This window comes from Musa acuminata, chromosome BXJ1-11 (assembly GCF_036884655.1).
Source record: "Musa acuminata AAA Group cultivar baxijiao chromosome BXJ1-11, Cavendish_Baxijiao_AAA, whole genome shotgun sequence".
Lineage (NCBI taxonomy): Eukaryota > Viridiplantae > Streptophyta > Magnoliopsida > Zingiberales > Musaceae > Musa > Musa acuminata.
In genome coordinates this window covers 25,401,608-25,472,382 of record NC_088337.1, presented here as the reverse complement: position 1 = coordinate 25,472,382, position 70,775 = coordinate 25,401,608, and the positions used below count along the sequence as shown (strand labels likewise).

General features: G+C 40.4%; 6 protein-coding genes across 10 annotated transcripts; 3 read left to right on the top strand and 3 right to left on the bottom strand.

The window, feature by feature from the left end:
* Positions 1-1,262: 1,262 nt before the first annotated feature.
* Positions 1,263-3,129, top strand: LOC135597363 (flavonoid 3',5'-hydroxylase 1-like). The gene is made up of 2 exons (XM_065090210.1): positions 1,263-2,169; positions 2,330-3,129. Exons 1-2 carry the CDS (start codon positions 1,282-1,284, stop codon positions 2,957-2,959), a joined length of 1,518 nt encoding a protein of 505 aa, XP_064946282.1. The 5' UTR covers positions 1,263-1,281; the 3' UTR covers positions 2,960-3,129.
* A 462-nt stretch (positions 3,130-3,591) lies between these two features.
* On the bottom strand, positions 3,592-5,534 carry LOC135596466 (probable mediator of RNA polymerase II transcription subunit 26b). Its single transcript, XM_065088510.1, has 9 exons — positions 5,516-5,534; positions 4,999-5,438; positions 4,862-4,930; positions 4,687-4,769; positions 4,354-4,406; positions 4,161-4,258; positions 4,056-4,071; positions 3,824-3,969; positions 3,592-3,741 (listed from the first exon to the last, which is right to left on the bottom strand). The coding sequence occupies exons 1-9, from the start codon at positions 5,532-5,534 to the stop codon at positions 3,592-3,594; spliced, it is 1,074 nt and encodes a 357-aa protein (XP_064944582.1).
* Positions 5,535-7,175: 1,641 nt separating this feature from the next.
* LOC103971551 (large ribosomal subunit protein eL30) lies at positions 7,176-10,412 on the top strand. The gene is made up of 5 exons (XM_009385600.3): positions 7,176-7,304; positions 7,425-7,530; positions 9,419-9,520; positions 10,006-10,074; positions 10,161-10,412. The coding sequence occupies exons 1-5, from the start codon at positions 7,284-7,286 to the stop codon at positions 10,199-10,201; spliced, it is 339 nt and encodes a 112-aa protein (XP_009383875.2). The 5' UTR covers positions 7,176-7,283; the 3' UTR covers positions 10,202-10,412.
* A 15,064-nt stretch (positions 10,413-25,476) lies between these two features.
* LOC135597362 (ABSCISIC ACID-INSENSITIVE 5-like protein 2) lies at positions 25,477-30,680 on the bottom strand. The gene is made up of 4 exons (XM_065090208.1): positions 30,541-30,680; positions 29,180-30,180; positions 28,979-29,050; positions 25,477-25,753 (listed from the first exon to the last, which is right to left on the bottom strand). Exons 2-4 carry the CDS (start codon positions 30,032-30,034, stop codon positions 25,673-25,675), a joined length of 1,008 nt encoding a protein of 335 aa, XP_064946280.1. The 5' UTR covers positions 30,035-30,180; positions 30,541-30,680; the 3' UTR covers positions 25,477-25,672.
* Positions 30,681-31,346: 666 nt separating this feature from the next.
* Positions 31,347-36,688, bottom strand: LOC135583677 (type I inositol polyphosphate 5-phosphatase 10-like). 5 transcript variants are annotated; one of them, XM_065090204.1, is made up of 11 exons: positions 36,561-36,688; positions 34,653-34,707; positions 34,427-34,496; positions 34,139-34,201; positions 33,931-34,018; positions 33,737-33,841; positions 33,027-33,630; positions 32,726-32,919; positions 32,523-32,631; positions 32,237-32,385; positions 31,347-31,873 (listed from the first exon to the last, which is right to left on the bottom strand). In XM_065090204.1, the coding sequence occupies exons 2-11, from the start codon at positions 34,680-34,682 to the stop codon at positions 31,663-31,665; spliced, it is 1,623 nt and encodes a 540-aa protein (XP_064946276.1). In that variant the 5' UTR covers positions 34,683-34,707; positions 36,561-36,688; the 3' UTR covers positions 31,347-31,662. The 5 variants fall into 5 exon arrangements, with proteins under 5 accessions (XP_064946276.1, XP_064946277.1, XP_064946275.1 ...); XM_065090205.1 differs by lacking the exon at positions 36,561-36,688 and adding an exon at positions 34,947-35,572; XM_065090203.1 differs by lacking the exon at positions 36,561-36,688 and adding an exon at positions 34,971-35,571.
* A 1,910-nt stretch (positions 36,689-38,598) lies between these two features.
* On the top strand, positions 38,599-41,534 carry LOC103971548 (cyclic dof factor 3). The gene is made up of 2 exons (XM_018820113.2): positions 38,599-38,940; positions 39,912-41,534. Exons 1-2 carry the CDS (start codon positions 38,614-38,616, stop codon positions 41,283-41,285), a joined length of 1,701 nt encoding a protein of 566 aa, XP_018675658.2. The 5' UTR covers positions 38,599-38,613; the 3' UTR covers positions 41,286-41,534.
* Positions 41,535-70,775: the final 29,241 nt, after the last annotated feature.

Below are 70,775 nucleotides of genomic sequence, written 5' to 3'. Positions count from 1 at the left end.
TTTTGAACCGTTAACCTAAACAAAAATCCGATACAAAATTGAGCATAATATATGAGAATAATTAAGCATGCCACCATCATTCTTATTCAAAATTTATGAACCCTAAACTTGCACATATCACAAAGTCAAGTCCTTTTCATGTCTCCACAAATAATATTGTCCTCCGTAAGCAACGCACTTGGAACAGATTCAATACTACAAAGAATTGCCAGTCTTGTGGTGAGAGAGGAGGTGTGGATGCACAAAATTAAGCTGCCGTGCTGAGAAATCTATAGTCATGTAGTGTTCTTCATATTGCTCCTTGCTATGAGGCTAACCAAAAGTAGATTTGTGTTGCCAAAATTCGATTTACTTGTGATACCAATTATTTTTTTCATACCAAAGATTTATTTGTTAATATTTAGAATTAGTTGTATTAGTTTACCTATCAAGAGTTATGCTTAACATATGCATCCATAAATGTTCCACTTATGGATACATAGTTGTAGTCCCCATTGGATTAATAGTATATTGTTATTCTTGATTTAACTTATGATATTGCGGTATGCAAATTATAACAACAAAAAGAGAATTATGGCTTATTGTGCAAAGTGAAAAAAAAAATTATGGTATTAATTATTATACAATAAGTAAAATTTTAGATTTACCATTTTGGTATTATAGTCTTTGCTAAGATACTTCAATTGGTTAGTATATTTGTCTTATGTTCGAATCTACGTATAAGTGTCATATATATTATTAATTAAATCATATCGTGAGTAGTATACGTGTTGATCACTCAAGTATTCCGTTTGACTGACCAAAATTCACTCTGTTTTCACGAGTCAATTTTGGCTAAACCATCCTCCATCGAAGACTGTCATTTGTTGTGTGTGTGTGTCTATATTTCTAAGAACGATGCATCGATATAAGAGACCAACCTACAGATCATGTATAGACATATAGTCCACAAAAGAAACAAACATTTCCACAAGGTTTAATGTTTCAAGTCAAGATAAAAAAGAAAAGATGAATAAAATAATAATAATAATAATAATAATAATAATAATAATAATAATAATAATAATAATAATGCTTTTCAAAGAGCCATCAACTCGTTCTTCCTTTGTGTGCAATAAACGTTTGGGTTTCTGGCGGCCACAACGCCAATTGAGACGTTCAAAGCAGACATCATCCGCTAGACTTTGACTTTTCGTCCTCCGTGCATGTTCTCCCTGTGTATATATATGAAGCATCAGACGGACCTTTATTGAGCCAAGCAAACGCAGCACCACCATCACCATGGCTGTTGACACTGTGCTCATCGTCGGCATTCTCTTGAGCGTTGTCGTCCACCTCCTCCTCCGCCGCAGGCTACGATCGAACCCACGGTTGCCGCTCCCCCCCGGGCCGAAGGGTATTCCGGTGCTCGGCGCGCTGCCGCAGATAGGTCCCATGGCCCACGCCTCGCTGGCTGAACTCGCCAAGCGCTACGGCCCCATCATGCACCTCAAGATGGGCACCGTGCGGGTCGTGGTGGCCTCCACGGCTGGCGCCGCTCGATCATTCCTCAAGGCGCACGACCTCCAGTTCGCCAACCGCCCCTCCACCATCAGCGGGAAGGACGTCACCTACGACGGCCAGAACTTCGTGTTCTCCAACTACGGGCCTCGGTGGAAGCTTCTCCGCAGGTTCTCTAACCTCCACCTTCTCGGCCCCAAGGCAATCGCGGACTGGGCACAGGTCCGGGCCGACGAGGTCGGCCGCCTGCTCCGCTCCATGCGCGAGTCGAGCAAAAACTCCCGGCCGGTGTTCGTCCAGGAGGCGGTGGTGTGCTCCAACGCCAACATAATCGGCCAGGTGGTGCTGTCGCGGCGGGTGTTCGCGGCGCAGGGCGAGGAGTCGAGCAAGTTCAAGCACGCGGTCACGGAGATGCTGACAGGGGTGGGGATGTTCAACATCAGCGACTTCGTGCCGGCCATCGCGTGGATGGATCTGCAGGGGGTGCAGCGCCACCTGCGCCGCGCCCACCTGAGGATGGACGCCATCCTCTCCGAGTTCGTGGCCGAGCACCAGGAGACGGCGCACGAGCGCAAGGGGAGGCCGGACGTGCTCGACCTTTTGCTGGCCAACAAGGTGGACGCCGATGGCGTGTCGCTTTCCGACGTCAACATCCGAGGCTTCATCTTCGTGAGCTCCTCCTCCCCTCCACAATAATTCCCATAACATATTAGTATCATATGAACAACCAACTACCCCCGGCGTTTACAAACACATCATGCTCATCGCTCCTCACACATCACCAGTGTCATGATTTGACAGAGATGTAACCTTGTCCTTCTCCTTGTAGGACATGTTCGTCGCTGGAACCGATACATCCTCCGTCACAATCGAGTGGGCGCTGGCGGAGATGCTGAAGAACCCAACCATACTGAAGAAGGCTCAAGCTGAGATGGACCAAGTGATAGGCAAAAGCCGGAGGCTGGAAGAGTCCGACATACCCAAACTCCCCTACCTGCGAGCCATCTGCAAAGAGGCGCTGCGGCTGCATCCTTCCACGCCGCTGGGCATCCCACACTACTCGTTCGAATCGTGCGAGGTGGACGGATACTACATCCCCGAGAACACCAGGCTCCTCATCAACATCTGGGCCATAGGGAGGGACCCCAACGTGTGGGAGGACCCTCTGGAGTTCAAGCCGGAGAGGTTCTTGAGCGGCAAAAACGCACACATCGAGCCGCTGGGCAACGACTTCGAGCTGATTCCCTTCGGTGCCGGCCGAAGGATCTGCGCAGGGATGCAGCTCGGGCTCGTCTTTGTGCAGTACACCCTCGGCTCCTTGGTGCACTCCTTCGACTGGAAGCTCGCCGACGACGTGGAAGAGCTCAACATGGAGGAGAGGTTTGGCCTCGTGCTCCCCAAGGCAGTGCCTCTCAAGACCGCGGTTAGCCCACGCCTTGCGGACAGCGCCTACATGTGATGCCTGCAAAGATGTACAACGACAGCACTATATCTGATCGATTCGCGTGTCATGGGTGGCAGGACACGATACAGTACATCATACAAGTCAACGGCAGAGTTCTATTTCTTGTACACCTCTTGTTGTGATAATTTCCAATAATAAGTGAAATATAGCTTCCAGTTCAGAAATCTTCCTTTGGTACTTTCTTTCGTTGAGCTCCTTTTAGGATCATAGTATCAAAAGTTATGCATCGGAAATATGCGAGAATCTACATGTAGCACGAGCCTTCAGATACCACTGCAATTAGACAACAGTACTTTGAAGACAGCAGCGCTTATACAAACAGCACGTCTTTCCGCATCGTGAGTAGTACAATATGTGTGCTGTACATCGTTCAAGAAAGAGAACTGAGACCATGTCCTCGTTCTCTCCGCGTGTGAAGTAGCTTTGCATGCTCAGCAAATGGCATGCGGATGCCGTCCTCAACTCAACGCCAGCGATACCACCGCCCATATCTACCCCTGTAGTGACGTTTCCACGTCTCTTGCCCTTCTATCCGATGAGGAGGAGGTTCCGGCAACTCATGCGGCTCCATTATTTGAATTCTCCGTTGCCTTTTAGCTGCACCGGTAAGTAGTCCATGAAGTCTTTTACTGCCTCAGAGACGAGTAGAGACTAATCCACAAGAAGACAAGAAGGAACAAACCGTTCTCTGCTTCTCGGTATCCTTCTTTGAGCTTCCTCTTTACAGTCTCCAGCTTATCAGACTCCGTCAACATGCTACAGGAAGACCCAACCAGCTGCATAGAACAGCCAAGTAGAATGAGTCAGACAAACCTGTAGTGCTGAAATGAAACATGCGTGTGTGCTACCACCAACCACCTCCTTCGGAGTTCCAGCGTCAGCAACCTTTTGAGGACGATGGCCTTCGGCCTGGGGATTTACAGTACTGAAGGCATCTTCTGCCGCGTCATTTGGCTTGCTCGTGAGGTTACTACGGCTTCTTCTCGCTTCCTCATGGTTCACGTCTGCACCATTTTTAAGAGGCACCAGGTTGGGAAGTAAACACAGGATCGACGTACATCGGTACAGATGAATTCACTGCAAAACTTACTTCCATCATCATCTTTCTGGGAAAGGAAGAGAAGAGCAACTGAATTCGTTAGTCGTCAATGAATCAGGGAACGGGTCAGAACATGGTCAGCAATTATGAGTCTACCTTGGAGAGGTCGACAGGACTCGATTTAGCAGAGAAGAGTTCCTCTTCATCCATGTTGGTATGAGATGGATTGGCCTCAGAGTCGAGAGCCACCACACCTACATGCGAGTTGTATAAGGTGATGCGTTGTAGAATAGCAATCTCTAACAACGTCCAAAGGACAGTAGAATGAATTGGTCCACCAGAGACATACGTGCAGTCGGAGCAGTGCCTCTGATCTCTTCCTCAACAATCATCTTCCAATCACTGTCGTCAAACAGCAAAAAAGCAATAAGATGATGCACATCAAATTCTATGCATACATCTAATCTAAATAGTAGGGAATCTCTCCGTAACTTGCTAAGATGATGCAAGTGTATCAGCATGTAGTTCCAAAAGAAATCTTAATGTTTCCTCGAAAGAAACATGATCAAACATCTACCTATGATCAAGTCCTACTTGTGAAAAGCAAACTAGCAAATTGGAGATTGGATTGCAGAGACAGCAAACTATGTTATATATCAGCAATGTTAGAAGTGTGAGCTACTTGATGAGAGCCCTGAAAAGTCGTTTGATCTCCTTTGACTTGTGCTTCCTCAGATCCCTCAATGCCCTGGCGATTCCAGTGACCTACGTAGCCCGACGGAGGTCAGCCCTAACAACGAGCACGTAATGGCAAGCCTTTTATCGGTTCCATAAAGAAATGGAAATTGCATACTGACCTGTATAGTGTTTACTGACATCTTTATCGTCTGCAGCTGCCGTAGTAACTCGAAAAGGATGTCATCAGCCTGAATAAGAACAGCAAAGATCAAACATGAACTTGAAGAACTCCAATGCAAGCAGCATTATTGCAAACCTCTTCTCCCTTGTGCTTCATCACCAACTCCTTGATCCTCATAACCTCACGTATCTCTGTGTCCTCCTCCATGGGCTCATCACTTGGCTCCTCATCCTCATCGTTGTAAAATCTAACCTTCCTTTTACCCTTTTCGGGCTGCTTGCCGGTGCCAGGATCGTCAACGGATCCAACAACCTTAATCTCCTCTTGAGGTCTTCTCCTGCTACCGTCGTCGTCCTCACCTATACGGTTGGGATCTACACGCTCAGCCTCCAAGGCACTGCAGCCGGAACACTGGCTCCAAGTATGTATCATCTCCACCATCTCATCTCTGTGGTTGACAAACTCATCAGGGTTGTCGGTAGAAGCAACAAGAAATGCGTTCCTGATCACGTCAAATATGTCGGTCATGCAACACCGGAAGTACTTCCTCCAGTAACCCAATGAATCGGAGTAACCTGAAAATCGAAGAGACTTCAGTAGAACACCCAATGCCTTACTCTCTAAACAATCGAAGGATCGATCAATGATCTACCTCTACATTTCCGCTCCATCGACGAAGTCGGATTGATCAACAATGAGAAAAAGAGATCTTATATTTGGCCCGCATATGCTGTGCTCTTCTTCTCTTCCTACGTTTGAAGGAAGCTGCCTACTTTGGTTGCTAGATTCTACATAGATGATGAGATGCTCGATATCTATGTGGGGTATGGACCGAAGCCAGGGGGAGTTAACCTTCGGAGTCGTTGCGTCCGCGCCCTCAGAGCGGTAATGAGCGACAAAGGCTTTCCTAATTGGACCGATAGACTGCGTACGGGGTTATCGAAAATCTTGGGATCTAGCACGAATCTTGGAACGCATAGTTAAGCGGTTTCCTATATAAATATGGTGATTCCAAATATCTCATGCGTCCTCCTTGATATATATTTTAATTAGGTAATCAATAATTCCAATATATAGTTTTGCATAAAACACAAATACATTGAATTTACTCGTCCGATAAAGTTGAAGTATGTTTGGATGAGAATATTATTGGAAGGGATGAGATGTTGTCGTATTCCGTGGCAGCGAAATAATAATTTATGTGGAACTAATTTCCATCTAAAAACATTCCATTCATTCCTTTTTTTTTTTTTTTGAGAAAGGAAGGCAACTATTAATTTTTTGTTACGGGAAAAGAAATTACCAGAAAAAAATGTTAAAGATTCAAATAGTAAAAACGCAAATTTTCTCCTCTCTACTTAAATCTAACTTGACACACTTATTGTTAACCATTTTGTTAATGTTTGATTTAATTTCATGATCATTTTACCATTTTAATCGATATTTTATAGAATTTTTTTTATTGTATATCTATAAAGCTGTTAAAATAAAACACATATACATTATGCTCATCGCAGATCATTGTGATCAATGTTTACGTAAACATACATTTTTAATTTGAAATAATACTTCAAAATGCTTAAGCAAAAATTAACATAATATACTCATCAGACCTATATAAGTCAATCATAGTCATTGTCCGCTTTCAATATGGGACTAAGTGGGATGTCACAAAATATATACATATATATATATATATAATTAATTAAATTTTTGTGAGTTTAAGAATATTTAGATTAGAATTTAAAATCTATATAATGATTATAAAAAAATAATAATGTTCATTTACAAATATAACAACATAAATATGTACATTTTACATCGGACTGTCATCATAATGGAGTAGGCATCTAAATAAAGTCAGTAGTAACTTATAATTTTGAGTGAATTTGGAGATATCTAAATTCAAATTTGACCTTACAAAAACGAACGCAATAAGTTTCATTTATGAATATAACAAAATTAATTTTAACAATTTCATCTCAAATTCTCATATAATAAGATATCATCTTGATGAATTAATTCAGGTATATATAAAATTAATTCTTAGAAGGAGGCTCATAAAAATAGGGGCTTTTTTCTTGGTTAATTGCACCATCTTTTTTCTGAGTCCGCTTCATCGATAACGGATCCCATCACGGGATCCGTTAAGGTGAGGTGCTCCGAATCCGAGGTCTAAACAAACCTTCGTCGTCGTTAAGCTGGCGTCCCAACAACAGACGGTCCTGATGAGAACAACACCGCGGATCTCATGATTTGCCGTTAAGGGTAATAAAGTAAATTCATAATTACTATTCAGCCGTTCTCGATGGGTAGTTATCATCCCTTAGGAAACCCTAGCGAGCGACTCTCTTCACGGCCGCCCACTTTGAGACGCAGCATCCTTCCGCCTCCGCCTCACATCTGGGCTCGGAGCAGCAATGGTGGCCGTCAAGAAGGCGGTACTGTCGTCTCTGCGTCTTCTTTTGCATTCACGCCTTTTGATCATGGATCGGTGATTTTTGTCCCTCTTGCCTCGTATCGATTACGGGGTTTTTGTTTTCTTCGATGGATTGACGCAGAAGAAAAGCACTGAGAGCATCAACAACAGACTCGCTCTCGTGATGAAGAGCGGGAAGTACACCCTCGGGCACAAGACCGTACTCAGATCGCTTCGGGGCTCTAAAGGTGATACTACCTTGCTTATCTTTTTTTTTTCTAAGTCCGATGATATGTAGATGGATTTGGGATTTGCAGGAAAACATCTTAGTTTGAGGTATTTGTTGATGTGGAAATGGTACGGAACTGGAGTTTGGCTCTTTGGCTGTTTTATCGTGCCTAAGAGATGAATATAGTTTCCCATATCCAGTTGGCCTTCTTCCCCTTTGAGCAATCCCATTAGATCGTTTAAATAATCTATCGGAATGTGTGGAAGGCAAAATGTTCTCTTTTTTTTTTTCTTGTGATTGTGATTTATTCTTTGAATATATTAGACAAGTTTCTGCACTATCAGTCCTTATGTTTTGTGCTATGGATAGTAACGATAATGCTAATGCTTTTATTTCAATCGTTGTCATTTTGAAACTTAATTTCATTGGGATTCGTCATGGAGTTCTCATAAATGATATTGAATACTTTTATGGATCTTTTTTGAAGACAAAAGAGTTTGTTGTGACTTCACTTGGTTGAATTCTCAATTTGTTGCTTTTATTAAGATGCCGCAATGAGAAAGAGGTAAGCTAGCAAGAGGGCACAAGAACTTGGTAATTAATTTATGGTAGATTTTGTAATGAAATGACTCGATGGATAACTGATCCCATCAATTTGTTGAGCCTGACCGTTGAATCAAAACCTTTAAGCCAAATTTAATAGTTCTTCATCTTTCATGCCCTTAAAAGGCAATTGAAATTTTCACCCACCTCCAATGTGGTGGCTTAAGGTGTGACAATTTCTCCTAGTTAAGGACTTGATGTCCTTGTCAAGGCTCAAACATAATTTAAAATCAAATGCTAGTACGGTGAACATGGGATCTAGCGTAGTGGTGGCTTTATGTTGCGTTGTGTTCTCTAGTGCCATCCATTGATGATTGTACCACCCAAAACAAAATGGTATGAAACGGGCAATATGTATCAGTGTGGATGTGGGCCGGTATGTGGGCCACCCTATTTCAAGTGGCTCGATTCAGTTCTATATAAATAATAAATATTCAAAAGAAATGGTGGGGCCCATACAACTTGGCACTAAAAAGGGAAAAATAAAATAGAAATTAGGCCAATCAAACATGAGCCTTCTTCTCACGTTCAGTGTTGCTGTCGTTGCCGCTGCCAACGACATTGTCATTGCGTTCCTTCTTCCTCCCAGGTATGCTCCTGATGTGTGATTAAACTTGTGGTTGTTACAGATCTAGTGATGGGTAAGCTTAATTTGTTGGGCTTGAAGAATTGGGATGCCTACCAACCATTTTAGACAGTTTAGATCTGCCACTTCAGATTGAGTGCAGCTCAAGTTGCAGCCCTACTGTTCTGATGGCCAAGAGTTTTGATGGAAAATGAAAACCTCATCATGATGTGTTTTCTTTGTTCCTTGACGTGCCATTTCTTTGTTTGTTCTCTCTTTAGTGACATGATTAACAAATGTAGGATTTGAGGATTGAGTTTCAGGAGCACCTTCAATGGATTAGTGAAAGTGGATAAATGTGCTAATGTGGATAAATGTGCTTGCAATGACCCTAAATATGTAAATGCAATAACCTTATTGCACTGGTATTTTGCATTATGCATCGATTTTGTATTTCAAAAAGCTCAAGTTATTAGACATGTCTGTTCTCCTGTTCTATGCTTATTCAAGCATATTCAACACTTTTTGCATGACCCACCACTATGAAGTGTTGTTTTTGTTTTTTTAGCCTGTTGATGTGACATTGGATGATTTGTTTAATTCAAAAATTGAAGAATGTTCGAGTGAGATCCTATTTCTTTTATTCCTCGTCTGCCATATCTTTGGTTTGCTGCCTTTTCGTTATGCATAATACATCTTTCTATATACGTGACTGCTAAAATTTATTTTGTTTCAATAGCAAAATTGATTTTAATCGCAAACAACTGTCCTCCACTGCGGAAATCTGAGATCGAGTACTATGCAATGTTGTCTAAGGTTGGAGTACATCATTTTAATGGAAGTAAGTATTCTAATCCTTGCCCTGTTTTTTTATCTTTGTTATCACTCATGCCACCAAAATTCTTAGTTAGCTTTCAAATTTTTGTCACTCTGGGAATGAATTGTTTTTATGAATTAGTAACTTTATTGTGTTGAATTTTTTTTTCCTTTTTCTTGGCACAAGCCAGCATTTAGAACTGTCTATAGTGGATTATTTTATGAATGAAATTGTCACATAAAAAGCAATACATGATTCTATTACTACTGATGGGAGAGATGGCAACCTGGTATACCATGTGCTGCCACTGAAAGCATTTTCTCTGACCAGAAGAACATCTGGTCATCTGGTGTGAACAAAATTTCACCACCGAGGCTCTTCACTACTCTAGTTTAAGCATTCCTTATTAATTATGTGATGCATATGGTGCATGTAAAAGGTTTGCCAATTGCATTGTTGATTACCTTTCTTTTTTAATTGGGTTTTTGCTGATTCGGCACTTTTTTCAGGTAATGTTGACCTTGGAACTGCATGCGGAAAATATTTTCGTGTTTGTTGCCTCAGCATCATGGATCCTGGTATGTGCAATCATCAACCTGATGGAGCTTGCTTGGCTTTTCTTCCTAAAAGCCAACCCTAACCGTTAAGATTATTGGTCTTTCAGGTGATTCTGACATCATCAAGAGCATGCCTGGAGAACAGTGAGAGAAGCCAGTCGATGTAGAAATATTTACCTGTGTCCTCTGGTAATATGGTCAATTCCTATTGTTGTTAGATCAAATTTTGACTACAAATTGTTGCAAGATTTCATCCCTACTTTAATCTTCTTGACTTATTTCTTAGTCCATACTGTTTCTTGGCCGTCAACTCGATAATCTTATTGTGAAATGTAACTGTTCTACCAAGGTTTGGTTCATTGCTTTATAATCTGATTGTATTAATAAAATTGCCCCGCTTGACCTTTCTAATTAAGAGATGCAGGGAAATTTAAATCCTAACTAAATCATCCTCCGGAATCCAAAGAGCAATCCGTGCTATTATGCACTTATGTTTATTATTTTTGTTGTTTATTGTTATTGTTATAATAATAATAATAATAATAATAATAATAATAATAATAATAATAATAATAATAATATTTTAAGCTGCAGAACTTTTTTTTTTTTTTGGTGTATAGAGGACTTTGGGACGGTGGGTGCAAATTCATCCTTTTTCTTCTTATAGTGGATGTTGAACGAGAAGTATCAAATGTCAACAACGGGTCTAATAAGCATAGGGACTTGTCAAGATTAACTTAAACCTTACTTTAAGATTATAATCATCATATTTACGAGTGTAACGAACGTTATGATATATCGTAGTTGATGTGTGCATCCAGGAACAGGTTGTTTATTAGTATGTTTAGTAGTTAGCAGTTCCATTTTGGTTTTTTGGCAGGCATATTTGTGGTTTTTAATCAACATTGTAGACAGAGTCACATCGTCAGGGAAAATAATAAAAAATAATATTGTTTTTATGTCTGATTTCTGGTTGATGATCGGAATACTTTGTCTAATGGTCGACAATGTTAGTTGTCTTAGCACCTTAAAACCGTCTTAGTGGCATGGGGTTCAAACATTGAGTCTTGCAAGCAATAAAAAAAAATGATCTAGTTTGAATGGGGTGTTTTGGTGTGCTATGATGATCCTAAAACCTTCGGTAGTAAAAGGGTAGTAAAGGATTGAATAGGGCTCCGAGTAACAAAATGATGTTGCACCACATGTCACTCGTTGTCCGTCGCTACTACTTGTTTGCATGATAAAAAGTGATTTGTTTCGAGTATTTTTGGGTCATTTATGTTGAATATCGGATTTTGATGATTAAATCAATCGATGAAGTTATCAACTAATATACGTTTAAGATAAGTGACGTAAAAAAAATTTTGATCATAGATTTGAATTATGGAAGCAGAATTTAACATTGGGCCGGAGAGCATCATGTCGGATGATTGGTTGACGTATCAGAGGATAGACTTCATGCCATGAGTTCGAGCATCGGGCCAGAAGAATCGAGCATTGCACCAAGATGATTGAGTGTTGTGGGAAGTCAACAGGTCGATTAAGCAATACGCCGAATGAGAAGACGATGTGTCGAAAGATCGAACAAAATATCGAGTGTACCAATGACATGTCAGACAACGTAGTGTTACAGACTTAGTTGGTTTTGCTTAAGTCGTGTGGCACCATTGCGTGTTCGTCCGCAAAAGTCAGCCTCCCCGAAACCTCCTATGGTCTTTTAGGACCTACAAAAGAGAAAACGGATTAGAGAAAGCGCCTCACTCGGGATCCACAAGCAAACATTCTAGGAAACACTTCATAGACAATGCAAATTACAAACAGACTTTACAAGCTCTGAACGGTTGCACAACAACGGGTCAAAATGATCTACTACAGACCGAATATATCTCACAAGTGTCCACATGATACAACCTTTATTTACAAGCCTAAGAAGGCCACAAAACCTAACTAAAATGAGACTTTTAAGCATTCGATCGTCCCTCTACATGCTGTGCAAAGCATGAATAAACCAAAAGACACAGACATACATAAGTATTACATCAAACATCCTGTTTAGAACTTTGTATGTGACATTCTCCCCCACTTATTCCTTCGATATCCTCGTCGAAGCCTTTGCCGACACTGTAACTCCTCGCCTTTGCTGAGTCTTCAATCTTCTGCTCCAGCTACAAAGCACCTCTTGGCTCCCAACTGCTCTCCGCTGTTGTTTTTGAGTAGTCGAACCTTTGATCCGCCATGCTGCTTCAACTCGCCAATGACTCTGACTCTAGTATGGGGAGGCTGAGTTGTGTTGATCCCTGTTGGTTCCTGCGGATCATCCAGATGAAGGAAAAGACCATCCTTACTATGCGCCAGTCTCTCAAAAGCCTCATGTTGCTTGAACTGGGTGGATGCTTGTTGGAGCTTTAACGAGCATCGCCTCGTAAACTTATAAAGTTTTGGGTCATTCCTCTACAAAATTTGCTCATCGATTCTTCTTTCACTTAGTTGTCACTTCCAAGTAGATTCATATCACTTCCGCTTTCGATTGACATTCTGTTGGGAAATGAAGCGGATAATTTAATCTCAGTAGCATTGATCACCATTGGTGAGGATTCGATAACTATTGTCTTCTAATATCTTCGAAGGGTCTTTGAACCTGTGCAGAGCTCCTCTGCTGGATAGATAAGAGAATTAGGGTACTCGGTTTTGCCTATTCTCTTAAGAGTTGAGAAGACAATGGTTACTTGACTTCGTCCGCCTCTTCAAGGGTTGTACTCCATGCATTGAGCTGGTTACTAGCCTTCGCTTGCTCTTTGCTCACACTTCTGAAGCACTCGAAGTGTTTGCACTTCTTGCGTTGAGTTAGCTATTGTGATTCACCTTCTCAATGCCATCGAACTTCTGGAATGCAAGAAGTTTTCACCCTAACTTGGAGTAAGTCTCTAATAGTTTTGGTTGCCTCTGGGATTGTACCGTCTTCTCTATCAACCCGGTCGCCTACTCCACTGAGTAGCAAAGGTATAGCACTGCGTACTGTCTGCTTTGTTCCTTGGTCGTGCACTCTTGCATGACCCAAAACCCTTCACTTTCGGCTATCTTGATGAGAAGCTCGTTGACACCGGTCTTACGAAGTTCCTTGGCATCTACCCTTCAGCCTTGTCTTGGTACTTGGAGTTTGCCTCTGCATGCTCCACCTCCTCAGCCCCTTTCACGACCAAGCGCTCTCCCTCCATGAGAGCAAGGGATCAATGACTTTCACGGAAGTCCTGCTTCTGCGGTACCATGGCGCTGCCATGCCCATGGCCCTACTATCCGTTGCCTCATATCTGCATCCTTTTTCTTCACGATCAGTAGATATATGTCTCTATGACACTCCTCCGAGTCTACCTCCATTCTAACTGATGCTTGATTTTGGGTAGCTAAGTCCCTCTAGACTCGTCGTCGCTTCCTCACCCCTTTCGACCCCCTGCTTCAACACCTCTGTGTTCTCCAAGCAGCTCCCTTTGGTCGATGGAAAGACAGACTGCAACTCCCATGCATGGCCTCTACTATCATGTTGTAGGGTTTGCACCGATTCTATTCTCCTTAGCTTCCTTGGTAGCAACGTTCGCTTACTCGACCTTGTCCTTTGACTTGCCGGGCTCCTTTAAGTGAATATAGGCTCTAGAGCAGTCCAACTCTCCATCTGCTTCGATTATACCTCTACATGATTAAGCCCCTCCCATGGGACTCACTAGTACTTGCATTCGAACTTTTCCCTTGGTGGAACACAGCCCCCATATGCTGATGACCAAGGCTTTCATCCGATGCAAAATTCGATGCACACACGGAAGATCTGCCTCTGCGGTACCATGGCCTTCACTCCTTGAATCCATAGACCTTCTTGTCGTCGTGTTGTTCACCGAAGTGGAGCTTCCAGTAGCCCCCGATCATACCTTTGTATGATACAGTCCCTTACGGGACTATGTCGTGTGTATCGCATTGCTACGAACTGTTCCACCACGATCCGTTGCACCATATCACCTTCTGGTGACATCTCTATTATATTCTGATCCTTGTGGGATGAACTCGAATTGTAATCCTTCCATGTGTAGCCTCTGCCAATACATCGTAAGGTCTCTTCCACTTTCGATTTTGTTCGCTCCTTTAGCAATCGATCTTCATCCACTCGCTCTTGGGTCACACCTAGATGAAGCACCGCTCTAGGACAGTCCATAGCCTAGTAGCTCTCGAAGCCCACCGACTTCGCCGAAAATGGTGCACCATTGTTTGGATCTTGGGCCTCTACGCCTACCAGCATAATCTCCGTTGTGCACCGCTTCCTTCATGATAACTCGAATGGTGACACTATGTCATATTCTTCAAGAGTACCCGCCTCTACGTCCTCTTGCCCCGTGCCAAGGCCTTCTGAACCCAACTTCACCTCTGCAAGTTGAGTCGTCTTAGTTCTCCATCAAATGCTTCATCGAGATAAGGTGCATGTGCCCAGAAGCTCCCTTCGTCTTTGGCACCATGCAAGATGAGTCCGCTCTGTCAGAATGAATGACCCATGGAACAACATGATCCTGCTCTTGCCTCTGCAAGAGTTCATGTCCTTGACCTTTGTCCAAGGACAGCTCTATGCCTCCGCTCCATGTTCCATCTTCTATGCCGGCTCACTTCATGCGGCTTGGGTACTTCGCTAAGTTACATCCAAGTTGCTCTGCTCCTCGTTTTGCATTGAGTTGATGGTGGCCCTCACGCCCACCATTCCACGGGTCGGCCCTCCCTTGAGTATGATCTCCACATCGACTCCAAGTGTGCCTTCATTTGTGTTGCTTTGGGTCGCTCCCCCACTTGATCTCGCAATACATCCACCAATGCAGTCTCTCAAGCGAGATCATGCGACGACTCCTCGTTGCTCGCTCGGTCCATTGAGCTTCGTGGGATTGTTGTGTTTTGAGGTACTCCTCCTCAATATGTGAGATATGTTGTACATGATTCTCCCTTTAGAGAACCGGGATCTATCCCTCCTGGATAAATGTCCCGTTAGAGCAACATCTCTCTATGCTTCGTTCTCTTTGAAAGTTTCGGAGACCATCATCCCCTTTGGACTACTCCGATTTGCTGAACAAAATGTGCATTGTTTTGCCTCCTGCAAACGCACTTGCTAGATTGCCTCTACATTAATACAACCCCTACTACACCACTCAAGGCCTAACAACATGTTGAACTCACTACACACTTCAGCCTCCTACGGACATATCCTTCACATGCCGAAGAGCAAGTTTCAATGCTCCATGGCGCCGAGTTTCGGTCGCCTTGGGATGGCCGCGAACATTCCATCGTCCACATACAAGCCCATGTATGAGTACCGAATTCTTCGAGTATAACTCTTTCGGTCGCTGAGCAACTCATTCCACCTTACATGGTCTCATCCTTTACCAAGCGTCTTGCTTGCCTTGAGCATCATCAAGTTAGTTGTCAACGACGAGCCATAACTCGAACTCAGTCATCCCAACCTTTGTGCGCTCTGCATTCTTCTAAGCTTGCTTGTTCTCGTGGTGCCTCTTACGTGAAGGGTTGGCCATTCCTCTGAATGCCAATCTCAGATGTCTTCTCCTCCGAGCGACTCCTTTTCCCTACATCTCCATGCCCATTTTCCCCCAAACGATTGCGCGTGTGCTGACTGCCCTCAACACAGCCCCGCTAGGTCCCCCCACATTTACATGCCAAGTGTTTCTCTGAGTGCTTGTCCTACTCTGATACCATATGTTATGGACTTAGCTAGTTTTGCCTAAGTCGTGCGGTACCCTTGTGTGTCCGTCCACAAAGGTCAGCCTCCCCGAAACCTCCCATGGTCCCTTAGGACCTACAAAAGAGAAAACGGGCTAGAGAAAGCGCCTCACTCGGGATCCACAAGCAAACATTTTAGGAAACACTTCATAGACAATGCAAATTATAAACAAACTTTACAAGCTCTGAACGGTTGCACAACAAAGGGTTAAAATGGTCCACTACAGACCGAATATCTCTTACATATGTCCACATGACACAACCTTTATTTACAAGCATAAGAAGGCTACCAAACCCAACTAAAATGAGACTTTTAAGCTTTCGACCATCCCTCTACATGTTGTGCAAAGCATGAATAAACCAAAAGACACGGACATACATAAGCATTACATCAAACATCCCATTTAGAACTTTGTCCGTGATAGTAGGCTTCATGAAATTAAGTCTTGGTCGAAATTTAGAGTCTAATTGAGTCGGTTTTGGGTATAACCATGCCAACTCAATTGGGGACCCATTAGGCTTAAGTTGGGACTATTTTGGACCAAGTGGAAGACTCATTCAGTGACCCAAGATTAGGCAGAACCACCTATGAGCTAGAAAAGGAAAGAGCACACTTTTCCAAGCTGTCAGGCGGTGGCACCACCAGATTGGGCAGTGGTACCACCTAGTGTTAGTGTGGCAGGCGGTGGTATCGCCAAACTGGGCGGTGATATCGTCCAATGTCAAATTGGCAGGCAGTGGTACCGCCCGTATCCGAGAGACCCGAAAATTTAAATTTTTGGCCTCATTTTTGAAACTATTTGGGGCCTATAAATACCCTACTTGGGCAGCAAGGAACAAGAATTCTTAAGAAAAAAACTGAGAAAACTCTGCCAAAATATTGAGTTCCCTCCTCCTTGAGCTTAGAAGTAGATCTAAGGGAGGTGTATGAGGGTTACCTTGTAAAAAGGGGGTGTAAAGGTTCTCTCCTGAGCTTGTCAAAAGGAGAAAGAGTTGTAAGGGTAGTTCATCTTCGCCCATTGGAAAGAAGATCGGTAGTGGAAGCCGATGGCCTCGAGTGAAGAGGAATCGAGAGTAGACGTATGTCACGACGATCGAACCACTATAAATCCCGTGTATTCTTATCTTTTACTTTTTACCTTTATTGCAAACTACTTTACTTGCTCATTATATTCTTACAAACGTTTTCAAGTTAAACATCTTTTCGATACGGGCTTTATCAAATAAAGTTTTCAAATCGTCGAAATTTTATGAAAGTACTAATTCACCCCCCCTCTTAGTGTCGATATGGTCCTAACAGTTGATATTAAAGCTAAGTTTTTCTCAATTGGTTTAACACCCAAGAGAATGACTTTTATCAATAATCTAGAGGGTCACTCTATTATTCGTCCTCCTATATTCAAGGGGACGGACTACACGTATTGAAAAACCCGAATGAGAGTTTTCTTGCTTTCTATGGATTTTGATTTATGAAATATTGATGAAAGCGATTTTCAAAAGTCTTTCAAACCAATGAATGAATATAATGATTTGGAGAAGAAGACATTTTCTTTGAATGCTAGAGCTATAAATGCTCTATTTTGTGCTTTGAACAAAAATGAGTTCAATCATATTTCTTTATGTGAAACTGCAAATGAGATTTGGCACACACTAGAAGTAACTCATGAAGGCACGAATAGAGTAAAAGAATCTAAGATAAATCTTTTGATGCATGATTTTGAATTATTTCGAATAAAGCCAAGAGAAACTATTATTGACATGTACACCTGTTTTACGGATGTCGTCAATAGTTTGAAGGCTCTTGCCAAATGTTTTCTAATCTTGAACTTGTAAACAAGATTCTAAGATCTATTCCAAAAAGTTGGGATTCAAAAGTAACATCAATACAAGAATCAAAGGACTTAAACAAAAACTTATCGAGTCTTTAATGACCTATGAAATGACATATATTACACATGACAAACACGAGAACAACCTTCCAAAGAGCAAGAAGGATTTGACATTTCGAACAAAAGAAGACTACTCGAGCAAAAGCTTAAGTGATGATGGCATAGAACTTTTGACGAAAAAATTTAAAAAAATTCATAAAAATAAGAATCTAAAAATAAACTAAAAAAGGACAATCACTTGCTATGAACTTAAGAAGTCGGAGCACTCCAAAGATGAGTGTACAAAACTAAAGAAGAAGTTGTCAAAGAAAAAGAAAGCATTCAAGGTGACATGGGACGAATCAAGTACATCTAATGACGAGGAGCAAACCAACAAAGATAAAGTGACGAACTATGCCTTAATGGCTTTCGAGGTAAATGACTCAACCGAAACTCCTTTACCTTACAATGAATCATTTGATGCTTTCAATGATTTATTTGATGAATTTAAATTAGTTAGTAAAAATTATAAATTTATTAAAAAGAGATCATGCTTATTTTTCTAGTGAATTTAAAAAATTAAAAAATGAGCATGATAATTACGTATTAACCTTTTGCACTAAATGTGAAAAATTAGATTCATACAAAAAAAAAATTTCGTTACTAAAACAAACATTAGAAAATTTTAAAATTGGTAGCAAATCTTTAAACATGTTCATAGAAAAGAAGGAATCGATTTTGTGAGTAGTAACTCTCAATAAAAGCTAACCACATTTGTTAAAGGACCCACATTGCATATTACCCCTAAGGTTAAGTGTAATTTTTGTGATAGACATGGTCATTTTGCATATAAATGTCCATTCAAAAAATATAATCCACATAAATTACTTTGAGTTCCTAAAAGAATCATAAATGACCTTATGCTAAAAATCAAGATAGATAGATCTAACCATAAGGGACCCAAAGCTAAATAAGTACCTAAAACAAACCCACATTTCTTGTAGAAATATCTACAATCGAAAGCTATGAGCAAAAATGATATTTTAATAGTGGATGCACAAAGCTTATGATTAGAGATCCAACACACTTTTCAAAGCTCACTAGTTGAAATAATAATGAAAATATCATTATAATTAGAATTATTATTAAACCTGTTTTGTTAGTAGACATAACTCATTAAGCATTTGTGTAATAAGAGATATAAAATTAAATTTAAATCTAATGCTCGCATACCAAATAAGAATAATTTTATGAATGCCTAAATGTTTATCTTGATGATTGTCATGATTTATTTTTTCGGTTTTAAGCAATGATGCATGGTTTTGGCATTAAAAAAAAAAACTTAGGCATGTTTGTATGAAATCAATTGTTTAAATTGAAACAAAAAGGAGAGAATGCATTTTTCTTGAAAATATCTTTAAAACTTTTCGATTTTTCAACAAGTGATTCTTAGTGATGAATCTATTTTATGAATATCTTGAACTAAGAAAATGATTTTGATGATTTAAATTTTAATGAGATTTTTCCAACCGAATCATGAACCATCTCTTGATTTCTTAACTTGAGATATCTTTTATGGGAATCAAGATTTTTTTTTATCTTCTATGATTTCTTTTTTTTAACATTTACTAAAAAGGAGACTTATACAAACAAACTATGATCTTGATATTTATAACTTGAGATTTATTTTATATGAATCAAGATCTCTTCTTTGTTCTCTTGTCTTTCTTTTTTCTATTTACTAAAGAGGAGAATTATCCATATGACTCATGGTTTCTCTTGATTTTTTAGAATTATAACTTGAGTTTTTTTTATGAATCAAGATCGTTTCCTATCATTCTTTCTATTTACAAAAGAAGAGATTTGTCAAAAATGACATATGGTCTTTTGGTATTCATGACTTGATCTTTCATTTCTTATGATTGAAATATTGATGTAAATTTATCTTTATTATTTATTTTTGTCATGATTTGAAAATTGATATAAAGGGAAAAGAATTACAACATTGTATTCTTCCCTTCTTTTTTACAAGAATAAAGGGGAAGAAAGTATTACTCACTTGCACATTTCAAAGAGAAGAAAACTTGCTAGCTTACACATTTCAAGAAGAAAAACTTGCTAGCTTGTACATCCTAAAGAAAAGCAAAGAATTGCCAGCTTGCATATCTCAAAAGAGAAGCAAGAATTGCTTGCTTGTGCGTCTCAAGAGAAGTAAATATTGTTAAACTTGTACATCTCTAAAACTTGCTAACTTGTATGTTCTAAAGTGATGTAAATTTTGCATGTTTCAGAAATTTGATAGTTGCACTTTTCTCCTTTTTGTTGATGACAAAGAGGAGAAGTTATAATGATTTGAAATTTGAATCATGCATAGTGTACTTTGATGTTTTGAAATTATGATTATGTATGCAATACTCACGATTTTATTATGATGATGTATTACATATGATGTGATTCATGATTAAAATCGTTTCAACTTAGATTTGAAGGTTATCATTAATTTGAATGATGCTTCATTTCAATATGACATGTTGATAGGGGGAGTTTAGTTTAAACTCCGTCATCAATTGGTTGTCATCATCAAAAGAGGGAAATTGTTGAATGTTGAATTTTGATGATGAAATCAATTGATGAAGTTATGAACTAATATGCGTTTAAAATAAGTGACGTATGAAAAACTTTGATCGTGAACTTGAATCATGGAAGCAAAATCTAAATTTGGGTCGGAGAGCAACATGTCAAATGATTGGTCGACATGTCGAAGGATAGACTTCGTGCCATGAGTTTGAGTACTGGGCCAGAAGAATCGGGTATTGCGCCAAGATGGTCGGGTGTTGTGGGAAGTCAACATATTGATTGAGCAATACGCCGAATGAAAGGACGATGTGCTGAAGGATCGGACGAAGCACCAGATGTACCAATGACATGCCGGACAACGTAGGCTTCATGATTGTAATTAAGTCTTGGTTGAAGTTTAGAGTCTAATTGAGTCGGTTTTGGGGTGTAACCATGCCAATTCAATTAGGAGCCCATTGGGCCTAAGTTGGGATTGTTTTAGGCCAAGTGAAAGGCTCATTCAGTGACTCAAGATTAGGTAGAACTACCTATAAGCTGAAAAGGTCAAGAGCACACTTTTTCAGGCTGCCAAGCGGTGGTACCGCCCAATGTCAAACTGGCAAAAGATGGTACCGCCTAGTGTAGGCAGTGGTACCGCCCGTACCCAAAAGACCCAAAATTTTAAAATTTTGGCTCTATTTTTTAAACCATTTAGGGCATATAAATACCCTACTTCGGCAGCAAGAAAGAAGCAAGAATTCTTAAGAAAAAAATCGAGAAAACTTTGTCAAAACATTGAGTTCCCTCCTCAAGCTTAGAAGTAGATCTAAGGGAGATGTGTGAGGGTTACATTGTAAAAAAGGGGTATAAAGGTTCTCTCCTAAGCCTATCAAAAGGAAAAAAAGTTGTAAGGGTAGTTGATATTCGCCCATTGGAAAGAAAATAGATAGTGGAAGCCGGTAGCCTCGATTGAAGAGGAATTGGGAGTGGACATAGGTCATAACGATCAAACCACTATAAATCCAGTGTGCTCTTTTCTTTTGTTGTTTACCTTTATTGCAAACTGCTTTACTTGCTCATTATATTCTTACAAACGTTTTCAAGTTAAACCTTTTTTCGATATGGGCTTTATCGAATGAAGTTTTCAAACCATCAAAGTTTTATGAAAGCACTAATTAACCGCCCTCCCCTCTTAGTGCTGATACAGTCCTAACAATTTTCACTTGCTACAGCAACCATAGTAAGTAGTGTAAAACATTAATAATCTCAGCACTATTGAACCTCTCAGGTGGCATAGGATTTGATGGATGGGGCTTCCAGGTAGCAAGATAGTATTATACCGTTCTTTGTTTGTCATTCGCTCGTTCTGATAGCCAAAAATGGTTTATTTTGGGTGGATCAATGTCAAATGAGCATTTGTGCATAATGACTTTGTGAGTGGTGGACTGGGTTAGACCTTTTATTGTGCGACTATTTAGATATTATAAAGATCATCTTTGTATTTTAGTACAAGTGTGCCATAATATCTACTTATGTGATCACAAGTTTTGCTTTCACTAACCCATCTTTTCCTTACAAGTCCCTACTAGATTGCATGAGATTTTGGGGAGGCTAGCCTTTTGCAAACATATATCACAAGGTTGTTGCACGATGGATATTAATATCATAGTAAGACAAGTATGTTAAAAAACATTTGGCATGTCACATGAGGGACCTAGTAGGATTGCATAGAGGGTAGTCCACACACCTGATCGTTTGGAGAGAATAAGCATGGAGACATGGGGAATAAAATCATTCATTCCTAGGAATAGCCAACCTCAATGTTATTAATCCAACTTAACAATACTTGGTACAAAGTCAAAGCTTGTAATGGATAATAAGATTGTGCAAATCAGTAAAAAGTTAATTGGTGATCGAAAGAGTTACTACAATGACTCATGGGATCAAAAGAATTGATGACTTGAAGATTTTCAATATTGTGTCACCTAAGTATAAATCAATTCTAATATCATTTGTTAATTTGTTTGTGCTATACTTACGGAGATTCATCAACTCGATCCATGTGTCTATTATTTTAAGGGTCATGGCATATTGGGCGATAAATTCTAGAGTTAAGCTTTATCCATTGGCTCGAGTGCAAGTAAACTAAGGTCAATAGACAATGATGTGAATATAATTGAAAGTGACGACTACCCTATAACATATTGGCAAAGGCCATAAAGAATGTTGTGGTCCATGCTTTGAGTTCCTATGAAAGATCAAAGGGATGTTAACATTAAGTAGGAGGACAATGCAAGGTAGCATATCATCATGGAATAGTTCGAGACATAGCAACAAACTGACAAGTTTAGTGAGGGACCTAATCATCCACGATAATGATTAGAGTTGTTGGGAGTTATATTTCAATAAACAACATAACAACAAAAAGGGTTATAGTTTGAATTAGTGAATGTGTTGATACCACAGAGGTGAGTTCTCTATGCATGCTACTAATTTTCATTTGGAGATGTCTATGAACTTAGAGTGAGTGTCATGGTATCATAAAGGTAAATCTTCCATACATGCATAGGATAAAGCTATGGGAATTAATGGATGGACTTAACTAACTAAAGCTATCAACACGAGTCTTGTAAGTAAATTTTAACTAGTCTAGAGAGATTTAGTTACCTAAATCAAATGTCAATTAGAATGAAGGTAGACTCGATTGGATGCCAAGAGACTATAGTGGTAAATTCTACCGATCACAAGAAAGGGATGTGATGTGAGGCCACTAACAAGGTCATGGCCATGAGAGAGCACTACGATATTATAGAGGTGAAACTTCTGGTTGATCATGATCATAAAGGTAGAGCACATTAGTCAAGAAAGAGGTAGAGATGATGGAGAATGGCTAGAGGTCTTCACAAGGCTTATGTCGAAGGATTTCTTATTAAATCAACTGAAAGTTGGGGATTTCAAGCCAATGTGGTGGTGATCGACCAAGGCATAAAGTAGACAATAGTAAGCGTTGTTCCCTTCTTTGCTCAGACTAGCAAGCAATAAAAATAATGAAAAGGTGGTACAACCCTAGAGGGAGAATCAAATCTATCAAGCAAAATTTTACTCTTTCAAGAAAACACTTCTAATGCAATGAAAGTTTGATGATAAGGAGAAGGTAAATTTCAATAACCAACTTTATGACAATACTTCCAAAAGTGTGAGAAAAAGGTAAGCACAAGTTGGTAACCAGCATGATGGGTAGAGTATAACACTCAAGGAGGTAGGTAAAGTTAAATAATCTTGGTCTTCTTAACATTTGAGAGGATGGACAAAATCGAACAGAGTATCTCATTTCTCTTACTTATCTAATAGGGAAGCTTTGCACACTTCAAAAGTTTCTTTGAAGAGTATTAAAAAGAAGATAATAATTATTAAATCCTTACTAGTGTTGATCAACTTTACCAAAGAGAAGAATGCCTCAAAACTTCAAATTATATGAGGTGGTGCTGCTGGTTAAAGCTCTAATGTGCATTAGTTCGGTTGAACCGACATAAGACATTTGAGGAACTAGCACTCAAAAATGAAGATTTGTTTTCCTTCCTCAAAGAGATCCATGGTAACCAAACCTCATATTGAAGTTTGGAGTCACTAGTGAGTTAAGGCAACATAGTAGTTAAAAGTTCAACTGCTCAGTAACAATATTGAAAGACTAGCTTGGAGTTAAGTGGTGTAGAAGTCAAAGAAGAATAGCTTGGAGTTAGGTGGTGTAGCAGCCAAAGAAGAACCGACATCGTCAGGTATTTGATGCATGTTCGCGACATATTTTGGTATCTTGTTTTAGTGATTTCAATTGTTTTCACCTAGACATCTTGTTTAATAGTCTTGTATAATAATAAGTAATTTTAGGGTTAGACTAATATTGATAAATTAATTTAATTAATAATATAGGGGCAATATTGAAAAAAAAAAGGATAGGGTTTTCTACTTAGGGAGCCCCCACCTTTATTATTCTCCTATCATCGATGGTACGATGACTCACCCATGTTGAGAATGAGAGCCCTAAATCTAGAGACAAAGAGGGCGACCAACAAGAAATCAGATAAGATCTGTTGTTCTTTTCGTCTTTTAGATCCTTTTAATGATATTATCAAAATATAGATGTGTTAACTATGATGAAACTAAAAATCCATAATCCATCTTAGAAAAAAAAAATTGTGAGTCAGCATCTTTTTATGTATACATAGAGGTTTTTTTAAGACATAATCAAAGATCACAGCAGCATTTGTCAGATTAAAAAAAAAACTCAAGGTAAAAAAATGCCATCGTTATCGAGGAGAATTCTGCCACTTGTTCTACTTTAGTATCATGCAGGAGGGACGGCTTGGCAGCGATGCCACAAACTCTGCATCAGTTTGCTGCTGCTGCTGCCTCAGAGGGATGCTTGTGTCGTTGCTTCCACTTTTGACTTGCATGTAGTGGAAAAGCACTTGCTTCCTTTGACTAAAAAGTTTTCAGTAGTCAACAGATTTTTACCGGTGTTTCTAATGCTTTGAGGACTCTAAAACTACTGACTTGTGTGAGTTGCTTCCTCGATGCATTACAGCCGAAGAAGACTGTTCCAGTAGTACAATTTAGGGAACTCTCATTCCGTATTCAACAAGAATATTGCTTTTCACCACTGTCTAATCTCTCTCTCCATCTTTTTCCCACATTATTTCTCTGGTTGATGTTTCATAAGTTGTAACATATGCTTAATTTGCACGGCATGTGGGATAGCAACAATTACCTCATGCATCCAATTACTGTAGTTTGGAATTCCTTAAATCCCCATGAACACGAGTCCCAGTTGTGGATCGACGACGATGGACAGCGGATGGCGCGAGCTATAACGAGAGGGTTGCGGGTGATCCACGGCACAAGCAGCTACGGATCGACGGTTGCCGGGAAGCACAGGTGGATCGACGACTTGGGGCAACTGCCCATAGCTGAATAACAAGCCGTATTCATAAAACTTAATGTGAACCGCTCCATATTGGACGGATCCACATTTTGGTTCATATTCGGACCGGACCGGTCCATTACGCACTTGAGCCATCTAGACCAAATGTTAAACCTCACCACAACCATTCCGCAATAGGCAAAAATCCAGTGCATGTTGCACTTGAAAATTTGCCAGAGCAGCAGTAATGCATACAGAGATTTAGTTTTTGCTAATAAATCAGCCAGAAAAAGAAAAGAAATCGCTACACAAGTATTTTGCCTAGGAAGAAAAGAAAAGAAAAGACAATTGAATTAATTTACAAGGTTATTATGATAGCAGTCATTCACTGGAACAGTAACTGCAGCTATAATTATAAAAACCTAAGGATCTTAAAATAAGAATGCTGAACTGACATATTACCATGCCTCTATAATGATAATAATACAGTAACCATATCAATAAACTTACATGATATAGGCTAAAATGGGGACGAGCTTGTCCTGCGAAGCTGGTACCTTGGTTCCGGTAGGGGTACTGAGAGAAGTATTTTGTCCAACTCCTGCAACAGAATGAAGGAGAAACAAGTCAGTTTACAGTTGCATCGCTCAGGCAAAATCTTGCATATAAATTTCTTCTACAGTCACATTTTAAGAGAATATATCATCATCCATTCTTGTTTTAAGAGTAATATATAATATATATATGCTGCATGAGTCTAAGATATCTTAGATAAAAAAGGCATACCCAGTTTCGCTATATTTTCCATCAAGAGAAAGTTTATGACAAACTAAGAGTAATAGCTGAAACAAATGCTTGATCAAAAGAACAAGCCAACTTATGACCAGCGTGAGCTATAGGAAACTCGTGAAGAATTTTACACAAGCTAAGAGAATTGCTTTCCTGATGTAGAAGCAGGCAAGTAATTTCATATCGCCTAGTCTTCTAATCAAGAACTGTTTCATCGGCTTTTAGTTTATCAGAATGTTTCATCAGGATGACCAGGTGTTTCCACCGTATGATTTTACTATCATGTATGGAGTTCGTACATCAGATCATTGTTTATAAAACACAAAGTTTGCAATATGGTTTGCTGCAAGGCAATAAAACAGTAGATGGGAAACATGCAAGACAAAATCTACTGCTCATCCAAATCTACTTAACATGCTGCTAACTCCCAATGCCAATCAAACTTAAAATGCTCAGTGACTCGAGCGCACCTTCCTAACAAATACTACAAGCCAAAAACATGTTAACAAATATACATGCTTGAATGTAAGGAAACTACAACAGTGGTATTAGGGTTTTAAAATCTTTGCCGACTACCAGAAGTAGAAAAAAAGTACTTGCAATATTACAAGAATTTCGATGACAAAGATGACAAATATAACAACACTGAAAATTGAAATAAACAAGAATTTAGCTAGATATCAGTATAAATTCTCAAGTACATAATAAAAAGCACAAACATTCATATTTTATAAAAAAAATCTAAATCAAGGACATATTTAGCATCTGATTATGTGTATCTCAACCTGAAATAACCCAATTGAACCTCTAAATTCAAGTTAGTGACAACTAGAGTTGTGTCAGATTACTTGAGGGCAGATCACACCAAAATATCCGTTTACCAACAAGACCTAACATTATTAGATCATGAATCACTTTGTGTCTCAGTCTGTATGTCAGCATGTGCCAAGAAAGTCAAGCCTTCTTTATTCCATTGCATCTAATGGCTGAATTGTGCCATAAACCTGACCCGTATTGCCAACTTTTATAAATAATTATTTGTTGTTATGCAATGTTTAGCATCAGATGGCAACAATGCTACATCAAAGAATAAACTCTTTGCAGCTCGGAGCTATATTTCACAGGATAAATGTCCTGATGAACAAGATTATAATACATTACCATGTTTACTCAAGAGTACAAGTTCATCATTTCAACATCCAACAGTGTTAGGATATCTCATTTAAGGATGCATATTTATGGACAAACATGTCCATAAATAATCAGCCTCAAAAGGCTTTTTAAGCATCTTTATTAAATAAAGCATGTGGCTATATGAAGTAATATTAGTCTGGGGGATTCCTAAAGATAAGTTAAAAGTTGATGTCTTGTGGGAATCTTAGTTATAAAAGAAATTCTTTTCATGATCATGAACTTGTTCTGTAGCTACATGAAGTAACATTAGTCGATGGGATTGCTAAGGATAAGTGAATAGTTAAGGTCATGTGGGAATCCTAGTTATAAAAGAAACTTTCATGATCACGCACTTAATTCTGAAGAATTACATACATGAGACTTTAGAATCAAAGAAAAAGAAAAGGATCATGCTAATATCTTTATGATCAGTCGAGATTCAAGACTGGATACTTCATCTCAGCACTCTGGCAGCAAGCTGAATATCAGCTTCATCCCCTTCATTTGAACACTGATCAAATTTATTGTTCAACTTTTGGTTACAATAGATATGTTTGGAACTAAATTACTTGATACATGCTATTGCTCAAGTTCTATTAGGTACTTTTATCTGACATGTAATTTTTCTATTAGGTATTTTTATCTGATATGTAATTTTCCATTGTAAGAGTTCCTATTGTGGAGGTAGTAAGTCTACTTTAGCTCGGTTGAGATTATGATCTTTATCTAATCTTTTCGGGTTAGATTAGAATTTGATTAGATAAACATTCATTTTCTTTTTTTAGTAGGCTTGCACTTCAAGCAACCAATACAATATATAAGAGTCAATATTAAGTCATGTATGCATTTTATTGAGAAGATTCTTAAAGTCATGAGTTTTGTATAGGCTGGTTGTTTGTCCCTCGCATGTGCTATCTGACAAACTTGTACCAAAGTTTCAGGTAGATGTGCTATCACGATGGCAGATCATATTATTTCTCAACTGATTTTTCGTATTCAACTGTGTATTATGGAGATCCTTATCCTTATGCTCTCTACCTTATTTTAATAATAAAGAGAAGGCATACTTCTAATGGTGCATTTGAGAAAGCGATGCTTAAGACAATGGTTAAAATCTAAATTCTCAGCCAAGAGTGGTAAAAGTTCAACAGAAGGGATCACAATAAAGAGACTACAAAACATGAGATTGAGATTGTGAAGCCTAAGCAACATAATGCTTAAGCTGATAATCACTCCTAAATGGTTCAAATTAAAGCTCCCAAAAAGCAATGCCACTAAAGAAAACATTTTTAATGCACACAGAAATAGCACACAAAAGTTGAGTGACGGATCAAGCACCCTAAACAACTAATTTGTCAATCCAAGGGCATTGCTAATCAAATAGTGAACCGAGAGCCAACTTGCTAGAGGCACAAGCATCAGACCACCAGATCATGTAATGATTAAGGCCTATAAGTTTATATTTGGAGATCCTGTAGATCTTGAGGATGAGATCTGCACAGAGAAATCAAACAAATGCAGGACAAGCCATAGTCGAGTCTTAGGTGAATTGCATTCTTGTCTTGCTAGCATAGCCTACAAAATCAGGAATGGGATCGCTATTGGTAAATCCATGAAACAAGGATCCAAATGATAAACTTCCGAATGCCATCTAACTCAACAATTTTTTATCTTAGATCCTATAACATAACCACACACTGTTATTCAGAAAAAGATAACTGTTGTTCTTGAATTGATCAAGAATGACTCTCCAAATTAGATGTACAATAAGAAAATGAATTCAGTAACACATAACAGTAAGACAATTTACCCGAGACAAATCAGAATCCAACAAAATCAACATAGAGAAAAAAAATATGTCTACCTTCTGCTTCTTCAGCCTCTCATTCTCTTTTTCTAGGTGAGAAACCTTGTTTTCCAGTTCATTAGTGTATGCCTGATATAACAAAATAAAGGAGTTTAAAACAAAGACCTTTCCTAGAAAATTAAGAGCTTTTCTCAGCTCATGGCATAACAAAATCAGCAAAGGTAAAGAAAAACAAGCCCATAATACGTTGCACATCACCTGCTTCCTAGCTCTTGAACGTGCAGCAGACTCCCGATTCTTGATCATCCTTTTGTGTCTCCTCTCAGCTAATATGTCCAAATCTTCTGAAGCTCCATGTTTTCTACTAGAAGTTTGAGAATCAGAAAATGCACCCAGTGTTGGTGATGATATATTTATCTGACCCTCAGGAAAAACAGCCTCAAGCATAGGACCAGTACCAGCACCCATTGGCTGTGGAAGCACACAGTTTGGCATATAAGCCCCTGTCATGCTTTGTTGCCCATGTATCTGCTGATCAATAGTAGCCATCCGCTGAAATTGCTGCAACCAACTTGTTGCTCGCATAAAATCCTGTGTCCCGGCAATCAGATCAGCATTTCCTACAGGATCCACATTCCCGGTCAGATCATTTCTGTCTTTCCCAAAGCCCTTGGCAACCACCCCAGCCTTCACAAGAAAGTCCTCCAGTGTCATCTCACCAAGTGTCGGCTGCCTACCATGACCTGATCTCTGCACCTCATCACCTTTCTCCTTTCCCAACTGAATGTCTCTCCACACTTGGTCCACCGTCTTTTTGCTCAGCTCTCGTGACATAGTAATGCTTCCCTGGCGATGGAGACCAGAGTCGGAGGCATACTGGTCTCCTGGACTATCAAGATCCATACTCGATAACTGGTTACCCTCGGCTGCAAACACAGTCTTGAGGAGATCATCGAGGTTCATGCTATGAAGGGGTTCTCCCAAGTGATTCTGGACTTCATTAAGGGTCATATTATAGAACGACCCTTGCCTGGATAGGCCATGAGTCTGGGAACGCTGGCCATCGCCGCTGTTGCCAACCCCACCCTGCGATGCCATTGTCATTACGCCCATCAACCAACTCCTCCAACAAAATACATCAGTGATCACAGCCTCCGGCTCAAACCCCACATGCAAAGTTCTTGAATACACAAACAATCCTCCCACTTCCTAACACTGCATCAACTTTCTGAGCACATGAACCACAAATCTCTCGCAATCTGTTAATCAAAAGACAGCAAAAATCAAAAGTAAAGCCATCTTAAAGACTCGGCATTTCTTCGACAAACCCTACTGCATTCTTAAAACGAGCAAGAACAACTATCAATTTAAAGCAAAAGACCAAGAAATAAAATTAGATATCTGCTCGGAGATCAACCCCCAAATAAATTCAAAGACGCATCCAACAAAAATCCAACTTCCACAACAAAACTGGGAGTCGGCCCTTCCCAGAATCCGACCAAAAACCCTTGGTTCTTTTTTTTGTCTTTACTTCACTTAGATCATCTTTTCGTTCTCCCCAAAATTTCATCCCTAACAAGGAGCACATACAAAAGCAGAGCCCCATCAACAACACTCACCATCATAAGCTGGAACAGCATCCATCGATCTTGGGGTCGACATTGCTTGCTTGCATCGAACCTGGGATCGAGGGAGGGAGGGAGAGGCGTCGCCGGTCGACAGAGCGACGCGGGGCGCGGGCGCCCCACAAGGAAGAGAAAAGCCCACGGTTTTCGAGCCCGCCCCGTTATGTTTATAGAGCGTGATATCGGCCATCGCCACCGGGACCCACAACTGGTTTGGACATTTCTTTATTTCCTACGGCTCATCTACCAATGTCTTTACCTGCTTCATGATTCGTTCTAACAGATACTTTGCGACGAGTTACGAGAGGCTAACGTACGTAAAAGATGTACAAAGTTGTTAGTGTCGCTATGGTCGTATACACTTCGACTGACGAGCGTATTTTGGGTTACATTAGCTGAACACAGGAAATGAAGTTTCAGTTTCTGATTGATTCATGTGATGTATGGTTTCGATTGATAAAATGATGGTGCAATAAATATGACATGTACTATGTACTTTATATACGATGAGCATAATAAATGTTGTGGTCACAAGAATGATCTTACTATCAGCATGTAGTAAGTAATAAAGTGTAGTGAAACAAATGTGTTTGGTAGGCATGCAAACCTACCAAGCATTATAACTTGACCTTTAATTACAGTAGAGTTTCTTTACCAGCTTGTCTTATAGTTTGTGCTTCATCTACATGAAGAAATGGTGGCTGCAAGATAGATGCAAGGAAAAAATGAAGAAGAATGGAGAAAAGTATGTAAGATTCTTATAGATGATCAACTTTTTACCATCAGTAAGTACAAAAAAATTTCAAAGAACAAGCCATTCTATTTTGAAGCTAATATAGTTAGCCTGATGGCTGGTACATATCGCGAACTGGTTGCAAAACCTTGAAATCTTTAAGCGAGGGGGCCATTTCATGAAACCCCACTTGGTCTTGAATTGAGAACGTACTCTTAAAGATCGTTGAATGGTATAGATTTGCTGACTAGACAAGTCGTTTACAAAAAAGAAAAAAGAAAACTATATTCTTAGATGCCAATCTCCACTCCAATTCATGAGCATGATGATCCTCTCGTGGGAAGAAACAGAAACCATTTGATATATTGAACATATTTGTCTACTCAGAAATAGCTGGCTCTCGAAGACAATCTCTCTTCAGCACCTACTTTCATGTTGGGGGTGGATAAACCCTGCTTCTTCAATCTGTCATCGCTCACTCCAACCTCCACAATAAAAGCTGCACAGACCGGGCGGTGATCGGAAAATTTAGACTCCCCTCTGATGTAAGACAGTTGCACAATTCCATCACCATGCCATAATATGCGATCACACCTGAAATTGTTGATCTTGTTAGATGTTGCGACACACGGTTTTCACATGAATTCTACTCTACTCTTACAGTAGCAGTATGTGAACCTTTTCCTCCAAGTAGCAACAGCTGCAATAGCTGTTTACACTGACTTGCAGAATGTGCACCTCAAACGATACAGTTTAGTTGATAAAGGGCAAAAAGGAAAAAAGATGATCTTGAACTCATAAAATTTGCATCAACTATTAAAATCGTTAAGGAAAGGCATAAGTATATTTTTATTTCTGTACTATTCAAAATATGAAGGTAGAAGGCAAAAACACCATCTTAGCAGAAAGCATTAGTCTTAATGCGGTTTAGTTGATTGAATCCAGTGGCTAACAAACCATGCAGGGGTTCTTCGTTTCTTTTTCGATGTCACAATCTCTCCAGCATAAGTATCTGAGTTGTTGGAGTATTTGTATGTTGGTGCAAAATATATCTTCCCTTCTTTCCATCCCTTGAACACTCGCCCAGCTTCTCTTTCGATCTTGAGCTATCAAAACAATCCGGATGAATAAGATCACAAAGCTGAAACTTTTGCAACACATAATGATCGAGCAACCAATTAGCAAAAGTATTCAATGAGTTGGATGCTTCATTTGCTTGGCATTTTGATCAAGAACAAATTACCTGATCCTTCTCGAAAAGAGAATCCCAGTCATTCTCCTCGAGAAGTTTCTTGGTTTCAGTATAGCTCAAAGCGATACGGTAATTCAGGTCTCCCAACCATATGATACGACTGAGTTAACAGATCAGAAAGAAGGATCGATCGATGCATTAGTTTACAGATCTCAGTGCGATAGAGCAGAGTACAGGTTTAAAGAAATGCTTACTCATGCTCGAGAATTTTCTCAGGGATTCTTCGGCCAGATCTTCTGCAAACCTTTTTAAATTGTGTGTGTTTAAGTATTTCTGAGACATCAGAGTTTCTCCTTAGCTCATCTCCTTCTTTCTCCCCTGAAGCCAAGTGGCTGCAGACGAAGCAAAAGCTTGTTTGGTGCAGAGACATGCTCACACTTATGCATCCCTGCGGTGAGAAGAAGAAGAAGAAGCAGGTCTTAAATCAAAGCTGATACCACCAGGATGGATGCAGATAGAGAGGCTGATGAAAACTATGACAAGCCCTCTTCTCACCTTATTGCCAAGATAACCCATTATGCCCCGTCCAACACAAGAGAGTCTTAGGTGACCTAGATGTTGGACAAGTTCCCTCCTCACCCAAACAGTAACAAAGATCCCCACCATCTGTTTGCTGGCTATGAGACTGTACCTTTGCTGATTACTCGTAAGTGTGGTGGGTAAACCAGCCACCGAAGAACTGCTTGGTTCATCGTCTTCCTCCTCATCTGTGGAATCGTCGTCACTGATATGAGCATGTTGGCATCTGAAACATGACTCCCTGTAATATTTCCTCGTCACTTTGGAGGGGCAGTTGCATGCTCTCAGGCGTCGGCCCTGCTCCGTCCTGTAAGTTTTGCTTATAGATTTCAGTAATGGCTTCTGGAAGAATAATGTACCGCTGTGCATCTTTGAATCTCTTGAGATCGGAGTCTTCATGCCGGAAGCTTGAGAAGATATAGAGGTAGTGTAGGGAGATGGCGTGTGTGAGTCAGTGTCAGTCTCAGAATCCGTTGAACCGTTCAATGCTTCGTCGATTAGGGAGAGCCATTTTGCTGCTGGCTCGTTATCCTCGATAACAAGTACATTTCCTGCATTCAGAGGGACTATCTCCTGAAACCTGGAAGATCACAAGAAACAGAAACATAAGGTTCATTCAGGACCGCGAGCAACCCATGATACAAATTCAATACTCTGTCCTGAAAAAGATATGAAGCAATCCATACCCTAAAACATATATATCCGAGTGATCATCGGCAGGAAGGAAATCATTGAGATTAAGCCCCATATGAGGGGTATTTCCTCCAACATTCCATGTCGCGACGAATATCCTAATTTGTAAACGTAATGGAGGCATAACATTAGAAGAAGGAATACGAGATGAGGCATAACAGAAGCAAGCAACAAGGATATCAGCCACCTGAAGGCCTCGGTGTTTACTGCGCTTGGTGATCGACATGAGTAGTCGCTGAAAATTAAGCTCCCAAACCTTGACACGCTGTCTGTTTCTTGAATGGCGTTCAAGAAATGGTATCAGATTACAAGAAAGGAAAGATAATTTTACAGGAAACATGAAGTATGGAAACTGTAAATGAAGATAAAAAAAGAAAGACAAGCTAGGGATGTACCTGAAAAGCTTTTTCTAAGGACAGGTGAGGAGGTTGAGAAACTTGGAGTTCCATGAAACTCATCTGGTTTGCAGATACAGACACAGAGTCAAAAAAAAAAAGAAAAAGGGGAGCTAAACTAAGAAATCATAGTAGTTATCGATAAATCTGTATTTACTAAACGAAATGTTTTGGATGTAGGAATCTGGTCGATCAATATATAACAAGTTTGCTTGCTGAATGCAAAAATGATGACTGCAACAAAAAATTACACATGAAGAATGGCGTTAAATCAAAAGCAGAAGCTACCAGAGGCGTTGGATGGGCTCGCATTTGCGGCACTCTTATCTTTGGTCCGAACGATTTTTGGAAGAGAAAACTGCAGCCAGCACCATCAAGAAAAAGAAAGAAACAGGAGGAAAGATTACTTGCTTGCTCAGGTCAGCAGCACAAAACCAAAGTCAACAAAGAAGAATAGCTTACACTAGATTTAATAACATTCCTCACCATATTCTCAAAAGAAAAAGAAAATTACCCTTTTCCATGTGTCACATCTTAAGGTCATCTTGATAAAAAGAAATCCCAGCTTCCTGTTCCCAAATCACAAAGAAACTTGAATCAGATGTATAACTGGAAAGCGCGAGAACAAAAGAAACCAAAGCCAATTCACCAGCACTGAATCAAGAAACAGAAGAGACCTTTACAGGTTCAGGATAAAACCTCGAATCTAAGTAGGAGAAGATGCAGTCTAGTTAAAGAAACGACTTCCATATACTGTCACGTATGAAAGAACAAAAGTGTTTCTGACAAAGAAAGAGGGGCGCAGTACACATGAAAGATCTCATTGTCAGACCTCAGCAGTCTCCAAAGCTAAACACAGGGAGCTGTTCCCCACTTCTCTGTTCCAAATACAGCAACCCACCACCAATGGAACAGTCCATGAGGAGGAGGAGGAGGAGGTGGAGGAGGAGGAGGGACAGAGCGGAGCAAGCAATAGAAGACGGCGTCCTTTCCGCCTCGAGAACAACGCTCGCTCTGATCTCTCTCTCTCTCTCCTCTCTCCTCTCTCTCTCTCTCCTTGCGAGATGAAACCTTCTTTGAGCCGATCAAAGGCCTAGCTTCACGTGGTGTTCCTGGGTCCGTCCGCAGAAGCGGTCAAACGAAGGGCAGCTGGTCTTCGAGGAATAGAATAGCGTTTGCGTTGGAACAGCCGTTTCGCGGCCCTTGGTTCTTCTTCCCCAACTCCGATGCGGTTGCCCTCCTCGCTATGCTCCTACCCCATTCCCATCACTGCAGGCGGGGGGTTGAGTCCACCTCGACGTGAAAAGGGGTGCACCCCTAAGGGGAAAAAGAAGGTGATGCTATCAGGAGCTTCAACCCCACGAGGCATCTCGAGAAGCATGGAGCGTCGGCCCCACGAATTGGATACTTTGACGGTTCAACCCTGATGGATTCGGTACGTCCTGAAGCCCAACTTTGTAGGACGCGCGGCTGTGGTTCGGGAAGAGTCTAAGGGGCAAATACGTCATTTTTTGAAGGATCCACTTGCGATCTTTTAGGAAATGTGAGTTGTGAAAGTCTTCTTGAACGTGAAAGCCGGTATGGCTTCCGACCCCTCCGGCAATCCGAAAGACTTGTTATAATATTCGTGGTGGGGAATATGACGGTCATCACAAGAGGAGAGGATGCACGAAACATGGCGTGATATTATATTGTATTGCCACGGACCTGCAAAGTGTTCTCGCAAACAACAAGCCCTTTCGGAGTGCATATATTTCGACGAACCAAAACAGGTGAAAGCCAACCCCTTACTGCTTCTCTATCTATTGTGACGTCAACGAGACTAAGCCCATTCATCTCAACGACATTATTTTGGCTCTCATCTGATGCATCTATACTCACAATTGCTCCTTATATGACTACAGGCATATATTTAATCATTATTCATAGAAGATTTTCCATCTAATTGTTTGCATTGTACATTTGACTGGACCTATTTAAATCATAAAAATTATTGGTCACTCAATCAAAATCTTTATCAATTTTTTTTTTATAAAAAAACCTTGATTGGAAGAGGGAAGATGAAAGGGAAGATGGCCAATGAGCTGTAAATGCAGAGGCAAAAGGATTCAACTTTTTCGAGATCCGTGGGCATAAGACATCGATCGAAGACCTATCTCTGGCATTTGAGGGTTCAGTCTAAGAAGGGCAGTTCCAGCGACGCACCGGAACCGCTCGACGCCCCTGTTTCTTTCGAGTTCCAAAATTTTTAATCCTATTCTACAGAAGTTATGAATCTCGAAGCGGTTACGGAGGTCGACGAACCACATCGGGATCGCCTCCCACCGCCGGGGCGTCGAGAGCAAGAAGACTTGTCGACGTGAAGCGGAAAGGGGAGAGGAGGAAGAACGTTCATGGAGAAAGAAGGGGAAAGGATTCTGACCGTGCTATTTGGGCTCGTCTTCTGGTGCCGAGATCTCCGTCTTCGATACGGCGGGAAGGCTTCCAGCCAGTTGGATGAGCGTTGGCGCCCGACCGCGGGGCTCTCGCGGACGTCCCACCGTGTCTCTGATCGAGGAAGGGAGGCGTCAATTTGAGTGGAGGGAGGGAAGCGCAGAGACTCGGTTATAGGAGGACGACCTCATTTGACTATATTACCCTCGATGTTCTGTGGGAATTATCGAGTGTAATGTAGGAAATTCGTTGTGGACGAGGGACAGATTCGGTAGTTCCTTAGACCGGGAAGACGATGGTGGCCCACTGTTTTATTGGCTTCCAAATCCAAAGCGAGGCTGGAATTTTGGTATTTGGAAATGAGGACGTGGCACGTCGTCACCGGTTCTCTCGCCGGGAATCCGTAAGGGGGTTGTCTCGCATTCTCATACTAACGAACTAATCCATTGCATTTACCCACTCTCTCTTAATTTTGTTTAGTTTTCTCAATCAGATCTACATGTCTCACTATTCATTAAACCTCTATAAATTTTGATCAAGGGACCAACATGCAATGAATATGATTTATTTATGCTTATTCTTTGATATGATTGCTTTTACTTTTGTATTTATTAATTGATAGTTTTGATTAAATTTTTGAAAATTTTGAAAATATGCTTTCATCTTAAATTCCTTTTGTGATGATAGAACAAAACAATAATAGCATTTAACAACACTTTGGTTTTAATTGGAAATTTTAAATAACATTTTTATTTATTTAGTATTTTATAAAATTATACTTACATTAAATAACAAAAAACAAGGCTTAAATTTTTTAAGTAAAATATTGTAATAATTACATAACTTTATATATCAAGTTGTACTCATCTTGGGACATTATATATATATATATATATATATATATATATATATATATATATATAACATATCATACTAAGTCATCCAATGAATTTTCCTCCTTGGTAACATAAATTTATATCCACGAATATTAATACCCTCTGCCGACAGGGATGAGGTCCTCGTACTCATCTCAATCCCATCAATATGTAAATCTAGATGTTAGATGGGTCAAGTTTTCAATCGATTCAAATTAAATTGATTTGAGTCTCGATTGAATTGAGTGTGAGTCGAGTTATTTGATTTATTTAAATATTTTATATTTTTTAATTTATATAGGATCCATCTTATATGAATATTTAGATATATTTGATTATATTTATATTTAAATATATTTATAATTAAATATTTATATGACTTATAAAATTTATAAATATTATTATTAGTTATAAAATTTAATATTATTAATAAATTTTATAATATTTTTATTAAAAAAAAGATAAATTAATTGAGATAATATGAAGAATTATAATTCTTTCATCTAATAATTTTTTTTTATTTTTCATCTAAATAAGAATAAGATAGAGATGGAAGATCGAGGATGAGATAGGGCTGGAGATGGGGAAGTAATTTCCCCAGTTGACATCACTCCTATCGTTGACTCGATCCAATTAAAATTATATATTTATTTTTATTCGAATCAGATGAATGGACGGCTGTGGTTGAACACCTTGATTGATGGAATCCTGGAAGTTGTGCACATCATAAAAAGCATGATGATAATTCAAAACAATAGAGTTTTATAGCACCGAGTATTTTCCTCGTAAATATACCCCCCTTTGAGATGTAGATGGAGAAGGGCACGTGTGCGGTGCAGGTTGTGTCCGATGGAGAGGCCAAGCAGAGGCGGAATCGCAGAAACCAAAAAGAGCGTCTCTTTTATCCTCCGACCCCATGGGCCCGCCACGTGGCGGTCGAGCCCCTCGAGATCTAGATGGGCCTTCAAGGCCGGAGCGCAGCGGGAAAAAGCGTCTCTTCATCCTGCGGCGCGACGGATCGCCACGTGGCGGTCGATCCTTCGCGGCTGGGCCGAGTTGGGAAGATGAACGGTAGCCAGCGGTCGCGCTTTGCGGCTCCGGGGTTCTTATTGGCTGAGATCACGTGAACGGGTTAGGTGGGACCCACCGACGTTTGGTACCCCCACTATGATCCCAACTCGTGGCTCGGAGTCGTCCGAGTTGGCCCCCTGGTCGCCCGCCCCCTCTTCGACCTCGACCGGCGTCTCCCGGTCACGCCCAATGTCCGTCTCCCCTCCCTCTCTTCCCGACGATAAGAAGATGAAAGCAGCGACAGCGAGCAACGGAGAGGGAGGAAGAGGAATTTGGGATCGAGACGTAGGTAGCGCCCATGTGATGTCCGAAGCGAGAGATCTGGCAATCAAGCTGTTCGGACTGACGATCCCTCCACAGGACGGCCAGGGCACGGCGGAACCTCCCGGTGAGAGCTCCTCCCCGTCCGAACGCCACGAGAAGGTGAGTGAAGAGAGACGTGCTCATTTATTCCATCTGTCATGCCGTCTTTCATTCGTCTTTTGGAATCAGTTTCGGGGTTGCTTTTTCCTGATTTGGTTCTTTTGCTTTGGTCGATGGAGGAACTGTGAGCTTTGATTTGGATGTGATCGAAGCGGAAAAAAGTTGGCGCTCTTTTGTTTTGTTTACCTCCTTCTGATGAATGATAGCCGTAACAGAACTGATGCAATCTCGGATTTCTTTTAGATGATTTCAGGAGTTAAGTAGATGAAATTTCCTATTTTCCTGATGATTTCTTCCTACAAGCCTCTGCTAACATGTCTAGGGCTCAGGTGTAAAGAAGGGGCAAAATAAGATTCCAATCGCTGCTTAGAATCTCTCTACTTGTTCGATACGCTAATGCAATTCTTTTAATGAAAGGAGAAATTTGCTTCTTGTTATGAATCTTTGCCTAATGAAAATTTCATTTTAGTCAAAATTAAAATATGCAAGAAAATAAAAAAAATTAATGAAAAGAGTGTTGTGATGCAAAAAGGAGCAGAAGACTCGACTCTGTCACATATCTGAAATCGAAGAGTAGTAATTTATTGTACTTATCTTTGAAGAAAAGAAACTTTTCATTGCAATCTTTTAATGGAACTGTTATTTCATCACATTATTTTCAAGCTGGTCAATTTTAGAAAGAAATTATGGTAATTGTTGATTACTCAAGAACATTTCAGTGCAAGTATTCGGTGTGACATGGTTATCCTTTTGAGCAAAAGAAAGGAGATATTAATAGTCATTCTTGTGAGGTTTATGATGAGGCTTAGACCTGAATCTTAGTGAAGAAATCATAATCTTTTTTCTTTGGTAGGCTTACATTTTTAGTGACAGATAAACTTCCCCTTCTGTAGTTCATTCTCATCAATTTTATTTCCTGCAATTTGTGGTACTGTTTTTTCCATGTTAACTTTCTTCACTGTGAATTCCAGGATACCTGCACAGAAGTAAGAGAAAGTGAAGTTGAAACCTCTGCATCAGAAATGGTAGACTTGCAAAAACCATCCACCTCTTCTGGTTTGAACAATGGCAATGGCGATGAAGTTTCCACCCAAAACGATGAAGAATCATCAGGACAGAAGCATGAAAAGGATAATAGTGAGGCAAATACCTCAGGCCAAGAGAAGACCCTTAAGAAGCCAGATAAGATTCTGCCATGCCCTCGATGCAACAGTTTGAATACCAAGTTCTGCTACTACAATAACTATAATGTGAACCAACCTAGGCATTTCTGTAAGAAATGCCAGAGGTACTGGACTGCAGGAGGCACAATGAGGAACCTTCCCGTGGGTTCCGGAAAGAGGAAAAGCAAGAATGCTGCTGTGCACCACCACAGTCATATCGGTGTTCCGTCTCAAGGAATGATTGGCAACAGGGTTGATGTTCCACAGCCAGGAATTTATCAAGTTGAAACTGCAGCTCTTTCGGTCTCAGTGACCATGGAGGTCTTGAAGAGAAATGAGACTGTCTCAAAATTTGATTCAGAAGGACCACTCTGTGAGTCTATGGCTGCAGTTCTTAATCTTGAAGACCAGATGAATTCTTGTCATGAGAACAGCGAAGAGGGCTCCTGCACAACATCTGTGACCCCCTCTAATTGCATGGAAAATGATCCTCTGAAAGTTGCATCAGGCATGGAGAAAAACCACATCCAGAGCTACTCAAATGGTGTCACTCACATGTCCAACTTGCCATGCTTTCCTAGGCTTACTTGGCCATGCACATGGCCATTGGGTTGGAACAATATGGCCCTTGTGATGACGGGTCAGTGCTCTTCTGAGTTGGTTCACAGACCAGAGACTGGAAGTCCATATCCAGTCCCGTGGCCTCCTCAAGTGATGGCCTCTTCTCTACACTGTCAACCTGTCATACCCTTCCCATTCTTTCCAGCTTCACACTGGGGTCACATGTCTAGCTGGCCCAAAGATACATGGAATGTAACTTGTGTCCAACCAAGCTGTGACTTACTCTCATCATCTTCTATCAGTAACAATGGGTGTCCCAGCAACAACCCTCCGACCTTGGGCAAGCATTCTAGAGATGCTATTTCTGAGTCCGTGGAGAAAACAGAGAAAACTTTGTGGGTTCCAAAGACTCTGAGGATCGATGACCCGGATGAGGCTGCAAAGAGCTCTATATGGGCAACACTAGGTATCTCACCTGGTAAGAAAATCAAAAGGGGTGGCGGCATCTTTGAAGCGTTCCATTCCAAATCTGATAACAATCAGCCATCAGATGCCACTAAAGTCTTGCATGCAAATCCGGCAGCTATGTCCCGATCTCAGACACTTCAGGAGAGCACATAAGGAAGTTTTGTTGTGTGCAGTCTAGAAAGCACAGGCTTCTGATCTGGTATTCAGATGTATACTATCTCTGCCTGTCATAAAGCAATCTTAGTTTCAGGCAAGGTTTGTCAAGGCGTCGATGTCAAACATTATGTTGTAAATATTAGATGGCAGCGTGCACTGTCTATAGCTTCTACCCCAAATTTACTTTGCTCTGAGTTACCTTGTTACACTCAGGTGAATGGATAACAGAGCTTTGTTTCGTTCCAAGTCATTTTGCCATGAAAGAAGAGGAACGGCACTGGTAAATACATGCTTATAATGCTAAGCTTTGCAGTGAGGTCACTAATTAAAATTTGCAGGATATTTGTTAATCTGGAAGATGGCACAAGTTCAAGCTACACTGGTAAATTGTTTTCTTGTATGTTTTCTCTGGTATCATCTCTTTTCTTAAGCTTTCTTATCTGTAATGTTCAATCTTCTAACTGAAAATGGTTTTCTCTTGGGATTCTTCACATCCATCTCCTAGTTATGTTAATATGATGCTTGGAGGAGCCAAGGAAGAGCAATACTAGACAGGTAATGTCACCTTTCTTTCATGGGTACATATACTTTTGAGTTTTATTCATCTTCTAATAATTGCCAAAATGCACCCATTCTCTTTCAAAAGATTTATGAGTTCTATCCATCATAATGTAAAGGTTTGCAATTGCATGCCGGATGTTGGAAGGTTGAGCATTTTGTATTGACCTTTTTATTACATGTTTCAGATAATATCTTGCTTTGGATCATGTTCAAGAGAAATGAAGTATTCTATTTTAATTCAACTTGGAAAAAATGTGAATTACAAATATCTGTCATGATATCTTAAGTCCACTATATGTGTTATCTGCTTCTTTTCTAGATGATCGTGTTCATATTTGAATTGCTCTCATATGAATTTGTATTGATGAACCATCAAATATGAAGCTTAAAAAATAGCATCTTTTTACTAAAAAAGGCAAAATTAGCTGCAACCTAATTGCTTCCATTTATGACTCTAGAATAGCTTCCTATTATTTTGGAGTCCCTGTCACTCCATCATTGACATATTTGAATCTTTATTCGTAGTTTATCTCTATAAGAGAAAGTTGAGGCAAAATTTTAAATACGATATTTCTCAAAAGTTCTTCTTTTTTATTTTTTCTTAATAGACATTTCTTGTTTTCGTTTTTCCTAGATGGTGTCCCTTAATTCGAATAATACCTCTCATCAATCTCAATGGTATTTTTTTCGTTAGTTTTTTTACTATTTTTGGACTGTTACAGTATTTTCATTTAGCTCATTTATCATGTCTTTCAAAAGCATTATAATTATCTTATTGAGATGTTAAAAACACTATAAATCTACTGAAAAACATCATATTGTACCTCCCTAATTGTCATTGCTTGTAAACTATTACAATATTATATTTTTAGTTTGTAGTTGGTTTGATTGTGGTTAGGAATCCATTTGAGTAATTTACAGTATTTTTAAGTGGCTTTTACTGTGTTTTTGTAGTGATATTCAAAATATTTCATTTTTTATTCTTATTTGGGTGATGTTCCTAAACTATTATAAAAAACTATTTGGTTTTTAGTTTGTTCTTGAGCTAGAGACTGGCTTTTATTTAATTTACCTACAGTTTGCACTATATCTGTGCCATAATCTTCTCTTTTTTTGTTAGTTTGATCTATCTGATAATTGGTGCACATATGTTAATATAGGTTTGTATAAAAATTAGATTAATATTTTTTTCATGCAAATATTAACGTAATAATTATCAAGTCGATTGCAATGGAAATGAATGGATTGGATTAACTAGACATTAAGCAGGGACCATAAAACCAAGGGTCATTAAGTATTTAAGTGCAACTGATTTTGTTCAAAAGTTGCTTTCTGAGGGAGAACTGTATTGAGTTAAGGAAAAAGGAACCTGATGATGCATTACTATTTAGTATAAATGGTCTTTCTCTTCATGAGTATTATCTTTTTGGAGAGAACTGAATTAATTTTTATATGCATCATCTGAGAGTCAGTTGCCCTTGTTATCTTGTTAGCTATCAGTATTGATGGCTTCCTTTAATGTTTTTGTCCAAATTCTAATATTTATTTAATACCATATGATTGATGGTCTTCCTGATGGATTGTCCATCTGATGTATAAGAAAAAAAAAGAAAAAAGATAAGAGAAAGCTGACTGTATTTGCACAGGTACTCAGACTTACAGGTCAAGAACGTTTGACTTTGTTTTCATGTAATAGAGCATGTTGCAGATCCTTCAGATTTTTGCAAATCTCTTGCAGCATTGCAGTTCCTCTTGGTGCTACTGTTATCTCTCCCATCAACCGTTCTATGAGATCATATGCTACTGCAATTATTGCTGCAGAGGACCTCCTTGACTGGGTATGATGTTTTGTTACTAATAAGACTTCTGAATGGAAATATATTAAAGATTCTTGGACTATAGATGAACTAGGTGTCATTTGTACTATTTTCATCTTAAACTTGTTGATTTATTGTTACTTTTGATTAAGATTTTAGACCTCGTTCCGGTTCCGATACAATCAACAATCCTCAGTGAGACTGATACAATATCTGTACAGTATCATACTGATTATGATGAATGTCTTTGATATAAAATTTTATTGTTTTGAATTTTAAAATTTTATTATGATTTTATTCTTTAGATTTTTTAAATTTAATTATATATTTTATTTAAATAATTATATTTATTAATTATATTATATATTTTTATATTTTAGTACTTCGTTTTGCTTGGACGAGCACCTAGCATCTCGGATAGTTTTTGACCTTAGCACTTTTGGTGTTTAATGCTTTTTAAATCACTGTGTTAGATCCAAGATATGCATGCTTTCTAAATATGTGGATCTAGGCTGAATTCATGCAAATCTGATATGCATGCTTCAAAATACAAAACAAGTCTTTACGGTGAAGTAGCATATAACCTAAGCAAGAAATAAGGCTTAAGCAAGAAAAATAAGCACAGGAGGAAGATAGGTTGCATATCACCTGGTGACGCTTGTATACCAATTTGAAAACCAGGTGGTATGAACTCGTATCGATGAAATTGTCTGGTCCAAGTTCCAGTTCACAGCTGAACTGTAGGTGGTGGAACAGGAATTCTGAGTGTGCCTTGCAAGAAGTTACAGACCAAAACTTTGTGACATCATTAGTCCTTTGCTAGTACATGTAGGCACTTGTCTAATGCTGGTACATGTAGGCTCTTTCAATGTCAAAAAATCTTGGATTGCTGAAATCATAGATAAGAAACAGGGTGTCGGAAACCTCAGCTCGTGTCACAGGAAGCACAACGTTCTTGGATTCATCTGGGATTTCATTGTCACTCTCATCCTAGCATTTTAAATGCTATCGAATGCATGTGGTCTTGCAGAAGTCATTAAAATCTGGAGACATCATACGTCGTAGTTGGTCTTGGCAAGTCATTTACACAGCAAGCTTTATCCAGGTTGAATGCTGCATGTTTCTAGTTTGTGATACTTAACATTATCTTCAAGCGAGTACAAGTATAACCCATAGTTGATGATATAACTTCGTTTCCAGTGAAGTCTCTTTTGCTAGGACTAATTCAAGTACTTTTTCATTCTTTCTTCTTTTTTCAGCTCCCAAAAGGCACTCATCGGTGGTCCCAATTTCTTACTCTAGAGGAACAAGTCTTGATCTTCGAAAGAGAAGCGATCTCTGTATTTTCAAATCAAAGCATTTTACTCTGTTGTTACTATATAAGGTTATTAAATTTGTCGATCAGGTACAAGAAATGGTAGGTTTTGTCTATGACCCATTGACTGGAGATTGGACTTTGTCCGATGATGATACTAGTGTAAACTTCATTGCTTTCGGTACCGAGAGAAACGAGTGAAATCTTCTGCATCGTTGATCACTTTCAATTCCTCCTCAATTCTGCAATTCCAGTAGTAAAGATTTTAGTTGAACAACATTGAGGATTTACTTATTGAATCTTAGATTTTGATGATAAAATTAATTGATGAAGTTATGATCTAATAAGCATTTGAGTGATACAACATTAATTTCGATCATGAAAAGATAAATCAATTGAAGCAAGAGAATCAGACATTAGGCCGGAGTTAGATATCAGATATCAAGCCAGAAGAATCAGACATTGCTCAAGATCGAATGTTGTGAAAGGTCTGTTAGGATCGAGAGCACTAAGAGGGGGGGGGGGGGTGAATTAGTGCAGCGGAAATCTTTCAGCGATTAAAAACGAAAGCTGCGTTCGTTCGATAAAAACTATTTTGATGCAAAAGCCGATTCTAAGATTACTTATGATTAAGTGCAGTTTATGTCTAAACACAGTTTGCGTCTAAACGCAGTTTGCGTCTAAACACAGTTTGCGTCTAAGTACAGTTTACGTCTAAGCTCAGATTGCGTAAATCACTTGTTTAGATCAAAAGCAGTTTAAGCAGAAGTATAAAGACAGTGTGCTGCTATTGTACAACTCAAAAAGTAATATGCAAAAAGCAGATTTACGTCTAAACGCAGATTTACGTCTAAACGCAGATTTACGTCTGAACTTTGAAACTCGTTTATAGACTCGCAGAAGGAAATATGCAGTTGAAATCAAGACGTAAACGTAAACTGAAATCTGATGATTGTACGAGGAAAGCCGATTTACGTCTAAATGCAGTTTTACGTCTGAATGCAGATTTTCGTCTAAACCTTGAAACTCGTTCGTAAAATTGCAGAAGACAGTTTGCAGTTATAAATAGAATCAAAACGTAAATGTAAACTGCAAAGAAACTCGTTCGTAAAAGCGCAGAAGACAGTTTGCAGTTACAAAACGTAATCGTAAACTGTAATGTATGAAAACACGATTTACGTCTGAATGCAGATTCGGAAAGATCAGCACTTAGAGACTTGTTCGTAAAGGCGCAGAGAGCAGTAGCTATGTAGGAGGTTTGCAGTAATGATAAAGTGCTCAAAATAAACGCAAACCAGAGATTTAGAGTGGTTCGGTCAGTCTTGACCTACTCCACTTTTGGCTTCCTCCACCGACGAGGTCACCGACGTCAACTAGAGGCCTTCCTTCAATAGGCGAAGGCCAACTGCCATTTTACAGATTCACTCCTTTTGATGGGCTCAGGAGACAACCCTTACAGGACCTTTCTCTCCTCTCTTTACAACTCAAGACTTGAAGAACAGAAAGAGGAGAACTTTAGGACTTTACACAAATTTGAGCTCTTAGAATCACAGAAAAGATCAAGAATTCGGTGTAGGTCTGTATCTCTTCAGTGCTGAATGGGTGGGGTACTTATAGGCCCCAACCCAATTTAAATTTGGAGCTCAAAACGATCAAATCCCGGAATTCCGGGATCAGGCGGTTGTACCTCTTGACCGGAGAGGTTGCACCGCCTGGCAGAGCTCGAAGACTGAGCCCAGGCGGTGCCACCTCTTGACTGAGGCGGTTGCACCTCTCTGCCAGAGCTCGAAGATCGAGCTCAGGCGGTGCCACCTCTCTGTCAGGGAGGTTGCACCGCCCAGTCTTGCTCGAAGACTGAGCTCAAGCGGTGCCACCTCTCTGTCATGGAGGTTGCACCGCCCAGTCTAGCTCGAAGACTGAGCTCAGGCGGTGCTACCTCCTGGCTGGGGAGGTTGCACCGCCCAGTCTCGCTGGGAGGCTTAGCCCAGGCGGTGCCACCTCCTGGCCTAGGCGGTTGCACCTCCTGGTGCAATCAGGGTCCGAATGGTTAGCTCTATTCGGCCCAATTTCAGTCTTTCAGGGGCCCAATTGCCCCAAGATTAAGCTAATGGGATCACCTCCCATTTTCCAACTTAATCAACGTGCTAACTACGATTAGATCTAAGACAATTTCTACAGCTTTGCTTCGGTGCGTCAATCGCTTCTTCCGGCGAGTTTCCGGCGAACTTCCGTCGATCATCCGACGAACCCTCGGTGATGCTCCTGCGGACTTCCGGCAAACTCCTGGACTTTGCGACGATCCACTTGGCGAGTTCCGACGAGCTTTGCTTGGCAAGCTTCTGGACTTCTCGGATCTGTTCTCGTAGAACCTCCGACGACCGTCCGAACTTCCGTCGAACTCTCGAACTCCCATCGTGATCATGAACTTGACTCCGGCGCAACTCCTGCTGCTTGTTTAACTTTCATCGTAGTTAATCCTGCACACTTATCTCAACACATAGATTAGACAACAAATGACAATTGACTTCATCATCAAAATCCGAGATTCAACAATCTCCCCCTTTTTGATGATGACAATCAATTGATAATGGAGTTATCCTTAACTCCCCCTGTCTATATGCCATAGTTGAGATAAGTCAACCTTGAATTCAGTACCTAAGAATTCAAGTGACGTATTGATAAGTTAGATCGGTTAAACTTATCAATACTCCCATCATGATACTCATCATGAGGTATCTCTTCAAAGATGATGTCAAGGCTTGACATACATCATCAAGTTTGTATGATTGTGATTGTAACTATTCATCATGTATTTTGAACATTATCATTTAAAGCTGTGAAGCACTATTACATGATGCATACATTTGAAATATTCTAGCAAGTTTTGCATTTTCTTCACATGATAAGATATCAACTCAGGGCATAATGCAAACTTTAGCACATGTTCATATATCTCTTGGTGATACAAGGATGGCATAATCATAGTACTGTGTTTATAGCATCACTCATAGTATTTCTAATCATGGCAGTGTTTATCAATTCATATATCTCCCCCTTTGTCATCAACAAAAAGCATAATAATTATGATGCCAGGAAAATAATAATAGCAAGCTTATAGAGGAATTTTACACAGATTGCTTTAAATACTTCTTCCCCTTTTTGTTATAATCCATTGTCTATGTAAAGATTTTGCAGAATGGAATACATACACATGAATCACTTCATCAAATCTATTTGAGAAACTTATTTTTCATGAAAGTGTACGAGAAAATCTGTTTTATAGCATTCGAATAAATAAGATGCATTCGGACAAGATTTTGTTGCAGATTTTCACATATAATCATAGAAACATGGCAATCAAGTGATTTGATCATTCAATATAGTCCGAAAAATGATTTTAACAAATTTATCTATTCGGACACATCAACATTCCTAATTCTCTTCGAATGAAATCAAATTGTTCTTCACTTAGAGGTTTTGTAAAAATGTCAGCTAGTTGATGTTTAGTATCAATGAACTCTATGGTTACGTCATGATTAGTGACATGATCTCGTATAAAGTGATGTCTAATATCAATATGTTTTGTTCTTGAGTGTTGTATAGGATTCTTAGTTAAGCATATTGCAATCGTGTTATCACATTTAATGGGAATATCTTTAAGATTAACTTTGTAATCTTCTAAAGTGTTTTTCATCCATACAACTTGTGCACAGCATGCACTTGCTGCAATATATTCAGCTTCGGTTGTTGATAGAGCAACCGAGCTTTGTTTCTTAGATGACCAGGAAACAAGGGTATGTCCTAAAAATTGACATGATCCTGATGTGCTTTTTTCTATCTAGTCTACAGCCAGCGAAGTCCGCATCAGCATAAGCTGTTAACTCAAAATTTTCTGATTTTGGGTACCATAATCTTATATTTGTGGTTCCATTAAGATATCTAAGTATTCTTTTAACTGCTTTGAGATGAGATATCTTAGGGTTAGATTGAAATCTAGCACAAAGTTTTCAAAACTTTTAGTTTCAAAGCATAACATTCTTAATTTGGACTCATCACATACCAAACAGTAATGATACCATAAAAATCTGAGATAACTTTTACCACAAGGCGCAAGATAGATGTTTACAGCCAGCACATCAGAAGTGAGTAACATAAGAGGTTTACAACAGCAACAGGTGTTCAACAAGTTCATTGATGAGGTGGAAAATTAAAGTGCCTAAACAAGGAGTCAAATTAACTATGAATTTGCTGCAGCTCAGATAGGATTTGATCTTGTCGTTGTTCAATCCGTTCTTGTCTCTGTTCGAATCGATCCATTCGAATCCCAATTTCTTCGATGGATGTATGAGTTTGCTCAACTGGATGTGTTTCCTCAAAGGGAAGGGTCGGAGGAGATTGGGTACCCCTAAATACTGGTGTTTTCGGTTCTGGTTCAGGTTGAGTGTGATCAGTCCTTCTAGGGATTCTAACCCAGTTACCGTTTCTATAGTAACATCTTAGTCGGTGAAGTAGATTTTTGTTTATTATGCTGAATCTATCTACTTTCATTACTTCTTCTTCTGGTGGTATTAGAATGTCGTAAGCTTTCATTATTCTTGTGATTATACCACCATATGGGAGCATCATATCTTTCTTAGATAATTCTAACATGTTTTGTTGGATAAGATAACCAAGACAGATGTCATGTTCCTTCATGATTAAGTACATAGTTCCTAATTCTAATTGACTTACTTCATCATGATGGTATTATTTAGGAAGAATTATACTAGTCATGATATGATGAAGTATCTTAGTGTTCAAAGGCAGTAGATGTTCACAACTTTTAGGAACCAATGCTATATTAGGATTGGCAAAGATTGTTCCTAAGGCTTCAACATAGGATGTTCCAATACTTTCATCATCCCATGATCCTCTAAAGTAAAGTCCTATGCTTTTTATGGGAATGCCTATCATATCATAAATGAACCTATCAGTGATTGAGATGTGTTGTCCTAAAAGATAGGTGGACATTCTTCCTTCATCATCTATTTGCATGTTATTGTAAAATAATCTAACTAGCCTAGGATAGATGGGTTCGTTAATCTGCAAGATTGGAAGTAGATCTAGGTTTGCAAACCATTGGATAGTCTCTAAGTCTCTTAGTTCATTTAGATCTACGTATTTTCCCTTATTGATACTTCTAAGTTCGAAAGAGGGAAATTTTTCAGCATGGTTTTTTGAATTGAAAAGGGTGAAATCAAACTCTTCTACTAATCTCCTCTTTCCCTTGTCCCTTGAGGATCTTCTAGATCCCATAACTACTGCTGTTTAGAGGGATGATGATGAGCCAGAGTAAATGAAGAACAAAACAGAATTTAAGGGCTTCTTAGAGAGTACCTTTGTGAAATCTTCAAGAGAAGGAAGGATTCTTGATGTTTTGCTCCGAAATGGGAGGTATTTGGAAAGCTTAGAGGAGTGAAATGAGAATGGAGGAGACTTGGAAGAGTAGAGGAGGAAATGGGAGTGAGTTGGGGTCGGTTCCACCGCCGGCCCTAGCGTGGGTTTAAAAAGGCAGAGTTGCGGGCAGTTGCACCTCTGGCTGGAGCGGTGCAACCGCTGGCAACCCGTGGTAGCTGGAGGTGCCACCGCTAGCTGGAGAGGTGCCACCGCCTGCAGCCAGTGAGCACCTAATGTGATTTGATCAGGGAGCCTTTGCCTTGAGGAGAGTTTTTCATTTCAGAGCAATTAACGTTTCTTACGTGATTTCGTATGAGTTTTTATTTAAGGAAGAAGCTCTTTGTATGATCAAGATAGATCTTTTTAACGTGCGTATGTCGCACGTATGTTGATAGTTTGTTTGGTATCCCTTTTAAGATCATGACATATTTAGTTTCTTCATGATACAAGAATTAATTCGTAGATGATAGAGTTGACGGGTTCGAAGATCAAGGGGAAATGTGAATTTGGGAATCATATGTTTCTAATAAGGTTGTATCCAAATCGCATTTATAACTTCCACTTGTTACTTAAGCGTTGCGAGTTACTTTTTGACTCTTGGTTTATGACTATCGAGAATCAAGGAGCAGAATATTATTTCTTGCTCCAGCCTAAAATTTTAATGTTTTTATAGGAAGGGATGATTTTTAGGTACCCATTTGCTTTTGGGTGCCTTACAAATAGATCTACACTTCTTATCATGTTGCATAGAATTTGTCATGGTTCCTTTAGGAACCCAAATCAATTTGTTTGGACTTATTTTCTTGAATGGACAACAATGTGTCTTGTGTCCAAATTTACAACAGAAGTTACATTTTGCTTGGTGTTGAACATGTAAGATGGAGCCTTTTATAAAAGTGGTTGGATTTAGGTGAGGACTTCTCACAAATCCAATTCCACTTCTTTTTGGAACGTGACCCTTGTTTGCAAGGATCATGTTCAATGACTTGCTACCAACCTCGAATTTCTTCAAGGTGTCTTTGAGTAGCAGGTTTTCTTTTTGGAAAGTTTCTAAATCATGACATTTGATACATGAATTTAAACTATCATGATGTTCAACTTTTAACTTGTCAAACTCACAAGTAAGACTATCATGCACCTTTTTCAGCAATTTGTATTTTCTACTGATACTCTTGCATTCATCAAATAAGTCATTGAAAGCATTTAATAATTCATCGAAAGATAAATCAGCATTTAATGAATTCGTTACCTCCTCTCCGATAGCCATTAAGGCGTAATGAGCAACTTGCTCGGTGTTGGACTCCTCTTCCTCAGATGCGCTCGAATCATCCCATGTTGCTTTGAGCGCCTTCTTCTTTGTTGTTCTCTTTTTGGCTTGGGGACAATCACTCTTGTAGTGTCCCGGCTTTTTGCACTCATAGCAAATAACTTGATCCTTCTTGGGTTCAAGTTTATTTTTAGTATCATTCTTAAACTTGTTTCTTTTAATGAATTTTTTAAATTTTCTAGTTAGAAGTGCCAAGTCATCGTCACAGTCCTCATCACTTGAGTTTTCTCTCAAGTGATCTTCAGAAATTTTGAGTGCCATATCCTTCCTGTTCTTTGGAAGGATGTCTTCTTGCTCTTCATGAGCTTTACAGGTCATTTCGTAGGTCATTAATGACCCAATTAATTCTTCAAGAGGGAAATTTCGCAGATCTTTTGCCTCTTGAATAGCCGTGACTTTAGGATCCCAACTCTTAGGAAGGGATCTTAGTAGTATCTTATTAACAAGCTCAAAATCAGAAAAGCTCTTTCCGAGTCCTTTTAGACTGTTGACGACATCCGTGAAACGGGTAAACATGTCGCCAATGGTTTCACTCGGTTTCATCCGGAAAAGTTCGAAAGAATGTAACAGCAAATTGATTTTTGACTCTTTTACTCTACTTGTGCCTTCATGGGTCACTTCGAGTGTGTGCCAAATATCAAATGCAATCTCACAAGTTGAAACACGGTTAAACTCGTTTTTATCAAGTGCACAAAATAAGGCATTCATAGCCTTTGCATTAAGAGCGAAAGCCTTCTTTTCCGAATCGTTCCAATCGATCATTGGAAGAGAAGACTTTGAAAAACCATTCTCAACAAGATTCCAGAGTTCTACATCCATAGAAATAAGGAAGATCCTCATTCGGGTCTTCCAATAGGTGTAGTCCGTCCCATTAAACATGGGTGGACGTGTAATGGAATGACCCTCTTGGTTTCCGGCGTAAGCCATCTCTCTTGGATTTTAATCCGTGTGAGAGTTAACCGGGCTCTGATACCAATTGTTAGGATCGAGAGCACTAAGAGGGGGGGGGGGGGGGGTGAATTAGTGCAGCGGAAATCTTTCAGCGATTAAAAACGAAAGCTGCGCTCGTTCGATAAAAACTATTTTGATGCAAAAGCTGATTCTAAGATTACTTATGATTAAGTGCAGTTTACGTCTAAACACAGTTTGCGTCTAAACGCAGTTTGCGTCTAAACACAGTTTGCGTCTAAGCACAGTTTACGTCTAAGCTCAGATTGCATAAATCACTTGTTTAGATCAAAAGCAGTTTAAGCAGAAGTATAAAGACAGTGTGCTGCTATTGTACAGCTCAAAAAGTAATCTACAAAAAGCAGATTTACGTCTAAACGCAGATTTACGTCTGAACTTTGAAACTCGTTTGTAGACTCGCAGAAGGCAATATGCAATTGAAATCAAGACGTAAACATAAACTGAAATCTGATGATTGTACGAGGAAAGCCGATTTACGTCTAAATGCAGTTTTACGTCTGAATGCAGATTTTCGTCTAAACCTTGAAACTCGTTCGTAAAATTGCAGAAGACAGTTTGCAGTTATAAATAGAATCAAAACGTAAATGTAAACTGCAAAGAAACTCGTTCGTAAAAGCGCAGAAGACAGTTTGCAGTTACAAAACGTAATCGTAAACTGTAATGTATGAAAACACGATTTACGTCTGAATGCAGATTCGGAAAGATCAGCACTTAGAGACTTGTTCGTAAAGGCGCAGAGAGCAGTAGCTATGTAGGAGGTTTGCAGTAATGATAAAGTGCTCAAAATAAACGCAAACCGGAGATTTAGAGTGGTTCGGTCAGTCTTGACCTACTCCACTTTTGGCTTCCTCCACCGACGAGGTCACCGACGTCAACTAGAGGCCTTCCTTCAATAGGCGAAGGCCAACTGCCCTTTTACAAATTCACTCCTTTTGATGGGCTCAGGAGACAACCCTTACAGGACCTTTCTCTCCTCTCTTTACAACTCAAGACTTGAAGAACAGAAAGAGGAGAACTTTAGGACTTTACACAAATTTGAGCTCTTAGAATCACAGAAAAGATCAAGAATTCGGTGTAGGTCTGTATCTCTTCAGTGCTGAATGGGTGGGGTACTTATAAGCCCCAACCCAATTCAAATTTGGAGCTCAAAACGATCAAATCCCGGAATTCCGGGATCAGGTGGTTGTACCTCTTGACTGGAGAGGTTGCACCGCCTGGCAGAGCTCGAAGACTGAGCCCAGGCGGTACCACCTCTTGACTGAGGCGGTTGCACCTCTCTGCCAGAGCTCGAAGACCGAGCTCAGGCGGTGCCACCTCTCTGTCAGGGAGGTTGCACCGCCCAGTCTTGCTCGAAGACTGAGCTCAAGCGGTGCCACCTCTCTGTCATGGAGGTTGCACCGCCCAGTCTAGCTCGAAGACTGAGCTCAGGCGGTGCCACCTCCTGGCTGGGGAGGTTGCACCGCCCAGTCTCGCTGGGAGGCTTAGCCCAGGCGGTGCCACCTCCTGGCCTAAGCGGTTGCACCTCCTGGTGCAATCAGGGTCCGAATGGTTAGCTCTATTCGGCCCAATTTCAGTCTTTCAGGGGCCCAATTGCCCCAAGATTAAGCTAATGGGATCACCTCCCATTTTCCAACTTAATTAATGTGCTAACTACGATTAGATCTAAGACAATTTCTGCAGCTTTGCTTCGGTGCGTCAATCGCTTCTTCCGGCGAGTTTCCGGCGAACTTCCGTCGATCATCCGACGAACCCTCGGTGATGCTCCTGCTAGTCATAGGTGCCCAGCAAGCCAATCACGTGAGTGATGGCACGTGTGACTTGATACAGAATCTTTTTGCTTATTATATTATGGCGTATATCACTTTATAACTATTGCATAAATGCATATATATTGTGATGTCCTTGGATTTGTGCAATGGGAATCGGATCGTGATGAGATCACGATAATGAGATCGATTCACCTTTAAATACATATCCTAAATAATCCCGGTCATAGGTTACTCGAGAGGGACATCGTGATAACCGGATAGACTGGTGTGCTGTATACCCGTCCATATGATGGATGCAGCTGGTCTCATAGCTGCTCGTGTAGGGACACTAGGGATACAGTACAGGTGCTCATTGGAGAATGAGTTCACTGATTGATCCGCTTACGGAATGCTGGATGGTTGATGATGCCTTATTGTCAGACAGCGATTCCGTAGTCCTAGTGGTGTATCTGGTCCTTAGACTTGAGACACCAAGGATGTCCTGTATGAGTGCTCCACTCTTTGATACCAGACTTATAGGTTTGGCTGTTCCCAGATCTAGTACAGCTGGTCATTGGGAGTGGTAGTCGACCTTACGAGGGCTATTGAGTGTCAATAGAGGATCATCCACTCTCGGCGTCATGAGAGGAATATCCTATGTGTTCTTGCTCAGACAAATCCCTGGCCAGGGTCATTCGGGTTGAGAGAGAAAGAGTTCTCCGGGAGAATCCGATTAGAGCGAGACTCGAGTAGAAACCGTATGGGTCTGACAGCACCATGCTCGATATACGGTCTCTGGGATATTAGATGGATGAGGGACTATAGGTACATGGTAACTGAGGACAGACAGGTCCAATGGATTGGATTCCCCTGTATCGTCTGGGGACTACGGCGTAGTGGCCTAGTACTTCCGTAGTCGATGAGTCGAGTGAATTATTACAGAGATAATAATTCACTAAGTTAGAAGGAGTTCTGACAGGTATGACTCACGGCCAGCTCGATATTGGGCCTAGAGGGTCACACACATATGGTAGGCATTGCGATGAGTAGAGGTTCGGATATGAGATATCCGACGGAGCCCTTGTCTTATTGGATGCAGATCCAATACCCACTAGGGAAAGGACCCATTAGGGTTTTGACACGGGATCTCTATAAATAGGAGGGATTCACAGCCTCATAGGCTAGAGTCTTTGCTTGCCCTTCCTATTCTCCTCTCCCTCTCCACCTCAGAGTAGGCCTGGAGTTTTTGAGGAGCGTCGTCGCAACCCTGCTGTGTGGATCACCGCTAGAGAGGAGGACGCTTGACCTCCTTCACCCTCTCCTAAGGATCTGCAAGGAAACAGGGATATACGATCTCCCTAGGTAACATAATCTCTATACGCAGTTTTATGTTTTGCGGATTTTTGCGCACCAATCTTCGCACGACGACGAACATCTTTTTGGGAATCGGGGATTTTTGTTTTCTTGTTCTTCCGCTGCGCATATGATGTCGCCCCCCCAATGATTTCCCAACAGTGGTATCAGAGCCAGGTTGTTCGTGCGAATGATTGGTTTTTGAACTGCGTGTATTGTGTTTAGGAAGAAAATTGACGTCAAAATCGTTGACGCAAAAGCGAGGAAGGGCAGCAACAGTTGCTACCCTCGATCTGCATGCCTGCAGCCACCTGCAGCGGCAGCCGCAGTCGCAGCCAGGCAGCACAGCGCCGGCGCATGCGCAAGCGCTGTGCCTGCAGCAGCCGGCCGGCGGTCTGCTTGCAGCAGGCTTGCTGCTGGCGGGGCTGGCAACCGACGGGCAGAGGCGCCGCAGGGCAGCGGCGCCTGCCGCCGAAAGGAAGCGGCGCCTGCCGCCGCAGGGCAGCGACGCGCGACGCCTGCCGCCGCTGCTCCCGCGGGCGAAACCCCCCCCCACAGGGGCGGCCGCCCGGCGGGACAGCACCGCCTGCGGAGGCAGCGGCGCCCGAAAGGGGAGCCCACCCGCAGCGGCATCGCCGCCAGCGGGCGTGCCGCCCGCAGGCGAGGGCAGCGCCCCGCCCCTCGCCGCACAGGCCGCCGCCGGCAGGGTGGCGGCGGCGGCAGCAGCGAAAAGGGGAAAGGGCATTAGGGTTTTCTGGGAAAAAGACAGTTTTGCCCCTCGGAATTTGAGAAATTCCAGTTTCTGTCTTTTGTCCAAATTACGAAAATACCCTTAGCAATTGAGAAATTCCCTACATGTCCCTGATTTCAGAAAAATATTAATTAATTAAAAGGTTTAGTTGATTATTATTTTTATTATTATCTAGTAGTCCTACATGATGATGATTATTTATACATGTGATGTATGATGTGTGGACGGATGATCATGGACCGTGTGATGTGTGTACTTGTGATTATTATTATTGAGGTCTGCGAACCTCCATTATATTTCTCGTTTATTGTCGGGCCTGCGTGCCTATGATTAAGTTGTAATCACATGAGGAGGCACAGCGGGAGCGTGGATGCGATAGCGGGACCCACGAGACGGACGATCGTGATGCATGGAGATGCATCAAGATGTCGACGAAACCGACGAGGACGAGATGGACGATCACAGGGCATGGAGATGCACCGTTGCACACATAGATCTTGATGTGAGTGATTAGGCCTACTGGCTCGGGCCTAATCATATTAGGTTGTGGTCCATGATCATCTGATGTGATTGCTTATACACATACTAGATAAGTATATATATTTGCATGCGATGTAGATATATATTAAATATGTATATGTGTGACATGTCATATTAGGAGACCAAATTATAGAAACATCTCTCGATAATATTAAGTCGGTAAACGTGAGGCAATTAGATTGACCCACGTGGCCTTCCATCGTTATGAGTAGGAACCGAATCCCGGTGTAGGTTGAGTTGGTCGAGTCCCTCGAGACTCACCTATATCGCGATTCGCTATCTTGCTTACGACATAGAGATGTCACCGGTGACCTGAGGACATGGTATGCTTGGTCGAGTCCCTCGAGGGTATATCATCAAATCAGACTCATCTTGTAACGAAGGTGTTGACTTAACCGAGCATCATGGTTGGTCGAGTCCCTCGAGGCCATGGTGATTCGGAGGCCGAACAGGACGGGAATCACAAGGAGTTGTGATCGGTAAGAGTTGTCTACCTTTTAGGCTTAGTGTGATTGGTCGAGTCCCTCGAGGTTACACTAAGACGCTGATTGGATCCTGATCCCCACTAGAAGTCTGCCGGAGACTTCCGTTTCACGTGCTGAGGGTGTCGCGTGACTCGTTAGTAAAATAGTGGGAGCATATTAAGATAGAAGTCCATATCTTGATAGTTTATTTCTTGCAAAATCTGCATGTTATTCATTCTGCTACATCTTTATTTTCAGAAAATGTCGCTTTCAAATCCCTTACGTGGCATACTTGATGTCAACCGCCTCACTGGTCCAAATTATACGGATTGGCTCCGTAACTTGAGAATTGTTCTCACAGCGGAGAAAATCGTGTACGTCCTTGATACAGTGATGCCTACGCCCGAAGAAGGGGCAAGCGAGGATGAGATCGCTCGCTACGTGAAGTACATTGATGACTCCACTCTTGCTCAGTGCTATATGTTGGGCTCTATGACTCCAGAGTTACAAAGACAACATGAAAAGATGGATGCCAGATCCATTCTCCTACATGTCCGTAAATTGTTTGAGGAACAGGGAAGGACTCAACGATATGAGATATCCAAGAGCCTTTTCCGCGCTAGGATGACTGAGGGGACACCGGTTCAGAACCATGTCCTAAAGATGATTGAGTGGATAGAGAAACTCACAGGTCTAGGAATGGTCCTAGAGGATAACTTGTGTGTGGACATTGTGCTTCAGTCCCTACCAGATTCCTTTTCACAGTTCATAATGAATTTTAATATGAACAAGCTTGAGGTGACTCTCCCAGAGCTCCTCAATATGTTGAGGGAGGCAGAGAGTACTATTAAGAAAGAGAAGCCAGTTCTCTACACTGGTGAGACCAGAAAGAAAAGGAAAGCAGAAAGGTCCCTTAAGAAGGGAAAGGGCAAGGGCAAACAAGGTAAAGCAAAGGTTGCTAAGAAAGACCCAACAAAGGACAAAGGCCAGTGCTTCCACTGTGGTAAAGATGGGCACTGGAAGAGAAACTGCAAAGAGTACCTTGCAGAAAGGGCGAAACAAAAGCTTGATGAAGCTTCAGGTACATTCATGATCAGTCTCCATTTTGTCAGACTCTTATGATAACACATGGGTATTAGATACCGGTAGTGCTTATCATATATGCAATTCGTTGCAGGTTCTGGCAAGGCCTAGGAGACTAGAGAGAGGCGAGATGGACCTAAAGATGGGTAATGGAGCAAAAGTTGCTGTATTAGCTGTTGGCGAGGTCGCTCTACATCTGCCTAGTGGAGCTTTTATTGCATTAGATGCATGTTATTTTGTTCCTTCTATTATCAAAAACATTATTTCCATTTCATGTTTAACAGTTAGTGGATATAAATTTGTTTTTGAGAACAATGGTTGTTCGATATTATTAGATGATAAGATCATCACGAAAGGAACATTGCATAATGGTTTATTTATGTTAGACACCACTCCACATATCATGAATGTAAATGTGTCTAAGAGGAAACGAGATGAGGTGAACAATGCATACCTGTGGCATTGTAGGCTAGGTCACATCCATGGAAGAAGGATTCAAAAGTTGCTAAATGATGGATATCTAGATCCATTCGACTATGTGTCATATGCAACTTGTGAGCCTTGCATTCGTGGAAAACTGACCAACTCTCCATTTAGTGGAACTGGAGAGAGAGCCACTGAGTTGTTGGAACTCATACATAGTGATGTATGTGGACCCATGTCAACTCATGCCATTGGAGGTTACTCCTACTTCATTACATTTACTGATGATTTCTCAAGGTATGGATATGTGTACTTAATGAAGTACAAGTCCGAGGCCTTTGAGAAATTCAGAGAGTATAAGAATGAGGTGGAGAACCAGACTGGAAAGAGTATCAAAACTCTTCGATCAGATCGAGGAGGTGAGTACTTAAGTACAGAGTTTACTCACTTCCTCAAGGACCATGGGATATTATCCCAATGGACACCTCCTTATACACCTCAGCTCAATGGTGTCTCTGAAAGGAGAAATCGTACATTATTAGATATGGTACGGTCCATGATGAGTTTCGCTGACCTACCCATCTCATTCTGGGGATATGCCCTAGAAACCGCAGCTTACCTTCTGAACAGAGTTCCAACTAAGTCGGTAGTGTCTACACCATATGAGATATGGAAAGGGAAGAAGCCTGATCTTAAAGTTGTTAAGATTTGGGGCTGTTCTGCCCATGTTAAAAGACACAACCCCGATAAGTTAGAATCAAGGACAGAGCGATGCAAATTTGTGGGATACCCCAAGGAAACTTGTGGGTATTATTTCTATCATCTCGAGGACCAAAAGGTCTTTGTAGCTAAGAGAGCAGTGTTCCTTGAGAAGGAACACATTCTTGGCGGAGACAGTGGGAGAATGATAGAGTTGAGCGAAGTTAGGGAACCAAGCTCAAGCACCACTCTACAGCCCGAGTCTGTTCAGGTACCTAATACACAAGTATCAACTTTACGCAGGTCTGATAGAGTATCCCATCCTCCTGAGAGATATGTGGGACATATTAGAGCAGAGGATGTAGAGGATATTGATCCTCAGACCTACGAGGAGGCTATTATGAGTATAGACTCCGGGAAGTGGAAAGAAGCCATGAATTCTGAGATGGATTCTATGTACTCCAATAAGGTTTGGAACCTAGTTGATGCACCCGAAGGTATTGTACCCATCGGTTGCAAGTGGATCTTTAAGAAAAAGATCGGAGTAGATGGAAAGGTAGAGACCTATAAAGCAAGGCTAGTGGCTAAGGGGTATCGTCAAAGGCAAGGTGTTGACTACGACGAAACTTTCTCACCCGTAGCAATGCTAAAATCCATCAGAATTCTATTGGCTATTGCAGCACACTATGATTATGAGATCTGGCAGATGGATGTGAAAACCGCATTCCTCAACGGGAACCTGGAGGAGGAGGTGTATATGATGCAACCTGAGGGATTCGTGTCCAAGAACTGCCCAGATAAGGTGTGTAGGTTGCTTAGATCCATTTATGGACTAAAGCAAGCTTCCCGAAGTTGGAACATAAGATTTGATGAGGCAATCAGATCTTATGACTTCGTTAAGAACGAAGATGAGCCTTGTGTGTACAGAAAGGTAAGAGGGAGCGCTATCACCTTTTTGGTGTTATATGTGGATGACATCCTCATCATTGGGAATGACGTAGGAATGCTATCCACAGTAAAGACTTGGTTATCTAGACACTTCTCCATAAAGGACTTAGGGGAAGCATCTTATATCTTGGGGATTAGAATCTATAGAGATAGATCCAAGAGGATGCTTGGCTTGTCCCAGTCCAGGTACATAGTAACCATTGTCAAAAGGTTTGGCATGGAAAATTCCAAAGGGCAAACATGAATATGATACCTTATGCTTCAGCAATAGGGTCTATCATGTATGCCATGCTATGTACTAGGCCTGATATAGCGCATGCTCTGAGTGTCACGAGCAGGTATCAGGCGGATCCAGGCTTGGAGCACTGGAAAGCAGTAAAGTGTATCCTTAAGTACTTGAGAAGGACTAAGGATCTTTTACTAGTATATGGAGGCAATAGCCTTAAGGTTGAAGGCTACACTGACTCAAGTTTTCAGTCTGATGTCGATGATAGCAAGTCGAATTCAGGATATGTGTTTACCTTGAATGGAGGAGCAGTGTGCTGGAAGAGTTCCAAGCAAGATACCACTGCTGACTCGACCACAGAGGCGGAGTACATTGCTGCATCAGATGCAGCAAAGGAGGGAGTCTGGGTGAAGAAGTTCATCACAGATTTGGGAGTCGATACAGATAGCGACAAGTCGACTTCCTTATATTGCGACAACTATGGGGTGATTACTCAAATAAGGGAACCCGGGTCTTATCAGAAGTGTTCTGAGGAGGTTCCAGCTTATAAGAGAGATCGTGACCCGAGGAGATGTAGCAGTGGAAAGAGTTCCATCCGAAGATAACATTGCAGATCCACTGACAAAGCCGTTGTCTCAGATTGTCTTTGAGCGTCACAGGGGTCTGATGGGGATCAGACACATAGGTGATTGGCTTTAGGTCAAGTGGGAGATTGCTAGTCATAGGTGCCCAGCAAGCCAATCACGTGAGTGATGGCACGTGTGACTTGATACAGAATCTTTTTGCTTATTATATTATGGCGTATATCACTTTATAACTATTGCATAAATGCATATATATTGTGATGTCCTTGGATTTGTGCAATGGGAATCGGATCGTGATGAGATCACGATAATGAGATCGATTCACCTTTAAATACATATCCTAAATAATCCCGGTCATAGGTTACTCGAGAGGGACATCGTGATAACCGGATAGACTGGTGTGCTGTATACCCGTCCATATGATGGATGCAGCTGGTCTCATAGCTGCTCGTGTAGGGACACTAGGGATACAGTACAGGTGCTCATTGGAGAATGAGTTCACTGATTGATCCGCTTACGGAATGCTGGATGGTTGATGATGCCTTATTGTCAGACAGCGATTCCGTAGTCCTAGTGGTGTATCTGGTCCTTAGACTTGAGACACCAAGGATGTCCTGTATGAGTGCTCCACTCTTTGATACCAGACTTATAGGTTTGGCTGTTCCCAGATCTAGTACAGCTGGTCATTGGGAGTGGTAGTCGACCTTACGAGGGCTATTGAGTGTCAATAGAGGATCATCCACTCTCGGCGTCATGAGAGGAATATCCTATGTGTTCTTGCTCAGACAAATCCCTGGCCAGGGTCATTCGGGTTGAGAGAGAAAGAGTTCTCCGGGAGAATCCGATTAGAGCGAGACTCGAGTAGAAACCGTATGGGTCTGACAGCACCATGCTCGATATACGGTCTCTGGGATATTAGATGGATGAGGGACTATAGGTACATGGTAACTGAGGACAGACAGGTCCAATGGATTGGATTCCCCTGTATCGTCTGGGGACTACGGCGTAGTGGCCTAGTACTTCCGTAGTCGATGAGTCGAGTGAATTATTACAGAGATAATAATTCACTAAGTTAGAAGGAGTTCTGACAGGTATGACTCACGGCCAGCTCGATATTGGGCCTAGAGGGTCACACACATATGGTAGGCATTGCGATGAGTAGAGGTTCGGATATGAGATATCCGACGGAGCCCTTGTCTTATTGGATGCAGATCCAATACCCACTAGGGAAAGGACCCATTAGGGTTTTGACACGGGATCTCTATAAATAGGAGGGATTCACAGCCTCATAGGCTAGAGTCTTTGCTTGCCCTTCCTATTCTCCTCTCCCTCTCCACCTCAGAGTAGGCCTGGAGTTTTTGAGGAGCGTCGTCGCAACCCTGCTGTGTGGATCACCGCTAGAGAGGAGGACGCTTGACCTCCTTCACCCTCTCCTAAGGATCTGCAAGGAAACAGGGATATACGATCTCCCTAGGTAACATAATCTCTATACGCAGTTTTATGTTTTGCGGATTTTTGCGCACCAATCTTCGCACGACGACGAACATCTTTTTGGGAATCGGGGATTTTTGTTTTCTTGTTCTTCCGCTGCGCATATGATGTCGCCCCCCCAATGATTTCCCAACAGCTCCTGCGGACTTCCGGCAAACTCCTGGACTTTGCGACGATCCACTTGGCGAGTTCCGACGAGCTTCGCTTGGCAAGCTTCTGGACTTCTCGGATCTGTTCTCGCAGAACCTCCGACGACTGTCCGAACTTCCGTCGAACTCTCGAACTCCCAACGTGATCATGAACTTGACTTCGGCGCAACTCCTGCTGCTTGTTTAACTTTCATCGTAGTTAATCCTGCACACTTATCTCAACACATAGATTAGACAACAAATGACAATTGACTTCATCATCAAAATCCGAGATTCAACAAGGTCAACATGTCGATAGATCGAGCAATATACCGAAGGAGAGGATATACATCGAAGGTTCGGACGAAGCACCTACTGAACCAATAACATGCTGAACAACATATAATTCATATTTGTAATTATTTATGTCTCGATCGAAGTAGTTTGGTTTTAATTGAGTTAGTTATGGGTGTAATTATGCCATCTTGATTAGGCGCTCATTGGGCCTGAATTGAGATTAAATTGGATCTATTGGAAAGCCAATTCAATGACTTGAAGTTGGGCTAAGTGATGGAACCATATGTGAGATAGAAAGTACAAAATGTACTTTTCTAAAAAAACTCGTTGGTGGTACCGCTAGAGTCAACGATGGTACCGTTTAAACTAATAGTGGTACCATCAGAATAGAGTCTCCCAAAACTGTGTTAGGTAATGATATTGCTCATACTAGCGATGGTACCGGCAATGCTCAAGGTGGCAGGCGGTAGTACTATCACTACCTCGAAAACTCAAGAATTTGAATTTTGGCTCCATTTTTGAAGTCATTTGGGCTTATAAATACTCGTATCATACTTGCTTACAAAAATATGAAAAAACTTCGGATTTTAAGTGTTGAAACTCTCTTAAAGTGTTAGTCTCTTTCTCTTGGAGTTTAAAAGTCTTTTTAAAGGAGTGAGGTTTTATTGTAAAAGAGAGGTGTAAAGGTTCTCTCTCGAATCTGTGATGAGTTCATGATAATGAGACTGATTCGCTTTTAAACATAGACCATAAATAATCTTGGTCATACGTTACTCGAGAGGGATATCGAGATAACCAGATAGATTGGTGTACTGTATACCCGTCCATATGATGGAGACGATTGGTCTCATAGTTGCTCGTGTGAGGACACCAAGGATAAGGTGCTTATTGGAGAATGTGTTCACTGATCTGCTTATAGAATGTTGAATAATTGATGATGTCTCAGATAACGATTCCATCATCCTAGTGGTGTGTTTGGTCTTTAGACTTGAGACACTAAGGATGTTCAGTATGAGTACTCTACTCTTTAATACTAGACTTATAGGTCTGAAAGTTTTAGGTCTAATACAGTCGGTCATCGGGAGTGGCAGCCAACCTTACGAGGGCTATTGAGTATCAATAGAGGATCATCCTCTCTCAGTGTCATGAGAGAAATATCCCATGTATTTTTGCTTAAGCAAATCCCTAACTAGGGTCATTCAGATTGAAAGAGAAAAAGTTCTCCGGGAGAATCCGATTAGAGCGAGACTTAAGTAGAAACTATACGGGCCTGATAGCACCATACCCGGTATACGATCTTTGAGATATTAGATTGATGAGGGACTATAGATATACTATAATTGAGGATAGATAGGTCTAATGGATTAGATTCCCCTATATCGTCTAGGGACTGTGGCGTAGTGGCCTTGTAATAGGTCTAATCGAGGAGTTCTGACACATGTAACTCACAGCTAGCTCGATATTGGGCCTAGAGGGTCACACACATATGGTAGGTGTTACAACGAACAGAGATTCATATATGAGATATCCGCTAGAGCTTATATCTTATTGGATATCTAATAAGGCCCCAAATTATTAGATCCTATGGATGAGATCCAATTTCTAGTCATAGGTGCTCTACAAGCTAATCATGTGAGTGATGACATGTGTGATTTGACATGTAGTCTTTTTGCTTATTATTATTATTTGATATTTTATTACTTTATATTATCTGTTGCACGAATATATTGTGATATGCATGGATCTGTGCAATGAGAATCAGATCATGTTGAGATCACGATAATGAGACCGATTCGCCTTTAAACACAGATCATAAATAATCCTGGTCATAAGTTATTCGAGAGGGATATTGAGATAACCGGACAGACTGGTATGTTATATACCCATCCATATGATGGATGCAGCTAGTCTCATAGCTGCTTGTGTGGGGACACTAGGGATATAGTGCAGGTGCTCATTGGAGAATGAGTCCATTGATTGATCCACTCATGGAATGTTAGATGGTTGTGTTGAATCTCGGATTTTGATGATAAAATCAATTAATAGAGTTTATGATCTAATATGTGTTTTGAGTGATGTATGATTAGCTTCGATCATGAAGAGACAATTAAAGCAGGAATAATCAATGTTGGGTTGGAGTGGAACATGTTAGAAGATTGGACCTCGAGCTGGAGGATTGGTCGACATGTCAGTAGAAGACTTTGTGCCATGAGTTCGGGCATTGGGCCTAGAAGAGCGAACATTGCTGATACCGGTGTGGGTAAAACGCAGAATAGATTTCTAAATAACACCGATGGAATAATTTTTTTCAGATAGAAAACATCACAGTAGACAAGGAACGAACTGATACTGGAAGCACTAATGAAGCAACTTTGATAAAAATGAAAAGTAGCTCATCACCAAGTTTAAAATCACAATGAGATATAGAAAGTTCACCACCCAACGGAAATTAAACGAGGATACAAAACTAGAAAATAAAAGACTCACCACTCAAGGACGCATATAAGAGATACAGAGTTTAAGGGGGTTCTCTAAGAGAGCTTCTGCCCAGATATCATCAGTTTCTAAAGTCCTTTCTGAGCCCTAAACCCAAAAATAAATACTATTGCATGAAATAACCCTTCATGCATAGGGAATTTCGAAATTAAGTGCTTTATAGCTGCCAACCAACTCCATTAATGTATTCCTTAGCCATGAAGAAAAGCACCATGATACAGCTTTACAGCTGCCAACCAACTCCATTAATGTATTCTTTTATGCAAGGAATAAGCTGATGAGTTGTCTTATCTGAGTAGGCTGAGTTGAAGATTATGTGATAATATTATTGGCTGAAAAAAATATCATATTATCAGCATGGTCCATATGAACAGATTGTAGCAAATTAGACACTCCTGTGTCAATCTCCCCTGGTTGAAAAAGACTTGTCCTCAAGTCCTTGTTTGTTTCGTCATCATGATTATAAAAAGGACTTAAATCAGCCACATTAAATATTGGGGATACTCCGTAATATTTAGGTAGCTCAATCTCATAAGCATTTTTGTCAATTCTCTTAAGCACCTTGAATGAACCATCAGCCTTTGGTTTCAATTTTCCAAATTTGCCCGGCGGAAACCTCTCCTTCCTTAGATGAATCCAGACTAAATCACCTGCATTAAACTCCACATGTTTTCTGTGTTTGTTAGCAGCTTGCATGTACCTCTCATTTTGTTTCTCAATGGTTGCTTTCACACCCTCATGCGGCTTCTTTATCTGCTTAGCTCTTTCATCAACATCTCCACTAAATTGCTTTGTTATAGAATGAGGGATTAAGTCCAAAGAACCAGCAGGATTAACACCATAGACTACCTCAAAAGGACTCTTACCAATACTATGATGCATAGAACGATTGTAGGCAAACTCAATTTATGGAAGAATGACATCCCACTGCTTAATATTCTTGCCAACATAGCTTCTAAGCAAATTTCCCAAGCTTCTGTTTGTTACCTTAGTTTGCCCATCGGTTTGTGGATGATGCGAGCTGCTGAAATTCAAAGAAGTACCCAGCTTCCTCCAAAGAGTTCTCCAAAAATGACTAACAAATTTTGAATCTCGATCAGACACCATAGTTCTTGGAATACCATGCAATTTAACAATCTCCTTAAAATATAAATCAACAATATGAGATGCATCATTCGATTTATTGCATGGAACAAAGTGAGACATTTTTGAAAATCTATCAACAACAACCATGATAGAATCCTTGTTCCTTTGAGTCCTTGGCAGTCCCAAAATGAAATCATGACTCACATCCTCCCATGGAGCATTTGGCATTGGCAATGGAGTGTATAAACCAAAATTTTGACTTCTTGTTTTTGCCAAATGACACAATCGGCATTGCTTCACATGTCTATCCACATCTCTGAACATTTTAGGCTAGTAGAAATTTGATTGAACAAGGGCTAGTGTCTTGTCCCTACCGAAATGTCCTCCCAAAACACCACAATGAGCTTCAGTTAGAATTACTTACCTCAAAGAACAAGATGGAATACACAAAGCATTAGCTCGAAAAAGAAAACCATCAAAGATAAAAAAATGTTGAAAGGAACCTGATTTACAATTCTGCCATATCGAGCCGAAATCTACATCATTCTCATATAGATCTTTGAATGTTTCAAATCCAACCACTTTGACTTCTATTGCTGATAATAAAGAATGCTTTTTGCTCAATGAATCAGCAACTATATTTTGAACACCAGATTTGTGCTTGATTGTAAAGTTGTAAGATTGTAAAAACTCCACCCAAGCTACATGCCTCTTGTTTAGCTTGTGCTGGTGATTAGTGAACTTTAATGCTTCATGATCAGAATATAGAACAAATGGCTTAGCAAGAAGATATTGACTCCAATGAGACAAAGCTTGATAAATCGTATAAAACTCCTTATCATAAGTAGAGCATTTCTTTCTCGTATCATTCAGCTTTTCACTAAAAAATGCAATGAACTTTCCATCTTGACTCAAAACAGCACCAATTCCCACATTAGATGCATCACATTCAACTTCAAACACATTATCAAAATTTGGTAGAACTAAGATAGGAGCTTCGGTCACCTTTCTTTTCAAAAGCTCAAAAGCATCATTAGCTTCATTAGTCCATTTGAATTTATCATATTTCAGACATTCGGTGATTGGAGCGATAATAGAGCTGAAACCCTTGATAAATCTTCTATAAACGAAGTTAAGCCATGGAAACTCCTCACATCATGCAATGAAGCAGGTATTGGCCAACTGAGAATAGCCGCTACCTTACTTTGATCCATCATGATTCCATCTTTTGAAACAACATACCCTAGAAACACCACACTAGAAGTAAAGAAATCACACTTCTTTAGATTAGCATAAAGCTTTTGATGTCTCAAAGTACAAAAGATCTCTTTCAGATGATTCATATGCTCCTCTTCGCTCTTGCTGTACACCAATATATCGTCAAAATAAACTACAACAAATATTCCAATGCATGACTTAAGTATGTGATTCATAAATCTCATGAAGGTGTTAGGAGCATTAGATAGCCCAAATGACATAACCAACCATTCATATAAGCCTTCTCTAGTTTTAAATGCTGTTTTCCACTTATCTCCGGGCCTCATTCTTATTGGTGATAACCACTCCTTAAATCAATTTTAGAGAAAACATAAGCACCACACAATTGATCAAGTAAATCATCTAACCTTGGAATAGGAAAGTGATAGTCTACTGTGATTTTGTTGATGGTGCGACTGTCCACACACATTCTCCAAGAACCATCCTTCTTAGGCACTAACAAGGCTGGAACCGCACAAGGACTCATGCTCTCCCGAATTAACCCTTTTTTCACCAATTCATCAACTTGCTTTTGAAGTTCTTCATGCTCCTTAGGACTCATTCTATATGCTGCCTTATTAGGTAGAACAGCCCCCGGAATAAGATCAATGTGATGCTAGATGTCTCTCAAGGGTGGAAGGCCATGTGGAATCTCTTCTGGTATAACATCTTCAAACTCTTCCAGGATTTGTTTCATGATTTCTAGTGTCTCCTTGTGTTGTTTATTTTCTTCTACTACTAGTAGAGCCATAACATGACCACCCTTGTCTAATTCACCTTTGCATTCACCATATGACATAAAAGCGCTAACTTTCTTCTTTGGTGCATTGATTTTGAATGGTTGTAATGGAGCTAAGATAATCTTCTTTTCATTCACCTTAAAAGAATAAGTATGTTTGTAGCCGTCATACAACACTCTTCTATCATAGTACCAAGGTCGTCCTAACAACAAATTACAAGCATCCATAGGAGCAACATCACACCATACTTCATCTTTATAATATTTGCCAATAGAAAATGAAACTAAACATCTTTTAGTTACATTGATGTCATTTCCTTTTTGCAGCCAATATAACTGGTATGGATGTGGATGAGGGATGGTATCCAACTTTAGCTTCTGCACCATCTCCAAAGATACCACATTCTCAAAGTTGCCACTGTCGATGATCACCAAGCACACTTTGCCAAGAGAAGTGCATTTAGTGTGAAACACATTTTTTCTCACCCAACTTTTATTGTCGGCCACATATGACACTTGTAAACTACATTGCAATATAATAGACAAACCATGATCAACATAAGTAATCTCTTCCTCATCATCATCATATTTTGGTTCGTCCTTAGCCTAATATTCTCCTCTATCACTATGATCTTCAACCAAAGTTACAATCCTCCTATTTGGACAATCTGAAGCGATATGCCCAAAATCATGACATTTGAAGCATTTTCGGCCACTTGGGGTAGAAGAATTAGGTGTTTTTTTGCTGCCAATAGATTCTTCACCCTTTTCTTGCACCTTCGATATCATCTTGCTTTGGATAGTAGGCTTGAAACTTCCTCCTTTTGTATAGCCTTCTTTTAAGCCATACCGAAAACTCTTTTCAAACTTCTGTTGCTTTTCAACTTTTAATGCCAGGTTGCTCACATCATTTAAAGACCAATATGGCTATAGCTGAACAACTTTAGTAATCTCATACTTCAGACCTCCTAAGTATCTTGCAATTGTTTGCTCTTCCGGTTCCACAAGCTCTCCTTTTAACATCAAATTATCGAATTCTGCAGTGTACTCCTCCACACTAAGATCTTTTTGCTTGAAATCATATATTTTGAGAAAGATCTCTTGCCTATAATTATGAGGTAAATATTTTCTCTTTAGCTCCCTTTTCATTTTCTCCCATGTAATGATCTTACTCTTCCCCTCACGTTCTCTTTGTTTCTTCATATTTTCCCACCAAAAAGATACATTTCGCTTGAGTTTGAGTGCCACAAGTTTGACCTTCTTTTGTTCTGGTGGTTCATGAAAATTGAAAATTCTTTCTACTATATTAAGTCAATCGATAAAGTCATCAACATTTATTTTACCTTCAAATTCTGGAATATCTAATCTAGGGTTATATTTATTCTACCACTCGTCTTTGACTCAATTTCTTCTCCGACATCTTCTCGACTCCCTTGGAAGAGGAGGTGTATCATCATCAGAAGTAAACACTCGAGCATCATTTTCATGCTGGTTGTGTCTACTTTGAAGTTCATTGATTATTTCATTTTTTTCTTGTAGGCTACGTAGCAATTTTCGTAGCTGCAGCCTCAACGACTCAGCGTCATCTTCATGGTCACTACCTTTACCAACTATATCTTTTCTATTCTGCCTTGCAATGATCTCTAGCCTTTAGCTCTGATACCAAACTGATACCAGTGAGGGTAAAACGTAGAATAGATTTCCAAACAACACCGATGGAATAATTTTTTTCAGATAGAAAACGTCACA

Bases quoted from the DNA above. Each gene is read 5' to 3' on its own strand.
- LOC135597363 (XM_065090210.1), top strand. From the start codon at position 1,282: ATGGCTGTTGACACTGTGCTCATCGTCGGCATTCTCTTGAGCGTTGTC. The intron at 2,170-2,329 runs GTGAGCTCCTCC...TTCTCCTTGTAG, and splicing joins ACATCCGAGGCTTCATCTTC to GACATGTTCGTCGCTGGAAC.
- LOC135596466 (XM_065088510.1), bottom strand. The intron at 4,931-4,998 runs GTTTGCAATAAT...GTTCTTATTCAG, and splicing joins TGAAGCACAAGGGAGAAGAG to GCTGATGACATCCTTTTCGA. The intron at 4,407-4,686 runs GTAGCTCACACT...GTTTGACGACAG, and splicing joins CTTTTCAGGGCTCTCATCAA to TGATTGGAAGATGATTGTTG.
- LOC103971551 (XM_009385600.3), top strand. From the start codon at position 7,284: ATGGTGGCCGTCAAGAAGGCG. The intron at 9,521-10,005 runs GTAAGTATTCTA...CACTTTTTTCAG, and splicing joins AGTACATCATTTTAATGGAA to GTAATGTTGACCTTGGAACT. The intron at 10,075-10,160 runs GTATGTGCAATC...TTGGTCTTTCAG, and splicing joins CCTCAGCATCATGGATCCTG to GTGATTCTGACATCATCAAG.
- LOC135597362 (XM_065090208.1), bottom strand. From the start codon at position 30,034: ATGGGCGTAATGACAATGGCATCGCAGGGTGGGGTTGGCAACAGCGGC. The intron at 29,051-29,179 runs GTGATGTGCAAC...TTGTTATATCAG, and splicing joins GTTCAAGAGCTAGGAAGCAG to GCATACACTAATGAACTGGA. The intron at 25,754-28,978 runs GTAGACATATTT...ATTCTGTTGCAG, and splicing joins AGAGGCTGAAGAAGCAGAAG to GAGTTGGACAAAATACTTCT.
- LOC135583677 (XM_065090204.1), bottom strand. From the start codon at position 34,682: ATGACCTTAAGATGTGACACATGGAAAAGG. The intron at 34,497-34,652 runs GTAATTTTCTTT...TGCTGGCTGCAG, and splicing joins GATGTGACACATGGAAAAGG to TTTTCTCTTCCAAAAATCGT. The intron at 32,386-32,522 runs GTAATTTGTTCT...TTGTTTTGATAG, and splicing joins CTCTTTTCGAGAAGGATCAG to CTCAAGATCGAAAGAGAAGC.
- LOC103971548 (XM_018820113.2), top strand. From the start codon at position 38,614: ATGATCCCAACTCGTGGCTCGGAGTCGTCCGAGTTGGCCCCCTGGTCG. The intron at 38,941-39,911 runs GTGAGTGAAGAG...TGTGAATTCCAG, and splicing joins CGTCCGAACGCCACGAGAAG to GATACCTGCACAGAAGTAAG.